Genomic DNA, 63,601 nt, shown 5'->3' on the forward strand with positions numbered 1-63,601 from the left:
GGATCCAGAGGGTGGCGCACCAGGCACACACCCCATCTTTATTTGTTGTTAAAACAAAAGAAATAAAAAAGAAGAAATGGGGGGGGGCGGGGGGGGGGGGGGGGGGGGGGGGGGGGGGAGGCGTGCGCCCCCCTTTAATTTTGTAAAGGCGCCTCCCTTTACGGAATTCCTGGATCTGCCCCGTGCATGTCATTGAAAGATGATGCAGACCAATCTCAGTATGTTCAAATCTCATTGACAGTTAAGTATCAGATATGATATGTCAGCATTAGTACATTTAGTGATTCCTGATCAGTGTACAATGTGCAGGGTGCTGTTTCAAACTGAGAACTTTGATCTCTGCATCCCAGTACAGAATGTTTGATTTGTGTTTTATCATTCTATATGTGTGTGTGTGTGTGTGTGTGTGTGTGTTGATTTATATTCTTGATACTATCTTACTAATCTTTTCATAGTTGTAATGTAATCTTTATACTTGAGTAAGTGATGGAGTTGTGGAATATGTACACTGTAGTGCGTGTTACAAGTTGTACATGTACTGTACGTTGTGATTTATAGCTGACTATGTGTGTGTATCACCATGTGATTACACTATAAAGATAATACAGTATGCCTACCCGTGGCATGATACAATGTATTGACATTAAAGGGATGGTACAGTATTGGTGGAGATGAGATTTGGGCTTTTAACTTTTTGCGAGATACCAAGAAAACACTTATGATAACGTACAGAAAATACCATTTTAAGAGGAATTCAAAGTTTATTTGATGAAAATCGGGTTTGGAATGACTGAGATGTCCAAAAACAAAGTAAAACAAAGCGATCGTAATAAAGTGTGGGTCCCACACTTTATTAGAATCGCTCTTTTTTGGATATCTCAGCCATTTCAAAACCAATTTTCATCAAATAAACGTTGAATTCCTCATAGAATTACATGCTCTTTCATATTTCATAAGAGGTTTCTCATCATCCCACCAAAAAATGTTAGAAACCTGAAATTAGGTCTCAACCAAAACTATACCATCCCTTTAACTTCCAATTATAGCATGTCACAAGTCTTCTCAGTTTCTCCCTTTTCCATCTTTCCTAATTCAACTCAAATTTTCAGGGCAAGAATTCATGTACAGTATTTAATTTGCACTGTGAAAGTTTCACTCATGGGTTCATCATAATTGAATATTCAGAAATAAAATGTGACTCAACTTTCACTTTCTTTTAAAGATGTATCATACTGTGTATTCTTCAGGGCTTGTGTTTCTTTATGTACATGTAGTCAGTGTGATATGTTTTAGGACTTGCATGTACACCCACATGCATAGAAAGTAGCTTATAAAACAAGTAACAATAGCATTTTTAATGTATTTTATTTCATTTCATTTTGTTCTGCTTTGTTTTGTATGTTCTCTTTGTCCTGCTTTGTTTGTTTGTCTTGTTTTTTTTTTTTTTTAAGGAGGAGGGATTGGCATCAGCAACTGAACATGGATTTAAAAAAAAAAAAAATTCATCCTCATTTTAGCCTGCATAAAAGGAAGATTCCAGTGTATTTTGTCCTAAATAGTATTCAGAGCACAGTCCGAGAACAGAAATTTCATTTGTTGCTTCTTGGTAGTATTTATAGTCTATTCATAGAGACAACAAATTGGGAGGGATTAGGAAATACTTGTAATTTTCATACTCTTTTTTTTTTCCCGTAATGGATATTAGACTTTAGCTGTAATTAGATGAGTATGCCCTGTTTAGATGAAATTTATGGAATGTGGTAGGCCTCTTTTAGCAGGCTACTACCATTAGAGCAGAACATTTATAGCTCAGTGTATTGTGTTACGCACATTCTTACCACATAGTAGTGTCATTTCACGCAGACAAAGTAGTGCGATAATCAATGGCGATCAAAATACATTGTACCAAGATTTGTCGTGCCCATTCAGATGGACAGATACATGTATATCCTGCTAATTTCTGATCATGATAGTTTGTCGACCAAACTGCGCATGCCCGAAATCTCCCGAAGTGGTCACCATTGCTCTTTGTGTTTGTGCATTGTTGTGATGTGTGTTTTGAATGATAGGATAAAAAACCTCGAGATTATTTGCTCCGGTGTTCATGTAGTCCCCACCGTAGAAATTATCTTGCTTTTTCCCAAATTTTCATAATATTTAAATCATTGTAAGATTTCTTGGAATTTGGATCATGATTCTGATCACACTATTTTGTGGGATTTTTGTGTCCACACTGGCAAACATTATCATAAGATTTGGATTGCGACACAAATGTCATGATTTTATTAACCCGCTACTTTGCGCCAATGCGAATCCCACTACTAAAACCACTATCTTTTCTGTTGAAGTTGGGTTGGGCTTTACATAGGAAGTCAGGGATTTATCAGATTGTCGCAATATTGTACGCCTCAGGAAGTGCAGGTACAGGTACTCTGAAGAGATGAAGGGTAAAGGCATGTTAATTAAAAGAGAGTATGTCTGAATACCGTACAAGCTCTTATTTTTGTGAGGGCTTAATTTTCGCGAATTTCGCGAATTTCATGAATCACAGTTGGATTGATAATTTAACAACACACAAAAATGTTGCCAGATGCTAGAGTCAGAGTACATTTAAATTAGCGGCGATGTCAATTCACGAAAACAACATCTGGCAAAAATGTCTGTGGCCTCCTCATTCGCGAAAATATCTGTACGTGAAAATAACAGCATACAGTAGATGATTATAATAGATTATTCATTTAGTATAAACCTTTAAGGAAACATTAGCTCTCGTATGCTGTCATGGCGCAAATGGAATAAACCATCAAAAATGAAACCAGTTACAAAGTTGTGATTAAAGGGATGGTACAGTATTGGTGGAGATGAGAAAGGGGCTTTTAACTTTTTGTGAGATACCAAGAAAACACTTATGAAATAGTACAAATCATACCATTTTAAGAGGAATTCAAAGTTTATTTGATGAAAATCGGGTTTGGAATGACTGAAACATCCAAAAGCAAAGTAAAACAAAGCGATCGTAATAAAGTGTGGGTCCCACACTTATTAGATTCGCTCTGTTTTGGATATCTCAGCCATTTCAAAACCAATTTTCATCAAATAAACGTTGAATTCCTCAAAGAATTACATGCTCTTCATATTTCATAAGAGGTTTCTCATTATCTCACCAAAAAAGGTTAGAAACCTGAAATTAGGTCTCAACCAAAACTATACGATCCCTTTAAGGGAATTCCATACCGTGCAGTTGTACAAAGCTGCAGGATACTATACAAATATTTTGATGATGTTCTTGTTTTTGCTTTTAGGAGTCCTAGTTTTGTTGTCATTCATCCAATGACTTCATAGTTATGAAACAAGCTCTGTTGTGTGTATTTTCTTTTAACATTTCCCCCTTGTAACTGACTGTCCCTTTAAAAGCAGTAGCAATCAGACACCTCCCCCATATTAGGCTTCCATTTGTGTAGCACATCACTTCCTCAGATGACGGAAGAATCCCCATGGTGCAACAAGGATCTCTTTGTGAAATGTAAACTGAACTTTGCTGGACTCTTCACTTGAACTTAAAGGGCCTGATCAGGTTATGTTTGTTAAGAGAGAGAGAGTGAAAAAAAAAAAAACTATTTTAGAAGAAACTATGACAGAGATATTTATATAAGGCCTCAGGATTTGTTTGTTATTTTGTTTTTTTGTATCGTAATATTTGCTTTTGTTTGTTTTGGATTTTTGAGTGGTGTACACTGTAAATATGATTGCTTTGATTTTATGTGGTGCCAGTGGTTAAAGATCTTTCAAACATGTAGTATCTTTCCCTAATTTGTTTCAAGGATAAGGATAGCAGTCATTTACTTTATCTCCTATTCAACACACAGCAAAACCATGGTCATTGTGAATAATGGATAGAGCTAAATATAAGTGTACAATTGTATGTGTGTGGCTGCAGTGTTTTTTATGTTCATTTATTTATTTATTTTTTGTGGCCATGCCTTTTTTTTTTTTGTAAATCAGAAGGTATCTCTTTAGAGAAATGGAGAAAAAGTAGAAAATGGGGAATTGATCCAAAGGAAATAAGGGTGACTGTGAGAAAGAATGCTATGACAGGGTTCATACAGGTCATGGAAAACCTGGAAAGTCATGGAATTTGGCCTAGTCTTTTTCCAGGCCTTGAAAGTCATGAAAAACTGATATTTCCATCAAAAGGTCATGGAAAGTGATGGAATTGCGAAAATTATAGAAGTTTTTCTGTTGTTTGTGTGAGATGTGTATGTATTCCCTAAGTTGCTTCGCTTTGATTTGAGATCAAATTTTCAGTCTAATGTGTTCAAAAAAAAAAAAAAATTGTGAAAGTCATGGAAAGGTCATCACCCATGGAATTCTGGCTGAAAAGGTCATGGAAAGTTATGGAATTTAATTCATGAGAAAGAGTATAAACCCTGTATGACTGACAACGAAATATGCTCACAATTGTGTATGTTTGATAGTAAGCCTTTTAGTATTAGTGCATGTAGTGACATACAGGCCTGGGATTTTTCTGAATCTTATGTACATCATGTGTGTATAGATGTGAGTGTGTGTGTGTGTTTTGTGTACAGGTACACGTATGAACACCTGTAGCAAAGAAAATACTTTAAAAAAAAGTAGGTATATTAAGAATGTCTGATATTGATATATACAATCAAATGACATAATAGATCTATATGATTCGTATGTCTGGTTGCAGATGCAATGTTCGGAGATGAGAAAGCACTTTGTTTAGTACCGCGATTATGAGGTATAAGGAAAAGAATGTAGGTGTGTATTGAAACCATGAGTTTTAATACACTGTGGGAATTAATGCCAGCAGATGTATACCTTTTTATGACAAATACACTTGTGCCCACATCTGTCACAATGCATTGTTCTTGATCAGACAGACAAGACAATTTAATGAACTGTATCATCTGTGTTTGAATAGATTCCTTTGTCAAACTGTGGTTTAATAGAATACCTTTTCCGCAGACATGCATTTTATGTCCTCGGTTTAGTGGTTTTCACAATTGATGCTCGCTGTTTAATTTAATTTTCTCCTCTTTATATGATGGTAGATGATTACCAGCATATTGTATTGAGAGTACAATTAGGAGAGGCAACATCAAGGTCATTCTCCACTATGCCCTGCAATAGATAGAAGTGACTTTCCAATATGACTCTGTACATTTTATGTGTACTTTTAGATTTACTTTCAATGTGTTTGGCTGTCTTTTGCTGGTTGGTCAATATTATCAGGGAGGTGAGCTCCCCTCCCTGATATATATTACACTGTTGCACCACAAAATTGAAAGGGATTTTTAAGTAGCATTGGGCTGTTGTTGTTGTTTTTTTATGAGACCAACGTCTCCCAATACCTGGCTCTTCTCCTTCCACCTTGCACCCAATTTGCTTCAGAAAATGCATCTCAATTCTCAAGTCATAACAGTGTCTCAATAGTAGCACCAAAATATTGTTTGCTCTCTATTCCATGCTCAGTAGTCAACATGATAGCCCCACTAGATGCAAACAGTGCTAGGAATATAAAGTAAATACAAGTCTCTATACTTTTGTAGGCATGTTCTTTGAATGTCTTATCAAGCTCCCCCCCCCCCCCTTTAGCTATCGCCATACCCATTCATATATATTTAGAAAAATGTATATCTACAGCGGGACCAAAATTCTTGCCCTTTCAAAACATCTCTCTGTGTGTGAGATGGGGAGATACTACTTCTGACTTGTCTTGGCTCCCTGCCTGAAAATCCTCTGTCACAGCCTATTGCAGTTTGTGTCAAGCAAAACCTAGACTGTCCACGGGGAGAAGAGGAGCGAAAGATTTGGGTTGGGGGGGGGGGGGGGGTAGGGTGGGGAGGGGGAAGAGGAGGAAGGGAACAGAGATGTTTGGGATGTACAGTAGCTGAGCAGTTCAGTTTCCCCCCATTCTGAAGTGCATTAGCCAAAAGTCAGGGTTCATAGCAATGTCACACTTTTCTCTACTTACCCTCACCTAGGCTATGTATCCAGACCCTGTTTTTCAAAGAACCCTGACATTGATTTTCACTTTAAAACTCAGTAATTTTGTAGAAGGTAAACCTCTGTTTCAATCTACATGTATGACCCACAGTGAGTACTGAAATACTATTGAAATTATGTTAGTGTCAATCATAGATCAACTTGGATTCTCTGGAAGATCTTGGGTATGTAACTTTGTGCACAATTCTCACTATTGCATATAACTGAAAAACTCTAACAGCGGCGGCGCTATTTAATTGTCATGACAATGAGTCAACAACACTGTGCCAGTGCAGAACGTGAGCTGTACTTAATCGTACACGAAAGCATGGTGCACTATCTATTGTCTCAAAACTACAATAGTTTTGTAGATTTCATTAGCAACTGTTACATGTTGCAAGAAGAAGTATACATATCAACTGTAAGCTCAGAAAATGCATAAACCATGAAGTGACAATGCTTTAGTTTGGGTACGTAATATCACCTCATTCATTTGCACATAGCTTCTGGCCAGCGTACGGACTTGACCGCTAGTGACTAAATGTTTACATTTTCATGCAATAGGCCTATGGACAATTGTTTGCTTCTTTCTACACTTTCTCATGAATGGTCAGTCAAAGGGACAATGGTCACTCAGTCATTCCTTGTCTTGTTTATCAGACTAAGTATCATTTTCTTTTATGTCTGTTGCAAGGAAGGCAGTGATTTTCGCAGTATAGAAGAAGGGGAAAAATCTTTTAGTCTGTTGTAAGCCCGTCTCTCATTTGTCAAATCACATCAAAATTGAGGAAGAGTGCTTCTTCCTGTTCACTAAATTTTATCATGTCCCAGGGTTCAGAAGTTTATTAAAAACAGCAAATGCAGGTTAGCTGAAAAACAAAATCTTTGCTTGAAGTAGCATGGAGCTACTTCTGTAGCTCGATGCTTGCAGCACACACACACATACACACACACACACACACACACACACACACACACACACACACACACACACACATATAATAATGATGAGAATCTCGAAAGAATTAAGATATTTTTTTATTTTAAAAACCAGCCCACTAGTTTGTAGAGACAGAAAATGAAAAAGAACACTTCATTCTGGTTCGAGTTTCTTCACTTTGTCTCCCTCTACAAATTAAATTCGTTAAGATCGCAACTGCTGATCTGTAAATTAACAAACATGTCGGAAAAAAAGGAACCATTCTTTCATTTCTTTCTTTTAACACTTCATTCTGTTTTCAGTCATCATACAATATTTTGGATATAGCTAGTCCATCTTGGTAATCATAATATCAATAAGATAATGATCGTCCCTTGTGGATAATCATTGGATATTTCTGTTTTGATGTCAAGTTATTCCTACATTTTTTTTTTAAAGAGATCTGTATTTATCTACCACACTATTTCTTCTCTCTTTTCATGTACATTGGCAACATTATCTAGTGACCAGCACTTTCAATAAACGAAATGGATGCAAAACAAACCGAACAAGCCAAGAGTCCCTTGCATCTTACAACTTGTAGGCGCCTTGCCAGAGCTAGTTAAAAAGATTCTCAGAGGAATAAGGACTTCTACAAATTTGATTACTTAAACTTTCAGGCATTTGGCTTTGGCTATACCGTATGTCCCCCCCCCCCCCCCAAAAAAAAAAAAAAAAAAAAAAAATTCAATGGGACTCTCCACAATAACTTTAAAAGTAGTAAATTAATTCAAATACAGCTTTAGGGTATGAAAATATAACTCATTGCCCACATCTTACAGAAAGCCCCATTTGATTTGCTTCAATGGTCAAGGAGAAATGAGTAATTTTGTAGAGCATGTCAGGAATCTCTTCCCTCCAAGTTCAGGCTATTGTGTTCACACATTAATATGCAGTTCCAAGAGCATCCAAGTGCCAAACTTGGAAAAATCAGACTCATGACATGCTTTGCAACAATCCATTTTTCTCTGTGACCGCTCAACCAAATTGAATGGTGTTTTCTGCAAAATAGAGCTAAGGTGTTATATTTTAAGACCCTGAAGTAGCATTTAGATGTAGTTAAATCATATTGGGAATTTTCAGCGCGAAAATCCGATTGTATTATTATTATTTTTTTGGACATACTGTATTAACTGTAGCCACACAGACTTGTGCACATGTACAAATAACTCTTATGATGCTGTGGTAAGACTTGAACAAAATCATATTATATTTGTTACTCATGTTTAGTATTGGTGTGAGGCAGTTATTCCAACACTGATAGCGGCTAAGTAAGCATTTTGTGAATGACTACCATTATAGATAGAGGAATATTTCCACTGAATGTTGTCTACATTTTGAAGTAAGGCGTGATTGATACATTTAGATCAGTACAGTTTGCCTGTATGATGCTTCATGTGGTTGGATGTACATAGCCCATATCTCAGTGGCACCTAACACTAATGTATCATGCGCATACCAGGTGCTGAGGGTGCCAGATGCATTCGTGTACGCCGTACATTCAGCATACCTTAAGAAGTATTTGGTCTCGCCAGTTGAGGTACAACAAGGCGCATTTTTGTTCCGGTGTAGCATTCGTCGCTGGGAATGGGTGGTGGTATGGTTGTAGTATGCTGTGTCGATTAAAGGGGGAAGTGTGCCCCTTTTCTTACTTTTTTCCCTCATCTTTGTATCTGAGATGTAACTTTAGCTTCCATACTGTGATGCATGAATATACAATATATGTACAATTTCTTTGATCCATAATTTTGCATTTTAATCATGGTTTGGATGACATCTAATTTTGATGTTGATGAATACACTTGAGAGATTCCCGTATGAGCTTCCTTATCATCACAATTTTTGCAATTGCTGGTAGAAGGAGTTCATAATTTCTCACTTTCATAATCATCATCATCATTATCATCATCATCATCATCATCATCGTCGTCGTCATCATCATGATATAAGTGATCATCAGTCATTATTGTACATGTACCTGTGATTTCAGTCATTAGCTGTGTCACAATTATCTTGATCAAAATCTTTTTTTTCATCACCAAGCATCATACTTCATCATTGTCAGCGTCATACTTCACCGTCTTCATCAACATCATATTCACCCCACCTGCAAATCATCAACAGTTTAGGCATTTGATGCTTCAGCTAGAGCACGTAACCTCTGCATCATGCAAAACATTACTCCCGTCACTTGAGCTGATCTCCGAATCAGCCATCCATGCTGGCTGTAGAATATCATCATACGCAAGCGAGTCTAAAGATTTGATCATGTGACATGTATGTTAACCCAGTCTCTTCCTTTTCCCCCCCTCTTTCGATTTTTATTTTTTGCTCCAGGGCTGGTGTTACATTCCCCGGAGGGCTTGATAAGCAATGATTCGTAGGGGGGACACCACGCCCCGCCAACTGCCACTCTCATCGTCCTTTCTCTCTCACCCTCTACTCCACATTTCAGGTAAGGATCAAAGAAGATGATCAGTTTTCATCGTCTACCGTATACGCCGAATTTTTCGTTGGTTTTTGTTTTCGTGAATTTCACGAATCAGGTGCTATTTGTGAAGTTAAAAACATGAAGATATTGACTCTGATCCCGACATGAATGTTACGTGCACGCATACAATTTCTCCCTTCGGTACTGTGCTCCATGCTCGCAAATTTAACTACTCGCAAAATTGCCAGGAAGTTGCGATTCGTGAAAAATGAGACTCGCTAAAGACATTGTGGCGTATGCAGTATTGATGATTCTAGCAATTATTCAAACCCCATCCTCGCTGTTGACTTTAAATAGAGGTACAATCACACAAAATGAATGTTAAGAGCTGCCATATAAACTGGCAGGGCTCAACACTAACTTTTTTTCTTTGGTGACCCGAACTGCTTGGGCCACTAAAATCTTTAGATTTAAAATTTTGGTGGCCTAAAAGAAAAATGTGGTGGCCCAAAATAAAAGGAAATACAAAACTTCAATATGAATTTCAGATGCGTAGTAGGACTACCAAAAGATTATGGAATCTTTTTAGAAGTTTGGTAGCCCGACATCTATTTTTATGGCCCTGGGCTACTGGACCACCACTGATCTCAAGCCCTGAAACTGGACATAATTGTGAGATTGCAGTAAAGGTTTTCATGTTGTCACAAACAGTGATGTTTAGTTCTCATGACATCATGCAAACTAGACAAGGTGAGAATGTCATTGTCCCGGTGTTGGTGATTGGAAAGAGGAATAGCTGAAATGAAGCAAAATCCTATATGAATAATATATCCCAGTTTTGGGCGGATGCTCTGTATGTTATTTTGCCATGGTAATTTTTATTGTAGCAAACTTTATTGGAGCACTGTGCATATCTGTATGTATGTTATACTTTGTGCAAATGCAAAAGACTGCTGTTATTTCACTGTTCAAGTTCAAATTTATTTCATATTTCCATTTTCTCAATGATGACATTACAAAATTATTGACAAAACAAGAGTACAAAATATACACAATCATGTCTTTTGATTGTAGAAGAAAAAGAAAAAGAAAATATACTTGACACAAATGTACATGGTCACATCGTATGAAAATGTCACTAGTAAGTATAAGAAATATGATGGGGCCTACATAAAAGCTTTAAAGCTTGTAAAACTGTAGGTTCCCGAGTTCATAGGCATATAATTTTACATGGAGAACGGATTTGTTTGTCTTGACCAACTAAAATTACACCAGTACAAAAAATCGATGAGTAATAAACTAATGAACCACATAGATATCGCACAAACCAGACTGCATACAAATCTCGCAGTGTTTGAATAACAAAAATGCTATATTATAGGATGTATCGGTACCATGAAATCACTTGAATAACTTGGTGCTGAGGACAAGGACAAAAGACTGATGGGAGCATAAAAAGTTTGCTAAAGGCTTGGTAGTGTGTATCCACTAAGTAATAACTGTTTTAATTTGCGTTTGAAGGTGAATAAGGATAAGGAAGAAGTGATATCTAGAGGGAGATCATTCCAATATCTGGGTCCAGTAAATATAATTGTCTTCTTTGCAAAAATAGTGCGAGTACGGGGAAGGTGATAGGCGTCACTCTGGCGAGTGGGATAACAGTGGATAGAACAATTCCTTTTGAACATGTGGATAAAAACAGATGGTAATTCATTAGTTGTTAGTTTATACATAAAAATTCCGAGATTATAAGAAAATAAGTCTGAAATTTTCAGAATTCTGTTTTGATGGAAAAAACAATTGGTATGGGCAAAATATCCGGCGTGGTATCCGGCTGTGTGTAGCTTAATTTCATACTCTTCTCCATATATTGACTTGTCTGATGAATTGCCTTTACTGTGACTATGCTAAATTTGTGAAATATGTGTATGTTGATATAGATAAGATTTTATTTCTTTCTCTGGTTCTACTGCTCATCATTATTGAAGATGTCCCAGGCAGTTGGACGGATGTACCACCCACCCTCACCACTACGTCGCGCCGGTGAGATCCAGCATATTCACCCTGCAGCTGCCCACCACTACCCCAGCAACTACAATGCTGTCCAGGTATTAACCCTTCCTGTACCAGTGAAGCTTATGTACACAAATTTCACACACATTTCTGTGGACAGGAAATGAATGTGGCATGCAAAGGGTTAAATGACAATTTCACCTTATTAGACATAATATTTTGAGTGAATGCAGCAATGTTAGTAGAACAAATCTCAGTGAAAGTCTGAGAAAAATTGCACAATCCTTTTGAAAGTTATGAATTAAAAAAAATTTCTGTGCAGTCACTGCTGGATGAGAAGACTACTACAGCTTGTGATGTCACATGAAATTTAAGAAACTTGTAAAGAGAATTTCATAAAATTATATTTCCAGAAAAAAAGTACACACACCCTCAACTTGTTACTGACATATGTTAAGGTGATATTATTCCCCCGCCTTCTGAAAGAGGCGAGTCACAGGCTCTTTTATCATGTGAGAAAAGTGAAAATATTTTAAACTTTCTTTATACTTTCTTTGTATCATTCTACGTATGTGACATCACAAGCTGTAGTAGTCTTTTCATCCAGCGATGGGGGCACTGAAGCTTCCAAAATTCATAACTTTTGAACAGATTGTTCCAATCTTCCTCAAACTTTCACTGATGTGTTCTCTTGACATCTCTGCATTCACCCAATCCAAATGTATACGGTGAACTTGTCCTTTAAATTGAAGGAGTGAAATGGGGGAAGAGGGGTAGTGAGGTAACACCAGGTGTGTATGAAGTCCTTGAAAGGACTGTTGTTTTGGGGAAAGAAGAACCTAGAAAGAGGAAAATGAAGACGAGGCGTGACTTAGCAATATTCTCTTCTTTCTAGGATCTTCTTTTGCCAAACAATATTCCTTCCAAGGACAACATACACATTGTGTTACCACAAACCTCTCTTCCTCATTAACATCAACATGCAAACTGTCAATCAATGCATGAGCAGCGAACTTTGTTTTCAGGGAATGATCTTCTTGATGTTATATATTGTAATATACTGTGTATACTTGAGACCATCCCCAACTATAGCATCCCAAACCAAGAGCTGCCAACTAGGAAGGGTTTTGCTCACATTTTGTTGCTTTTTTCCCTCATCAGAAAAAAAAGATGTACTTCTGAAATGCAAAATGGTTAAATGATTTCAGATGTTTAAAATGATACTACTATGAATGTGGTTAAAATTTATAAGTGCTATCCGTTTGTGTGCAATTTTGACAAAAGTAAGATTTTTTTCCTTTAAAATATGTTTGTTTTATAATTTGTTTATTCATGTTTTTGATCAGCAGAGATTGACAGTCCTACAAACTGAAGGTATAATAGGGTCACTTAAAAGGTCATATCACAGAATGTTAGGTTTTGTATGTGGTATTATTGAGAGAAAAAGAATCATATGATTTGATGTCTTACTTTTGAGCTTTGTTTATAGCAGATTCATAATTGTCTCATTTTGAGAAGTTAATATGGATTAGTTGATAGTTGATCAAATTGGTATTGAGAACAATGAAACTACATTGAATTATGAAATACGAAGGTGAAGGATGAATGAGAGGAAAAAAAATCAGCCTGATGCCTGGAAGTGAGAAAAATATAAGTTCATCTGGTAAAATATATCTCCAGATATTTCAAATGATAATAAGATTAAACAACCACTAACTGTATATTTTTTTTAAGTCTCCAGCAAAATAAGTTCAATTGACCTTGCTGACCTTGCTGACCTTTGACATTTCACTGATCATTCATTGCCTTTCCTGTATCTGTACTAGGTGTACACTGTGACAACGAGAAACTCAAGCCCTCCACATCATCGTCCTTATCACAACGGCAGGGGGTACAGTGGCCCGCCCCCTAGCCCCCCTCACCACACCCCTCGAGGTGGTCGCCGGGGCCGCTACTCTCCTAACAGCTACTACAACACCCCGCAACAGCCCTACCATCACCCCCACCATCCGCAACACCAGTCACTCTACCACAGCAGCCAACATCATCCGCAGCAGCAGCAGCAGCGACAGCAGCAGCAGCATCCACCGCTTCAGCGGCAGTCGTCGTCGCCGCCGTACCACCACCACAACGGCCACAACGGCCACGCCTACCAGCAGAACCAGAACCAGAACCAGTCGCGGTACCACCACCAGCGGCCGCGGAGCCTCGGCTTCTACGACGACCTCGAGTGGGACAACTATGACCTGAGCGACGACAAGGAGAAGAAGGAACAGAGGAAACGGAACGTCGGCAGGGACGGTTGGAGGAAGGGTGGCAACGGACTGACGGCCAACGAGTCGGAGCTCGAGTGGGATGACTACGACTTGAGACCCAAGATTGAGGAGACTGAAGATGGCCTGGAGCTGGTGCTACCTGAAAACTATATTCCACTGGTGAGTCTGTGGGTCTGACTTGTAACCATAGCAACATGAGTTGCTCAACCCTGCATTCATCTACTCTCTATTGATTGATTGATTGATTGATTAAAAGGTCTTTATTAAAAAAAAATCTGAGTGGGCGACTAAAAGTCAAATTACACAGATATACAAAAATTGTACATTCATTAATATATGTTTGAGTTTCATCCCTTCACCAGTAACATTAGGAAATTATTCTAATCAGTCGAAATTTTATGTTTTGATGTACCAGGTTGTTACAAAGTGTTGGTCTTTGGAAATTTTCAGAGCTCTTCTCTATCACCCGTACATTCTTTGCACTTTCATTTGTTCCAAAGTGTCAGTATATTCTCTCCTTGCTATCCCCTGTGAATCAAAACAAAAAGAAAATGAAAGTACTTGAATAAAAGCTGTGAGACTTGAAACTGATGATAGCGTTGATACCGATGACGACATCACTACATATCCTCCTTTAGTGCTTCTCAACCAATGGGCCGCAAAGCTCTCTCATGTAGGCCGTGATGTCAGCCAAAAATGAATTAAAAAAGATTCACATTTGATCTAACTGGTCCCTGAAAAAAGATTGCAGGAGCCAAAGTTGGCCTCCGGTTAGAAAAGGTTGAGAAGCACTGTCCTACATCACACCCCTTGCAAAATGAGAAGAAGGTTTCAGCCAACATTTGAGTGCCTCACAATTCCATCTAGCTGGTGGCATGCTTCGAAGCCTTAACAGAAGCAAGATGCATGTTTTTTTTGGTGTTTTTCTCGATTTTTTTTTTTCAATTCTTTTCTCTTCCTTCTTGTCTCCATTTCTTTGGTACGCAAGAACATCATTGTGACATATGATGTCTTTCTCTTTAGTGACAATGATGTTTGAAGGCAAGCCAAGATGGATGCACTAATTTTATCATTTTGTTTTGATGGGTAGTTGTGCCACCTTCTGGAAAGCCATGCGTTTGACAGGAGCAAATTAGGTATCCCCCTTTTTATGCCTCCACCTCCGAAATGTGCGAACAGGCATTACATTTTTGGATCATGTGCCTGTTTGTCTGAGTGTCTGTATGCACCTGATATTACTGACACAATTCAAGAAATGCACTGAGGACGATGTGCTTGATACTCAGTCTGTATATGCTACATGAGGTATATATGTGCTGAGTAGATTTAGGGGCAAAAATCCCCAGAGGTAAAAGGTGAAAGTTCACTGAAATTTGACTTAAGATATCGTTCTCTAGCTGTAGGCTACAAAATTGTGGTCACCGTGGTGATATAGACTGATACAGGAAGGATTGACATAAATAGATGATTGTGTGGTGTGTTAAATGTTAGGGTTATTTGCACGCCTTAAATGAAGAGTTGTATAAATACAGTAGTATGTTGAAGAGAGTATCATTTTAAAAACTCCCATAAAGTATTGAAAGTGGAAGGTAACATTTAGTATATTTTTTTGACCGTTAGATTTTGAATTGAATTGTTTTCGGGGCTCACCGTAAATTCCAGTACATTACTAGGCTACCTTTGCAGACCCATGTACTGCATGTGTGTCCATCATGTATATTTTGTGAAGAAAGTTCATCAACACTTACAAACATTTCTATATACATTCTTGCCACACACTCTATATGTTATTACATCAGCTCTTGTACTTTTAGATTTGTGTTTATAGATCACAAATACAGAAGAATGCAACAAAAAGGCTTAAGTGTGGCTGACACACAGAACTACTGAGTAGTTGAGTTTTGTGCATTATTCAAATTTTAGATAACTGTTGACTTCCAAATTTCTAAGCAGTGGCCTAAGCAAGTCCCCTGAGGTTCATATTTAATGTTTTGCTGCATTTTGGGAGGTCTGTAAAAGGTATCCCCTACCTTTAAGGCTAGAGGTCATTGTACTTTCATTTTGAAAATGCCATTGTCCAGTCATATTCTGTGATATGGAGAATAGAAATGAAAAAGAAGTATTTGAATAAATGGCAGAGGTTAAGATCAGAGGTCATGGTCAATATCACTAAGCTGTAAAGGTGAAACTTTTCTTAGCCATTACTGTAGCTAGAAATGACCAGTGGGAATGTAATTTGGTATGGTGGATAAAAATAAATGAGGAAGCATATCCTTTGTGATAGAGGTCAAAGGTCAAGATCAGAGGTCAAGATTACTGATCATATATAAAACAAGAGAAATGCTCTATTTGCTGTAGATTACAATGATTGCATGAGAAGAAGGCATGCCATAGGCTTCACTATATTCATTCATTCATTCATTCATTCATTCATTCATTCATTCATTCATTCATTCATTCATTTTTTTCATTTCCAACAGACGTGTATACATATACATGTATACATTTTTACAGATGATATGTGCATAAATCAACATTAGAATGCACACTAAGCAAAACATGCAAATTTTCCAATCATAGCGTATACCAATTGCATTTTTTTTTTTTTTTGGGGGGGGGGGGGAGGGATGGAAGAGGGGTGTTTTTATGTCATCCTGTCCTGTCCTCATTTCATTGTAAGGGAAAGGAGCAAGTGTTTTGACACTTTAATAATAACTGTCTTTTCCTTGATAGGCAGGATGCTTGTTGGCAAGCAAACGATGGACTCACTTGTTTTAACACGTGTTGTTGTGACTAATTCTTAGCAGTGATTAAGTGATCATATCCTCTCATTTTGCCCCTCAGTCTGAGATGCTTTTCTGTTGAGAGGTGTCTACCTGTCTGCTGTCTCATGGGGGGGGGGGGGGGTGGCGGTTCTGCTGTCTCAAAAGGAGGGGGGGGGGGTTGTAGGAGGCCGTGCATTGTACAAATTTGCTTTATTGCCACACACAGGACAACTGATGTCTGGATGGGGTTGGATCATATTTCAAGGTATTTGCATGGTTATAACATGTAAGAGGGGGAAAAAATTGGGTCGGAAGGAGCTGTTGATGGTTTGCATTATTCTGAAGAGTAACTAACAAACATGCTTGCTGGTTGCCTAGAGCTAGATATACAACATATAACTTGCTGTGGGGCAGGTACAATCTATTAGCACCTACGATCTGTAAAGAAATATGGGGCCCTTACCCAAATAAGTATTTTTGCAAATAGAAAAGACATCCTTTGTAATGCCCTGATGAGTGAAAATATGAAATTGTGAGTAGCTGACAAATGCTATTATTAAATTAGCTCACAACGAACACTTGATGGATACATAGACGTATGGAAGTATTGTTACTAAGTACACACAGTAAATTGATGGGTATTGGATTGATCAACAAATTAGTGGAGTAAAAGAATGAATGTGTGTCAAAGAGCAAGAGATACAAGAGAAAAGAAAATAGAGAAGCTAGATGTGGATTAATTGAGAGTGTGATACTGCTGGTGTATAACAGACAAAAAAGATATACCGTGCATGTAGTGTTTTAGGATATTAGGAAAGAACAGTAACAGAAACTTAGATGTATTTAATCATTATGGAAATACTGTGTATATCATATATAAACATTAGTCAATTCAAGGTATAAACTTCAGTTAATAAAAAAAGGCTCTTTTAAAGAAATCTCTGGTATTGTATAAAAACATGACTTGTTTGATTGTTTCCACACAATTTCTGTAATGTTTCACTCTTTTGGTAGAAATATCGTATCAATAATTTCAATTTCAGTTTTAGTATCAGCATAGTTTTGCTGCCATTTTGTTACAAGAAAAATTTCTATGCCCTCTCTTTTATGTGCAATACAGTTACTGTAGGTTTACATATTTGGGAGAGTGATCAGTTTGCTGTTTGAACTCACTTGATTAATTAGATGTAAAAAGCCAAGCAAAATTCAGCAGTTTGCTACTTTATTACATTCTCCATGCACGATTGCTTGCATTCTGCAAGATTGTTGCAATTTAAGTAGAAAGTGAGAATAAAACATGGGAAAAGGAAAAAGTTTACTATACATATATTGTAGGTTTGGTATTTGAGCAAACTTAATTTGCCACTAAAGAGCCCATTAGTTATAAAGCAGTTCTTTACTCAAGACAAGTATTCATCATGCACAAACAGAATGATGCAGAAACAAAAGCAAAAATGATGACCACACAGTTTGTACTGATATACTCAACTCCTAGTCTGTCTCAATATCTGTTCTACTGTCAAGCTTTATGTCACAGTATGACCTCCCTGACTGTTTTAATGGCCATAGTGTCATGAGATAATGCACATGCAGGAAGTTCAACAGGTTATTTGTTTAGCGCCGCAGCACAAAAGAAAAGCAAAGCACCGCAGTATTAAAGACCAAAATAGAATATATGTTGAAATAAGGACATGCACATTGTACATTGGATGTGTAATGATAAGAACCTGGGGCATTGTTCCGTAGAATCTCGTCCAATCTGTCATATCACCTGAAGTTTACCTTGTGCTCAGGAAGAGACATGACATCCAACTGTGTGGTATAGTTAGAACCAAACAATTGAACAAGACTTTCATAGTGTAGATTTGTAAGGAATGGGAACTGTTGCCTTGAAAGGTGAATAAACTCACTTCACATTTAATTCAAGATTCAAGATAATTCATTTCCATGTAAAAACAAACGAACAAACAAACAGAAAATTTGCTTTTGGACATTTAACATATATGCAGAGTGCATAGTACATTCTTGCAATTCAATATAAGATGCCATACAAGTGAACATACTGTTTTCTAAAATTAACTTTTTAATTTTTTTTTCTAAATATATGTTCTGCACACTCGTAATCTTTTGAAGGTACGTATAGAGTTTTATCTACATTATTTCCAAAAACCTTCAACAGAAAATCTACGAAAGATGACTTCCAGGCAAGACAAATTTGTGAAAACTGGCTGTAAATTTAGCTGCAACAGATTAAGCAGGTGATAAGACATTTAATCGCACTAGGTCAACATTGAATGCCATTGAGTGTAATATCTTTCATTATATCTTGAAAAGTTGTGTGTCCAAACATTCTTAGATTCTGAAATTTTAACACATTGGCTCAGATATCAAATTGTTTATAAATTATTAAACAGAAGTAAAGTAAATTGAAATATCTCTTTGAAACAGACTTGCGATCAGTATTGATCTTACAGGTACTTGCATGCTCAATTTATTGAACTATATTCAGTAAATTGAGCGTAATATCAATCATAACTTTTTTTAATCAAACAGGCCCCTGATGTTCCAGCAGTAACATCATCGTAACTACAAAGTCCACTTTGCCCTTCCTAAATGATACACCTGTCTCCTCCAATTAGAACCTAGTTAAAGTAGCGGTAATTTCCAGGAAGAACTCGAAACCCCTGTGAGTCAGACTAATTGTGTTTCCAACAGTGACTCACCAGGAGTCGTGTGCTAATATTACATGAATGTGTTCTGTTGTGCTTTCGGTCATGGAGGGTTATTACCTTCTTTTGTTGTGGCAAAAATTGTCATTTCATGACCGTGACTTGATACAGTCTATGTTGAAAAGGGAAGATAGGGCTCGTTTGTGTAGTGTCCCCTAGTCATGAATGAATTCTGTACTATTGTCCAGATTTGAGTAATAAGGAAGAATGTTTTGAGGAAAAGACTTTTACAGTATTGTTGGTCATTCAACTACATGTATGCTAATCTCTGAATATCTTATCTTTCCATGCTTTCTGTTTTGAGGAACTAGTGGGCATTTCGTGAAGCATTTGTGACCCGCTGCAACAAAAGGATCCGAAAGTCTGGGGAGGACAATTTTCTGAAAATGACATAACATTATTCCCTTACTCTTCCTCTTTAATGTCATATATAACATGACTCCTAAAAGTACTCAGTTGTGGAGATATGGATGATTTTATTAGCGCATGTCGAGTGGTTTAAGAAATCAGCGTTTCGAGAAAACCGCCTTCAAAGTTTTCCTTCCGACGCTATCATGATCAAGGGGAAGCAAGACAGTTTTCACCGTTTGACAATAGAAGGGACGCTCCTAGCAACCTCCACGATGTTCATTCAAGCTTAGCACCAGTGGTCTACGCACGACCAATCAGTAACCAGGATGCCACGCTCTGACCAATGAGATCACTCCTTCGTTGCTAGGGGCAGAGTCTAGCTGCGGCGGTAAATCCAACTCTTCGGACACGTTTCTGTTCCGTTGAAAGTCGGAAAATCATGGCCCAGAAAAATGTTCTTTTCTTGCCTTTCCTTTGATCAGTTAGCTTCGAAATTTTGGCAGATGATAGAAGATACTGTATACGCCAAATATTTCGCGAGGTTTTTATTTTCGCGAATTTCGCGAGTCGGGTGCTATTCGCGAAATTAAAGACACGCGAAAATATTGCATGTACAGATTGTACGTATCTCCGTTCAGTACAGGACTCCACGATCGCGAATTTAACCTCTCGCGAAACTGTCGGGAATTCCTGATTCGCGAAAATTTAGACTCGCGAAATATATGGCGTATACAGTACATTAGACTACAAAATTATATCAAAAACAGAAATCCGAAAGTTTTGACGGATTTTTGATGATCTGACTTCAAACTCCATTTTCTCGGCTCACCCGTCAGCAACTTTAGGATCCTTTTGTTGTAGCGGGTCACATTTTGTCTGATATATTTCCTGACAAATTGTTATAAGCTGCTGACATCTAATTACCAAGGGACAAGGCGGCACATATTGAGATGCACAATGGCACAGTCTGAGCGAGCCAGAAACACACTCGGAATAAACTCTTGGAAACTTTCCTCTGTCAAACCATGCATCAAAGCCATGTTTCAAAACTGTGTTTCTCGGTACTCTAAATGTTTTTAAAACACAGCCCTAGTCTTCTCTTGGGTGATGGGTGTGGTCCCAGGTTTAGGTTTGAAAGAAGAGGAAGATAAGAACCATTTGTGCTGGGAGTGAGATCATTTTCATGCCAATTGCTTAATAGGGTTACAAAGGTTATCAGTAATAAAGGATAATGCATTTTCCATGTTGGTGAGGTCTTCAGTCAATGATGGTGTTGCCATGAATTACAACTGAACCTTTTTATTATCTTTGGTAGATGTTAAGTAATAAATTCATGAAGAGTTGCCTGAACGACAGCCTAATTTGTTTAGAGGAAATTTGGGTGCATTAAACCTGACATGAGAGCTTCTGATGTCCAAGGAGAAAACAGAAAAAAAAAACACAAAAAAACTTAGAGAAGTAGCAAAGATGATAACATGTCAAAAACAATATGTCACTGCCATTAACCATTGCAAACGACAGGATCATAAGAAGTTTGCAGGAACTCTTTAAGAGGTACCATGGTAACAAGAGCTCGTTGGAAACAAAGCCTGTCATACGCCGTGTTCTTGGAACTTGTCAGTTCTAATGAGAGTGATTAGGGTCCAGATTCCCGGGAGTGGCTTGTTTTTGTGCAAAGGGGCGCAGCTCGGACTTTCCGACGACGAATACCTCTGCTTGTGGATGCATGAGTCACGTTGTCCAACAGTTAAACCCCCCGCTGTGATGCTAGGTCACTCAACAAGCATGCATGACAGTGTTTCCACTGGTTATATTTAGTGTCCTGAACTGTGTGTTAACTTGCAAACAACACTGCAAAGTTCTTGGTACACACAATAATTTAATCATGACCCTGTTGTATCAGGTTTCTCATAGTATCAGGGTATGAAAACAGAGATGTACAAAGAGTTCGGATCCGAAAAATTACCTCGTTATAACAGGGTTTAGTTCCATCCGACCTCTCTATAGTGAGGCTCCATTGTAGTGATCTGTATTGACTGACCAGCAGTGTCAAAACATCCTGTCCAGAGTAGTATATTTCTTTTGCATGCTGGCCAGAAAAGACAAACCAGGATTTGGCACAATAATTTTGGACTTTGCTTTGGCTGGACATGAGGCCAATATTGAGGCCATTATGTGTAGGAGGTTATGGTCATTAAAGGCCATGCTCAGTCCTGTTGATACATCGTACTGTAAAACGAGAAATGTTCACGTGCATTTTGATTTCGCGAATTTCGTGAGCGTGAAGATTCGCGAAATTAAAATGCACGCGAAAGTTCTTTTGTACACTATATGCATTGAATGCCAGTGGCAGTTTGCGAAAATTTAATGCCGCAAAAAAGGCTGTTGGCTCCAATTCGTTAAAAATTCATGCTGTGAATATATCATGTTTCACAGTATATACAGTATAACTAACTCTGCCTACTGCTGTAGGAATTTAAGGGATTCATGTAGGAGATGTTTGTGTTTGTGTGTGTGTGCATGTTTTATATGTTATTTCTCTCAGCTCCCATGCGCAAACATACAGACAAATAAAAAGACTAATTCCCTGCACTGTCTTCACCTTATCTAATACACTGAAGAAAAGAGGGTGACCCAGAAATGAAAAATGAGAAAAAAATAGTTATGTTAATTCATATGTATTTCTAATGACATTTTGAGAATGCTAAGACTTGAGAGAACTGAGAGTGAATGAAACGCAAGTACTGAGAGTGAATGAAATGCAAGTACATGCACGTAGTTGCTGTACAGCAGTGTTGCACACTGGCACTGGTCCGATGGTCCCTGACCAGTAAAAATTACTGTTGGACCAGTAACTTTTTCAGGAAAATAAAAACCTTGCAAAGTATATGGTTTATACCGTATTAGGTACTAGTAGTTGTAATGGGTTTAATTTGCTAGACTAGGCACAGCTATTGATGAGGGAAGATAACGATGGAACGGCAGGGATTTTGATGGGAGGCTATTCCTTAGTGCCTACGCTGGCTCCCCCAGCCTTCTGACTGGCAATTAGGAAACGAGATACGTTGTATACCATGTAGTCATACTGGAGTGTGAAGCTGGTGAGGATTCACTGTGTAACGCATGACTTCAATTTTCGCTTTCTATTACATGACATAATCTCATGCAGACCATTGAGCTGTCACAAACATTCATAAGGAGACATACACTATGTACATTGTAACATGTATCTAGTCTTCAGACATATGCCATGTATTAAGGGTCATGTGCATAATGATTAGTTGGTATTTGAGTGTTGCTTTTAATATTCATATGCAAAAATCATTTCCATGAATTGGACAGTAATTTTGAAATACAAATGCATTTCACAGACAAGTCTACGTATATACTCCAATGTACAGAGGCATACCACAATATTTTCATTTGATGTACTAACTTTCATTATTTTCTGACTTCCTCTGAAGATGAGTTGTCAAAACTTTCCTATGTCTCACCGGCTATATTTGTTCTGACTCCCTAAATTTCCCTTAGTTTGTAAAAATAACACACACAGTACCAGACATGCTTCCTCATACCAAGTCATATGTGAGATGAGATATAGGCCTATATAGTGGCTAATAAGATGATAGAAATCAAAGGCATGCTTTGTTGTTGTTTCTTTTTCTTCTCAAGCCACTCCGCTCTGGAAACTACCATTTATGCTGTGACATAGTTTTCTCTCCGTGCAGGCACGTAATTTTACCTGTGAAGCGTGCCCTAGCCCTCACCCTGTATCAAAATGAGCATTTTCATAGGGACTTTTGATTGCTAGTGACACGTCGTGCCATATATATCTGCCTTAGTCACTCGCTCGGTCTCCTTGCGTTCGCACTTGTCTCGAAGCGTAGGAGACAGTCTTGGGATGGGAAAGATGCTATCTTTCAACAGAGAGCTGTTCACACCTAACCCACTTTCCCCCAAAAAACACTACAGGGGGACAAATACAGGTCACCACGGGACACTCAGACACCATATACCATGCCTCTGTGCTCTGCACATTGCATTTACCCTTTCATATTCACTTTATAGATTCCTAGTACTTTTCTTTGTATTTGTACTTCTGTTTCTAGTGTGAATTGGGCCCACTAAGAGAACATTTCTTGATCAGTGAAGTGGCTACCCTGCCTACAATTGTAAATGAGACTAAACAATAAATGAGACTAAATGACAATGATGATGATGATGATGATAATAATAATGATAACAAAGGTATAATCACAATTGTGATCATGATCGTGATCGTAATCATGAATATACATCAGAGGACTGTCAGCCCAAACTCACAATGCACAAATGTGATTTTAATAGCTGTTTGAAATACATCATCCCTCTCAAAGTTATCTCCGAACCAAACAGATCTGACCGAAACAGAGGAGTCTCACTTCCGGCATTGTTATAGAAACTGAAGGGAGAATTTAATAATCCAAGCAAGGTTTTCTTCTGGATCCAGAGACAAGTGTGAACACGGCGCTTTCTCCGTAAATCGCATTCCTCCCCAGACAGCCAGACACAGGATAGGGGCCTGCTCCTAGACGGGGCTGCTGGCATTTTGTTGTTGTTAAATATCTCCTGAGGTACCTTACAAGACAATTTATACACTCACTGTTTCAAATACTGTGTGTGTGTGTGTGTGTGCGTGCGTGGGGGGGGGGGGCAGCGAGGTGTTGAGGAGTAGGTATGGGGTAGGGAATAGGGTACGAGGAGAAAAGGAAACTGCCACAGATGAAGATTTTTAGTGCCAAAGGAATGAAATGAGGTATCTGTAACTATTGGCCAGAGTACCGTCCCCCCCCCCCCCCACATCACCTCGAGTTCGCTGGCAATCTTTTGACAATTCCATTTTGGGTGCATTAACCATGTGGAGACTTGATGTAGTGCTCCTATTTCATTTTCTCGAGTGTGACGGGGGGGGGGGGGTTGGTGTGGGTGATGGATGGGGGAGGGGTGGGAGAGGATGTTAAAATAAGGAATGGACTGATAAGAAATGTCTACTTTAGATGTGAAGGTGACTTTGTTCATCACAGAAGCTACAGACTTGTGATAGTTCATGGTGACAAGTTTTCATTTCTAAGTGTATGCCTAGTATGAATCTTTTTTTTTGTGCTAGCTTTTATGTTTGTTTGTCTGTGTTTGTATTTGTGTTTGTTTGTCTGTGTTTGTATTTGTGTTTGTGTGTGTGTGGGAGGGTTGGGGTTGTGTGGGAGAAGGGGTATTGTTTCAAAGGATGTAGATAATGGCTATACAATATCATAGTTTACCTTGTTTGATCTTGAAACTTTTCAGTTGATTTGAGTAGTTCAAACTGCTAAGATGACAACTGACATGAGATGCTGTCCATTTTGTAATTGGTGGTTGCATTGGATAGTTTGGGATTTATATGAGGAATGAATTCATGAATGGGCTGTTTTCCTTTTGGTGAATTAGGATCTTTAGTTCTGACAGAGAATAAGTGCATGTGATAGCAGATGGTGATGATTAAGAGAGTCATACAGTCCGACATCGATTATCCTGCCATCCCTTTAATATCTGGACTTCTCCAATTATCTGCACATGTTCATGCAGCGAAGATGAAAAAAAGAGTGATTTCAAACTCAATTAAAACTCATACAAAACTCGCACGATTTACCTATAGCATTCCTAAACAACATATTCTGAATTTTGCGTTAAAATGTTTCAATTCTAAGTAGGCTATGCAGTATAGATTACACTAATGTTGCAGTGTATGCCACCTATATCTGCAATGTACATCCTGTAGCTACCACTGGTTCGTCAGGTACGTGTATATGAACATTGTTTCTTCCATATCTGGCCAAATCGCCTATGGGTTGTTTTACAATCAGGGTACGCACTTCTGTCTCACGGGGGTGAAAAAAAAAGTTTTTTCGTATTCCCTGATTTTTTGTCGCTGCATTGTAGGATAGTTGAATTTAAATAATCTGAAAAATTGGAGCTTAAAGTCATCAACTTTTCTTTTTATTGCATGAAACATGCCAGTGGTGATAAAAATCTAGCCCTCAGACCTCTGATACCATCCTACCACACCCTGACTAGAGATTACAACTTCAGGTGAAAAATTAACACATTTTTAAATAATTGGAGGATGGTGAATATGAAAGTAAGTCATGTTTTTAAGTTTTAAACACTTTTATTCTAGAAAATTCATGATTTTCATGGAAAAATCCCCAAGGCAATCACCATGACATCGAAGAATTAATGATCCTAAACTCCACAAATGAGTTATACCAGATTTGTTGTATATCCCTAATAGGTATATCAAGGGTGCTTTTACAGGCAAAGTTTGAATGTCCTGTGGTTAATGGTTGCTGAGATAAGTAGTGTCAAAAAAATCATTCGGAGAGGACATTTCTTTTTCGGAGAGGACATATTTTTTGACATATATAGATAACAACGTAACAAATACTTTAAAAATGTTTAGCCCTTAAATGATTGATGAAAATTATGATTATTAAGTTCAAAAAGAACATTTCCTTTGATATGTTTTATCGAAATGTAGAGCAATTTCATATCATGTGATAAACAAGCCACACCAACGCCCGCATAAAGGTTGTGACAAAAAAAAGAAAAAGAAAAGAAAAGTGCAACCCATAATTTCGCCAAGCAGTTGTGCCAGATTTTTTGGACTTCACAACACTTTTAAAGAGTGGTTTTACATGTAATCTTTGAACATTTGTCCTTTGATAAGTGGTAAATGAGATGTTGGAAGACCAATGTACATTGTGTACGTGTACATCATTCGGAGAGGACTTTTTTGACACATAAAAATACTGTATGAAAACATGATACTCTTTCCCCTTTTCAATATGAAAGGTAGCGTTATTTATTAAACAACAAGGATATATTTTCAATATTTTTTTTCTATGAATTTCAATAAAAAACAAAGAATAAGATGATACAGAGAATCCCTAAAGAATACTTAGATTGGACTACGTAAATTACAAGTCCTGTAAATACTCAAAGATGCGAAAGTTTAAAAAAGTTTGTATCTCAGGTAAAGTATACATTGTGTAGCACCAGAGGTGTTTTTGTATGCAAATCTTAAATGCACTGTGGCATAATGTTTACTAAAAGCATTAAAATGTCACTTTGGAGAGAATACCTCTTCTCAAAGAGGACATATTACTGACATTCACAAAAATTGCACTCCAGATACATGTACACTGTATGCATACATAATTAGAATGGGTGCAAATGTGGCTCTTCATTGTTATCTGTTGTGTACAAAATGTCAGTAAAAAGTGATGCTTATGACTTTCTTGATTATCAGTATTGCATCATGTTACAAATTAAACCCTATCATGGTAAAACATAGTGTAAATTTACATTGTATGGTGTGTTCCAAGCATGATGTGACAAGGTTGATCAGCCGTATCTGACTTCTCTTATACTTTTTGAAATCCAAACAGTTTTTTACATGAACAAGCAACTTGTAATACTCTTGATATATCAATTATTTGAAATGCCTGCATGAACAAGTAAAAGGTGAAGGCATTTTTGTTTCATTATCTAGGCATTCTTTTTTTATGTGTGTGTACATGTGTGATAAAAGCATTCTTTATTATGTTTAATAAGTACATTTTGTAAGTCTTTGAATTAAATCAGCATGTACTACAAATAAGAATAATCAAACAGGTCTAAAATCCAAAATGTCTTGGACCAGTTGCTACAGAATAACATTTTCCTTCTAACAGTTTTATGGTTGTTAAGGCAGAAGGGCTCCTAATGCACTGTGAGGGCAGAATTCTCAATTCAAGTTGTTTGCAATGTGAAATACTATAACCTATTACAGGAGTTTTTCTTTCAGATTTTATATCGCATGGATCATACTCAGTACATTTTCGTTTTTGGGAGCACACTACATTGTGCTGTAATGCAGAGTATTATGCATTTATACATGTGGAGTTTATTTATGATTCATCTGTTTTGTTGGGGGGGGGGGGATAGGGTAATTAAACCATAACCATTGTAATGTGTTTTCTGTGTGCTTGTGCATAAATCTTGGTGACTGTGTGTTTTCATTCATTTTTCTTGTTTATATTCCATTCATATGGTGAAAGTGTCAAAGTAATTGTCCTCTCCGAAATAATTGATTCTGTGAATATAAATGTCTGTACAGCGAACCGAAGGCCTCTGGTTATGTTCAGTGTGTGATGAACATCATTAAATATATACGTACTAATAGAAAACAAAGAATGCTGAATGTTCCTCACTTCTTTTTTTTTTATTTGCAGTTTCATCAATGGGAGTTTGAAATGATATTATAAGTCAAAGGAGCATTTTCATTCAAAAGCATTCATATTATGAAATATGGGGGCAATATGATTGCAAAATGTTTTCAATAAATCATAACTCACTTTTTAGTAACATTTTGTAAGTTTGTTACCTTTAATTCTCATTTTCATTGATGTGCAACTACCATTCGGAGAGGACATTTTTTGTTTGACATGAGTTAAATAAATGAAGAAAAGCATATGAATAAGTCTTGATACATGTAAATGATAGATAACTATTAGCACTGATAATAACATAACTAGGATTTAAAACGTACATATTCCTGTGGAGTACTGAACAAATATGTCATTTTTCGGAGAGGACGCTTTTGGACGGAATTGAAACGATCAAAATTCAAATGTGCACTGCATGAAAATTAAATGAGTGTGGGTTACACAAATACCCTGTATGTGTAGGGTATGAGTGAGACTTTGCAGAGGGTATGTAATTGTTTGAGTTCTGAAGTCTTCAAAAAAGTTATTAAACTGTTTTCGGAGAGGACATTTTTGGACGGAATATGCATATTAATCATGCTTCAAACCCAAATTTTTTAATTGCGTCCTAGATATCATGACACACAGAGTTTTTAATATCCACATTTCATTTGCTCATTCTGATATTGTATTTCTGTGTTATGGTCATTGGTTTCATAGATGTACATTCTCAAATTTTGAAAAAAATCAAATGAGACTGTAAAAACTGCCCAAATTGGCTCATTTTCACATATTTTGAAAATTTTGTAAGCTTTATCAAAATTTTTTTCACTGTTTAAGGTTGAGGCAACTAGGCCTAATAACATGCCATACCAGATTTTGTATTAATGTACACTGTTTTTTTGCTGGACGCTGATAATGTCCAAATCTGAAGTGCGTACCCTGATTGTAAAACAACCCCTATATCTGCATGGGCGCTGGTCCTGACATGCCGGATTACAGAGGTCGGACTGTATGTATTTTTCAAATTGAGAGATACACTCAAAAAAGGAGACTCCAACCTTTATAGGAAAACTTCCTCATGTTCTCTCCCTCTCTCCCCTCACCCCCTCTCCCCCCCACCCATCTCTCTCTCTCCCCCCTCTCTGCCCCCCCCCCCCCCCACATCTTATGATGAGTGGTCTGCTCTACCTGGTTACTTGCCGACTCATCCCTCCTTCTGTCACTGTCCCAATTCATGACATGTCTCTCACACCATTTGCACTTCATGTCTGCACTTTCATTGGGCCCCTCTCTTCCGAGATACTGTTCTTCGCGTCATGTTGCAGTGATGTCTGGTTTCAATGTGCACTTTCATCTTGTAGCCCTTGACTGGTACATACTGGTTGACCCCATTAAGGTGGGGACTGTAGAGCTATTCACACTGCCAATGGAAAATTGCATCATTAGAAAAATTTTGTGAAAATTGCTGATATTCATTAAAGCTAAAAGCTCCCCGAAACCAAACTGAATCTTCGCCAGAAAAAAAAACCCAACAACAACACACACACACACACAAACCTGGGTGTGATTTTTAGAACTTTGCCTCCAAGTTTAAATATGTAGTTTCTAGCTGTGACATTCTGCAAGAAGAATGCCCACTGGTAAAAAGAAAATGACATAATTTTTAATGTGACTTCCATTTGATGTTCAGATTCCTTCCTGCAGCCAAACACAAACCATGCAGCTAGCTGGCCAGGCTATCTTCATGCCATAACCATGTGTTACAATGTTCCTGCAGCAGATTAATACCAAGCCAATGACTTATGTGTCCTATGGAGGCAAAAACTTGCAATATTTCTAAAGCCCCTTTTACACTTTCATGGATCGCTTCAAGAATGACCATGGATTGTCATCCATGGTGTTTTGGCATGCAAAATCTTGATTTTCCTCTCAATGCCAGTGTGAATGCAATTCCAACTGGGTGTCTAACAGCATATGAACAATATGAGGGGTCGATAGCTGAACTGATGTGGGACAGTGTGAGCAAATGGACTTTATGAGCTCGTATTGGCAAAATACACAAATGTTCATCCTAGATGGAGCCGCTGTTGATACGGACGTCCTGATGGATTGTCCTAGAATTATTATAGGGAGGCAAAACGGAGTAGCCAGTGCCTACAAGGAAGAGTCTGTATTGATTTTCATCCGTGATGTTCGGGATGAAAAATCAAGCAAGCTTAATTTTTTCCATGAGCATGCTGGATGATCAAAGAGTCAACACGGTCATGCCGGAAACAGTACGGATGATCCTGGAATGACGATCCGTGATGCGATCCATGAAAGTGTAAAAGGGGCTTAACCTGACGATCTGTTGTTGCGGTGTGAATGGAAAGCTAAAAAATGGGGACTTTTTGATAGTGTTGCGGTATTTCCCATCGAGAATGGACCTTATTATACTGTAATAGCAATCTCATCTTGAGCCATGGCTTGAAAGGATGGATAGAGGAAGAAAATCATAGCTGATGTCACCAAATTTAGATCATAACTCTGCAAAATATGTTTCTTGGAATTTCCCTTTTTATAGTCAAAATGGAATTTTGGTTTTGAGCATGTTATCAGCACTATATAATCTATGAGTGATTAGAAATTTTAGTTAAAGCTGCCGACATTGAAAGTTTACAGCAAAGACATGCCAGAATTTCAGTACACTACTTCTCTCCCCTTCCCCCCCTTTTTTTTTTTTTGGGGGGGGGGGGGGGGAGGAGGGAGGAGGGGAAAGATGGGTGTTTGGATGGAGAATATGGTATTATAAAGGCAAATGCTCTCTGCTTTCTTATGCATTTAAACATAATCTTGGCATTGTGACTGGGTGAAGTGTTTTGTCACACTCATTTCTAAGACAAAATACCCACAAGCATTACACTTTGGTCAAGGGAACAGGGAAAAACCACAAATTGTTTTAACAAAATGCTCTCTTCCTTACTGAATTAAGGGTGATGTCATGAGATAAGCAGAAAATAGGGAAACATGTTTTCACAGCGTAGCATAACAGGAACTTTGCAGTACTATGGTTCTGTAAAATGATGGTTGAATTCTCAGCATCCCTCTCTGTCGTACAGAGACAGCCTGTATGATTTCTTTTTCAACACTGTCTCTTTTCCCTGCTTGTTTCTCTCTTTCCAACTGTCTGTGTTTGTTTGTTTTTTTTTAATGCAAAATCTAGATTAAATTTTCATTAAGTTTGGAGAATGGTACATCAAATTATATGCCATTCAGTATCTGATTATGACTAAAACACACAATCTGTACCAAAGAAAAGGTCTCAAGTCTTTCATACAACTTCTCCTATAACTCTCTACAATTGTTTCTTTCATCTTTATAGCACTACACCACATATTACCTGCATGTAGCGCATAAAAAGAACAATTTGGATTCAGAATGTTATTACAGACCCAAATATGTCAGTGACATACATGTGTGAAGTCACTGATGTGTTCATAACATAATATCTTGCTAATAATAACATCATCCCATGAATCAAAAGTTTTTAATCTTGTTTTTTTTTTTTTTTTTTGCTGAAAGGTTCTTTTGTGTGTTTTGTAAATTGTTTTGTTATGATGTTGATAGTCTTATGGGTGTATTTATTCAAATTCTGCAGAGAGATCAGTACTTACAATAAAAGTAATCATGAAAAAGATGTTCTAGAGAGTTAAAAAAAAGTCACCAGAACTACACCAGAGATTCAAATACATGGAATTTCATAATAATGAGTAATTGCCATTGTTCTGACATTAGGGTTTTGCTACCATTCCTGGCATGTTCGACCCCCCAATCAGTTGAATGCTGTCTTGTCTGTTTTTCTTTCATGAAAACAGATTTATAGGCACAACTGTCCAGCAGGCAGTTACTATTGAAAGTGCAGTCCTAGGTTTATCAAAGCATCAGAGATTTGGAGTTATCCAGGGATTGCAGCTGTTATCGCTGTGAGGTACCCTACAAATTAATTCTATCCCATTTGCTTTGTTATCTCTAGTTATCAGCCATTAGCGATTTCTGCTCAGTGTAAAAAAAGGGAAAATGATTAATGCCTAGATGTTTTTCTACAGAGAGTTCATGGAAGTTTGTGTAGCATGCATACAATACAGTGTACTTTGTATTGTGTTGTACTATCCGACTGAACATCAGTATTCTTTCAGAGCTAAAATTAAATGCCGTACAAATATGTATAGCTCCTTAATTTATAATACAGTACTTAGGATTGAATGATATGAAAAACAACAACAACACAATCATTTCAAAACAAGTACAATATGATGATTTTATTGTCATGAAGCTTCATCTTATAGTCTCATCTCATGCAAATTACCTCAGACATTCCCCATTCATTTGTTTTTAGATTTTAATCACTGTAAATGGCTTCAACATAAAATGCATAATGTAAGTCAGTACACAGACACATACAAAGACACACATACAGCTGTATTATAAATAAACAGTAAGCATGATCATGTATATTTATGTTCATTGACATGTTATTGTGCATTTAATGTTCAAAGAAGTTGTTTCTACTGTTTGTGAGCATGTGAGCATGCGCAGGTCCCTTCGTAATCAAGAACAGGAAACCAAACATCACATTATAATGTCCTCGTTAACATGTGATATACACTGTACACATTGGCTGACATATTTTTTGTCAGTAGGCCTATGCACTGTGTACCAGTTGTACAGTTTGCTCAATGTTAACTATAGTATTTGTATCTGCCTTATTCTCCACAAGGCAAGACTTGGGCCTCTACATACATGCCATTAGACCAATTCATGTCTTCAGGTCCTGTCATCACTTTGCTGCTATGAGTTGTCAGATCTCTTGCTATATCTGTCTCTCAATGAGTGTTACCCTCCCCCCCCCCCATAATTTTACTGTTACATTGTCTTTCAACCTGTGCTCTACATATGCCATTTCGTAGTTCTACTTTGCACATGAGCGGGAAAAAAAAAAGAAAAAAAAAAGGTAATTTGCCATGATAGGCATGCTGGTTTTTAAATTTATGAAGATAAAGCATCTGAGATGTAATGATTATTCATTCAATCCTCATAAATAATGCTTGCCAGCACATCTACATGTAACCTGTTTGTTATACAGTGTATTCATATTTCATGCTGTTCCAGTAGTAACTGCCCCTGGACATTGATTGTCGAGAAAATGAAATTTATCAGTGGGTTAAAAACCATTACACTTTTTTTTTTCTTCTTCTGGGAAACTGCAGTCACGAGAGTAAATATAAAAATGTAGCAGTACATGTATGAAATAAGGAATTTTGATTAATGATGTTGCAGTTGAATATACATGTGTTTTATGTCATGTTCAGTAACAATGTTTTCATCCATTCACTTGACCTAGTTAATGAAGAAGTACTGTAGTTTGTGTATGTGTGTGTGTGTGTGTGTGTTGTTACAAATTACATGCACTTCTTTTTCATAGATTATAGACTGTTCTTTTCAATGATTTGTTGCTGCTCTGTACTTATACCTATGGAGAGTCTTTTAATACTTTGATAGCATCATACATGTATGTACAATTTACATACATATGTATGTACAAAATGTAACTGTGTCACTGTTATTCATTGTATGCCTACAGATACTATACCCATGTCAATCCACAACATATAGTGTGCACCCACTAGGCCAGGCTACCTTTGACATTTAGATGGTATCATTATGTGATGACCTAGACTTGAGACTCAGCTTGCTGTGCTCAGCCAATCTGTGTGTTTATGACTTCTTGATTCATTGTCTGACCTCATCTCTCTCTCTCTCTTTCTCTCTTTACGTTGCTTTCTCTCCTTCTTCCACTTCTCTTTGTTTTCTTTCTTCTATCCTCCATCCGTCTTCCGTCACAGCTGAAGGCCTCCAATAAAGCTACCCTGTCTAGAGGCCACATACCAATCAGTGCCATTCAAGTCCGCCGCCTACCCCACATCTCCTTCCTCTCGGCGAAGACCATCGGCTTCAACAAGGATCTCTTGGTCCTCACCACCGAACTCCAGGGCCTCGGCGACTCGCCCAACGAGACCAACGAGCTGCTCGAGGACGCGCTCGGCGTCGACGACCAGGAGCTCCTCATCGCGCAGAACAACAACGGCCCCGAAGCCCTCAAGAGCGGCTCCTCCTCAGACATTCCAGGCCGGTTGGAGGGGGAATCGGTCACCGACAGCGACAGCATACGGGACCGCAGCCAGGAGCTGACGGACTCAGACGAGCAGACGACCAACGACTTCCTCGACGACGACTACGAGCTGCCATGCCACGATCGGCTCGCGGACGTCGACCTGTACGCCCTCTCACCGCATGACTTTGATTCGCCCGATTCTATATTCAGTCGCTCGCTAGCAGACCTGACTGATCTGAGCCTGTGTAAGTGTTGGATTGATTTGGAATGCAAAGCCTTGGCTGCATGAAGTGGATGAACTAATGATTTCTTGAACCAAGTTTTATGTTGGGAGTGGAGTTTGGCTATTTACAGCGTGACTGTTTTTCACATAATTGCATGACTTGTGTACTGTATATAGCAGACCCATGTATATCCTGCCATTCATCCGTATATCTGCGGGGATTTATATGAGGAATTGTGGAAAGACCATCTTAACATTTGCTCATGTGTATTCATCCATCTCATCACCACTCCATCACACCCTAGATACTCTTCACTCTACTAACAAGCTGTTGCTTAGCAACATAGAACTGACAGCCAGTCTGGAGCAGAAAGTAGTCGCTTTGAACAGCATCATGTCTAAAAGGCTCGCTGAAACCGCAAAAGGCCCCATTCGCAAGCGCAAACTAGATGAATGGCCCCTGGAGTGTGACAGTGGGACAGCCCAGGTATCCCCCATTCATGCTGCAGTTGCCACGGCAACCAGTCCTCCCAGGAGTGCATCGGATGATGATGGTTCCATTGAGATTGATTTTGAGTGTGGGAGTGTGTGGTTCCATGCAAAACGCCACAAAATGACACCGCTTCAAATGCAAAAAGAGTCGCACAAAATTGCTGATTCACCCATCGGTTTGGATGATGCCGATGTCTCCAGGTCATTGCAGGGAATTGACCCCACCATTGATGCATCCCTCGGGCTCGGCCAGTGGCAAGTGACCACCGCATCCTCAGGAGATGGGCATAAAGCCTCCACAAGTGCTCTCGCAACAACCGCATCTGCTTCCTCGCTAACATTTCACGCATCTCTGTCCAGTGGGCAAATGCCTTGTAGTGGTTCACTAACAAATAATCAGCAATTTGCTATTATGTCACATGATTTGCAGCAGCAGCAGCTAACGTTTGTTCCCCGTGATACAGGCACTCACATAGTTCCATCAGTCAGTAGCCATGGCAACGCATCACCAGCTTCCTATACCAATGTTGCACAAGTGCCCAGTTTATTGGTAGGAACTATACTGCCTTGTACCAGCACTAGAACTGCACAAGAATCAGCTGATAGAACAGATATTGTAGAAGATCATTTACAAAGTGATTGTGAGGAGTTAACTGTGGAAGAAAAAGATGTTAATGTGAAGATAGTGAAAGTAGAGGGATATAGTGATCCATTAGGGAGCTCTGTTCAGACTCATACCTCAGAGGAGGGGAGGGGAGAAGCATGCACCTCAGAGAATTGGAAAAAGATAGACAGATCAAAGACTGTCACTGGCACGGAAAGCACTGCATCTTCTTTGGGTGTGTCTGGTGATGACAATGTCTCACGGAGCAACAAGACATTCTTTGGTTTTGGAGGAATGATTCCGAGGAGTGTTGCTCTAAGTCAAACTGATAAACCAGCTGCCACAATGATTAAAAAGAAGGAGGAGAAGAAGAAGAGTGATGATGCTGCTGGTAGATTCAAAGACAATTCCACTGAAATGGAATGTGATGATTTAAGACGGACGGAGGGGGAAGATGATGATTTGCTTGATGCAGGGAGGTTGGTAGGAGTTAGCAAACATTGTTTCCAAAAAGAAGGGGTAATAGCTGGGGATGCATGTGATACTCAAAGCATGTCAGGTAGGGAGCATTTAAGGCATGCACATTTTGATGAAACTGTTGGTAAGACAGGTGATGACAATGAATCTCTTGACATGATTGCATCATCCGAGTCCTCCAAAGAGATGCCATCACCACCTCCTCTTCCATCCACATCCACGATTGATGTGTTGCCAAGGTTACCGGAAACGTACTCTGAGCTTGAACAATCTGGCCTCTCAGCTATTGATATCTTTCCCACAGATGAAGAGTTCGGAGTCGAGACCATCAGACGAAGGAGGGCGCTCCTGAGTGCAGATAAAGAAGGTGAGTGGACAGTTGGCATCTTTTGTTTAATAAGAAAGTGATCTTTATGTGAAAAGAATAAGAGTATTGACATGCATTGATATGACAAGAATGCTTTGCTGCTTCTAAAACATTACGCTGCAGAATGCCTCTTGAGATAACCCTCAGTCTAAACTTTTGTTTGTAGTGCAAGTCATTTTGTTCAAAGAAACCAAAATGGATTCTCCCTCGGTGCTTATACATTGAGAATTTAAATGAAACTGCAGTCTGTGAATGTGTTAACATGGTTCAAAGTTCATCAACATTGAGTTAAGCAAGTTATGATTTGAATTATGATTGGTGTTGGGTGATGGCATCTCCAAACAGTGGCAACCCAAACATGCTTTTTAATACTGTTGTTGCCATTAGCAACCAGTCTGTTTGCAGCATTAGTGACATTTTTGAGGTGATAGTTGAGAGAGAATTATTAAAAAACAAAATCCTTGTAAAATAAAAAAGAATCAGTGTTGTCTGTGAGTGTGTGTGCTATTTAAATGCTAAACACAAGTCTATGATGGGTATAACTATAGGTATAACTATAGGCTGTCTTTTTTTTGTAAAAATCTGACACCTATTCAAAGTAATAATGCTAAATGTACAGTGCAGTAAACAAATATGTTTTGAAAAGAGCAAGAAAGGGAAAAAAAGCTGGGACCTACAGAATTTTAGCACAAATTGAGTAGCTTTGGTATCAAATACAGACTACTAGTAGTCAGTTTTGCGTACAGTTCTAGTTGGGCTGTTTGCGTGAAGCTGTAAAAGAAGGAAAAACAAAAACAAAAACAACAAATGGCTCCACATTCATCAAACCAACAAGTGCATATTAAATTCTACAGTATTTTTTGTATCGAATCAAGCAGCTACCTAACAAGATCGAAACTGGTTGTGTGTGGTATTTGAAAAATTTTAATGATGGTTTCAAGAGCTTTGGCAAAACTCTGCCAACTTATATTTCTTTCCATCCTCATGAAAATTTTATTTGTAATTCTTTCTAGTGCCAGCAAAATTACAAGGTGGTGTGTTTCAAATGTTGATACTGCACTGTCATTTTAGCAAAGAAAAAACAACAACAAACAAACAACCCCCCCCAAAAAAAAACAAACAAAAAAACCAAAAAAACCCCCAAAAAACAAAGAAATAACGAAACTAGATGGGCTTCATAAGAGATCAAGATATTATTTTCTCTTCTGGAAGGCCACTCTTGTCAAAATGTCATACTTGAAGGAGAATTATAGTCAGATGTACAGTATGTGTGGGTTTGGTGAATGCAGAAGGATTTTAGGAAAACACTCAGAATTTGAGCAATATTGGACAGTCTGTTAGAAATTATCAATTTGTAAAGTTTTGGTTCATTCCATGTACAGCACAGTTCTCACTTTGAGAGCACTGTTGGTGAGAATTCTGCAGCAATTTCTGATGTTATAGTACCAACATATTTTATAGAAGATATTAAAGGAATTTCATTAAAATCAAATTTTCCTGGGACATCAAGCAAGCACTTTGCCTAGTTCCTCCAGAAGGCAAGGAGAATAAAATTTGCTTTAAAGGGATGGTATAGTTTTGGTTGAGATAGGGATTCAGGTTTTCATGTTTTGCGAGATAATTAGAAACCACTTATAAGAAGTATGATAGATCGCACAATTCTATGAGGAATTCAAAGTTTATTTGATGAAATGTGGTCTTTATGGCTGAGATATAAAAAAAATAAATTAAAACAAAGTGGTCCTGGTGAAAGGTGGGTCCCACTTTTCATTATTAGTTCTTCGTGTTTTAACATTTTGGCAATTTGAAAACCAATTTTATCCAAATAAACTTTGAATTCGTCTTAGAATTGTATGGTCTTTCATATTTCATATTAGTGGTTTCTAATTATCTCACCAAACGTTTAAACCTGAATCTTTATCTCAAACAGAACCATACCTTCCCTTTACAATATCTGAGAAACAGGTCAAGGGAATATATGATTTCCAAGAAAAATAGTAAAATCGATGGATTGTCTAATTTTCCTAAATCTGTCAATGACTACATCGTGCATTTTGCTGCACTCTCGTAATCTATTCACATCTTTGGGGAATTTCCCCTCGAAGGAGCAGTGAACTTGCAGGAAGCTAACCTTCTCAACAGTTCTGGATATGGAGTGAAACTTTCCATATCAGGAACTTAATAAAAGGCATCTCTCCTCAGCAAAGGCAATTCATTGTTTGTTATTGCTGGTGCCTATGTAAGCATGAATCAAAAACATTGAAACAATATCCGTGCAATGATATACTAAAGATATGGAAGCATTAAGTAGATTAATAAGGTATTCAGGAAATTAGTAATGGGCAAATCTTTCACTTCATTGTTATCATTAGAACGATTGATGTGTAACTCTATAACCTCTTAACATTTTCCAGCCTGCACTATTGTAATCAGACAAATAACGTCTTTGTGTCTATGACAGTGTGCATTGTGAATTGAACTTGGGTGATGCATTTTAACAGAAGATGAAAAAGAAAAAAAAAACACAACGACAAAACTGGGTGGGGATAAATGTCGTGAGTGGCTGCGGGAGTTTTCTGCTGTTAAAATCAAAACAAAACTCATCATGCACAGGGGCAAACCCAGAGCTGTGCTGTGGCTTTTTGACCCTAGCCAAATTTGTTTCAGGCTATCAAAGTGTGTATGTTTGTGCATGTAACGTGTGTGTGTCAGCGTATGTTTGTGCGAGCGAGTGTTGCTTAGTCATGCACCAGACAAGTCGAAGCCACCGACTCTATCTCCTACCCACCTTCCTGGTCAATTTTCTCTTGATAGCTTGTCGGCTGAGGGGATCCCTGAAAGGGGGGGGGGGGGCAGGGACAGGGGACAGGGGGCAGGGAAGAGACAGGTGATGGGGAATGGAGATAGGATGTTGGGATGGGGAAAAGGGATGAGTGAATCCCCCTCATGCAATTCTGACAAAGCCGCAAAGCCTTCCCTGACAAATTTGTCCGCGCTGTCACACCTCATCCTAGCATGTGAGAATCCCTTTAGGTATGTGTGTGTGTGTGTGTATGTGTGTGTGTGTGTGTGCGTGTGTGTGTGTTGGGATGGGGGTGAATCATGGCTCAAAAGTAAGAATCACAGAGAGAGGGAGCAGAAGATGGAAGAGCTGAAGGTATTTAAAAAAAGGGGAAGAAAAAAAGGGAGAAGATAGACAAAAAGATGAGGAGTATGACAGAGGAAGAAAGAAACAAGGTTAAGAAAAGAATATAAAAGATAAGACAGAAAAAAAGGAAAACTAGAATAACAAAAGGAATCAAAAGAGAAGGCAAGGAGAAGTCAAAATGAAGGTGTTCTGTTCTCAATCCCATTTTTATTCCGTGTTTTGAGTAATAGCTGTGATAAAAATTGTGGGCTTTGAACCCATGACCTCCTGATTGCTAGACAGGCGTGATATCCACTGGACTACCCCGCTTTTTGTCCAAAAGCCAGTGATGGTTCTGATCCCTTGTGGCAGCAGACATATCGGGACAATTACCCCCCCCCCCCCCCATTAACCCCGGCTAAATACTGATTAGTGATAAGGTTACAGTAAAGATTAAGGCTAGGGTTAGATTTAGGGTTTAGTTTGGGTTCGGATTAGGTTCTGGATTAGGATTAGGGTTAGAGTCAGGGGAAGGGTCTGGGGTAATTGCCCAGGGGGCAATTGCCTTAGACCTGGCAGCAGGTACTGCAATAAATATTAATGATTCTTACGTCAAGTTGAACACTGAATGATTGGTGTTTGCTACTCTTTATTTATGTTGATGAAGGGCAATTTGTCAATCAGTTACAACAAAATAACTTGAAGTGTTGAAGTGTTGTCTGGATCCCTTACTGATTGAGTGCGTAATCCTCTGTGATGTTTTCGCGGGATCATATGCAGGACGGGAGAACCTGCTGAAGGAGGCGACCCGGAAGCTCTCGTTGAAGAACAAGAAGAGGAAGCGGCGCACGTCGGACAAGGTCGGGATCGATGGCTCCATCATTGGCCTCGGCGGGGTGGACGAGGCTGGGGACGGCGGGAAGCAGAAGCGGGTGGCACCCAACTACTTTGTGGCCATCCAAGTCTGCAATCCAGAGGTATCTATGAAACTACAGCCAAAACATAGCTCTCGTATGCCTGCAGAACTGTCTAGTTTTGCTTTGAAATGTGCAGATACTGTATGCATGAGAAGCTGTTGAAATAATGCTGTCATAACATGATTTTTGTAAGGTAATGACGGAAATGCAAAATATTAGCCAAAAAACTTTGCTGGAAGTACTACAGTCTCAGAGTTTGGCCAGTCGTGGTTGCTGTGTGATATATATATATATATATTTTTATCACATTGATTATAATTATTGGTTCACAGCGAGTCTGCATGCAGTACAATACCACTGCTAGATGATTTTGATTGTCAGATATTAGCAGTGTTCTGCATACCCAATTCCCACTTTTAATCTCAAAATGTCATACCCATGTGGGCCCTCGTAGACAGAGTTGTTATTGTTCAGCTCATTATTTTGGCAAATCATGTTAGCCAGACAAGTTTCTTGGTAGAGCTTTCCAATAAGCCAGTTCGGAGATAGCTCATGTGCGCATGGGTACAAATGACCTTTCATTTTTCTCAGTTGGTTAGGCACTTCACTCAATTTAAAGCGACGTAATGCAGCAGCTTGCCCAACATAGCAATTTATGGAACTCGTATTCTAACAAAGAATGAACCTGTGTAGATGAAGTGACAAGAATGGTTTGTCAATCAACACTTTGGGAAGCATCCATTTCATTGTGCTGTTTTGAGTACATTAACAAACTTTTCTTGTTAACATTGCAAAATACCAGGCTTGCTGTCAGGTGGATGTACTGGCAGGCACCATTTATAAGGATTGCATGAATAATCATAGCAGTACAGATGCTTATCTCAGTGAAATTAAAAACCAACCAGTCTCTCGGTACAAATGACCTTTTTCTGCTCTGAATGCTCAAACTGGAACCCCGAACTGGCTTATACATTGCAAGCAAATTCCAAATGGTGGAAGTTTGAGGCCTTCCGAGTGCTATGTTTAACTTGAATTCAGTAGGGTATTTTTTATCCAGGGTAGCCATATGAATAGTTCATACCCGTGTGGGCCCTTGTAGGCAGAGTTGTTATTGTTCAAGTCTCAGATCAGGAATGCCACCTGAATGATTGGAAATCCACACAGTTGTTTTGTTTTGTTTTGTTGTTTGTTGTTGTTGTTGTTATTGTTATTGTTGTTGTTTTGGTTGTTGTTGTTGTTTTTTTTTTTTGGGGGGGGGGACATTTTATTTCCCTCATGTTTACAAATCTATTCCCTCCCCCCCCCCCCCCCCCCCCCCCCGTGAAACAGAAAGATGTTCTTAATTCAATTTCCACTTTATATAATAGTGATTTGTATGTAGAGGACAAGATACAATATTATTACTATTTATTACTATTTTTGTTTAATGGTATTGATATTATTTTCATACAACTAGTTATTGTATTACTCTTATAAGTTCCATTACTATGATTAACATTATCGTAAGTAGTATCAGTCAATTCTTTTAACTACATTAGATTAGATTACTAGTAGATAGCATATCATTTTTTATTCATTAAACATGTATGTCTACTGTATACGCCTAATATTTCATGAGGTTTTTATTTTCTCGAATTTCTTGAGTGGGGTGCTATTAGCAAATTTATAAACACACAAAAATATAAACTTTGATCCTGACATGAATGTGACGTGCATGCACACGTTTCTCAGTTCAGTGCCGTACTACGCAATCGCGAATTTAACTACTCATGAAATTGTCGGTAAATCCCAATTCATGGAAAATTAGACTTGCTAAATATATGGCGTATACAGTATTTTAGTTTAGTACCACATTTGAGAGAAGACGCGTGAATCTGTTGATGGGGCTTGGCTAGTTTCTGTTTCTGATCTCATAGACTTCCTCATGTATCAGCATTGGGCATTTGATCTGGCTGACTGAGACAAAAAATGGTCCAAAATTAGCAGTATGGGGTAAAGTGAGCAGTCAGCTCCCAACCAAGACAAGTGTGAGATTAGTTAGGGAGATGTCTGTATAAACCTGACACTTATTATTTGACACAATTTGTAGTCTCCTTACTGGGCTGTTGTAATCTATCTCATGAATACTGTAAAAGTGGAAATTTTCACACTCAGCTGGATAAGAAGAGTTTTGCGTGTGTTTAATTCCGCAGAATCAAGACATCAACCACTGGAACATATGACAAGCAAAAAACATTCGCATGTTGTTATTTTCATGCTAGTTTCTGGTTGCATGAAATGCGCGAAAATTCTAACACTGCGAAAATTTCCTCTTTTACAGTATATAAAGCAAAAACTATTGATATGCCAAGGAGATATTTGTAGAGGCTGGTCATCAATGCAGAACATCACAGTTGCTCCATCCAATTAATTCTGCCAAGCTCCGAAGATAAATCTGACTGGAAATATTTCTTCCAAGTGACTGGAAAGATAGACTATATCTGTTTTTGTGGCAGCGACTCCATTGACTTATGTGGGATTGTCAGGAAATATGGAATTAACACCAAAAATGGAGACTCCTTCTCCCTTTTTCCTGTCTTGTATTCCCATCATATTTGTTGGCTTACCACTTAAAAAAAAACCCAGCGAGATACTGTGTCAGGCCAAGCACAATTATTAAATTAAATGCTTGAACCCAGGTTGTGCCATAATCAGATATGACGTCGATGTAGGATGCACAGCTAATATCCACTTTGCATTTCTGAGAAGGGACCCTCATGAACTCACCACCGAGGTTAATTGGAATGGCAAAATGATTTAGCATAACATCATCTAAAGATTAACTCACAAGTTTGATCCCAGAGTGCAGTTAATCTCACAACAATCCAACTACACTTGCCTTTGTCTAGTACTCAGCCAAGCGAGGTACAGAGTGAGAGTGATCACCGAAGTTTAACACCTATATGGTGACGTACAGTTGTATCAGCCTGCCAGCGGTGAACACCTGCCAAAAGCTATTGGTGTTCAGCTGTTTCAATTTGCTGAAAGTTTAACACAAGGACACCATCTTGGAAAGTCCTATGAAACTACAGGCAACTTCCATTATAATAAAGTCCTCTGAACCAGCAATTTTCTTTCATTATGTCAAAATTTTGTTGTAGCTGAACAGTGAAATATGTAAAGATATATAGATGATAATTTTGGGATCTGAATTTCTACTTTGTTGTAACAAGAATTTTGAACTTATAACCATGTTTGTTATAATGGGAGTGCACTGTATTGTAAGTTGCAATAATTGCAGTTTCTCTGGCAACAACTATGCAACAACCAATCAGATGTGCTTATTTCAGGCATTGCCATGGTAACTGCGATTGTAGCAACATTCAATCAAAATGGACACCAGCTGTGACAGTGGCACGGATGCTTCATGTTCTGAGTTGACCACAAACGGTTTTTGGAAATCACTATTAAAAGTGCTGAGTGAAAAATTGGTTCTACAGTCAACCTTGCATAAGTCAACCTCACATAAATCAAATAATTGCCCAAGTTGATGATCTTTTGAAGTCCTCTTCTCTTTATATTCTATTGATTTTAATTCCTCATAAGTTGAATTTACTCTAAGTGGAATCTGTTTCTTTAGTCCAAGTAGATTCAACTTAGGCAAGGTTGACTGTATTTTTCAGATCAAGTTTATCAACTACATTTCAAACTTACAAATGTTGTAAATGTAGCTTTCAGACTGCTCTGCTGTACCCCTGGAAAAAAAAACTAAAAAGAAACAAAATCGACTGACAATCAAGATGTCTGGAAAAAAACGCAACTAAGATATTAGATTATTTTCTTTTTGTTTAAACCTAAAGTAAGAATTATACTCTAGACTTGTTTATGATTTATACTGGATATAATTTCTGTTGCAATATCTGATTTCAAGTTGCCCACATTGCCCACATTATTCTAAATATGTGGAAACATACATTGCAGATATTGCCGAAATTTTTAATGTATGTCATGAATTGTCGGTGGCTTGTTCAGGAGAAGAGGTTTACAGTATCAGTGTTCATCGTGACGTCAATGTTCCTCCCTGAAAAGTTGATATCAGTAGTTTCACCCAACAAATAGCGATGAGGAACATTAGCCATGTTTGATTGTAGTTGGGTATATTTCTATCTTGTGACCTGCCCTGTAAAGATGAAATAATTATCTCGCACATGAATCCCTTCTCGACTAAATTCTAAATATACAACATTTTATTGACACGTGAAGTAGTTATCAATGACAGAGAGAGAGATTCAAATCTGTCAGCCCACGTAATTCCAGTCATAGGAAATGTTTCTGATACGAACATTCATGAGTTCTGTTTGCACTAGAGATTTATGGGTGTTAGCAGTGTGACGTCTACATTTCCCTCGATGCGACGCAACCTTTTGAGGTATCGGTGTTCCTGTGTAGTCATGTGATATTTCGGTGTGATCATCATCAGGATTAGATTTGTGCATGCATACATTACTCCAAGAAGACATACAGGACTTGGCACATTTTCTTAAATCATGTTTTTTTCAGGTTTGCGATATATGTTGTACAGTTGTAGTTTATGCTTTTTTGATGTTTTGGATTTGTTTCTCTTATGGGGGAAGTGGTAGGGGTAGGAATGTGCTTTATATCTTTCACATCAGTTGACAGAAAGATATATATGTGATGAAAAAGGCATAGACAAAAAGTTTGCTTTAGGACCACATGCTTGTAACATAACAACTTTCTTTTTTCTTACTTTGATATGGCACACCATAATGAATTGATGTGTAGAGAAGTGTTGTGAATGCATTACATTTTAAAGGATAGTCTTTCCTGAGATGCCGAGGGAAGTTGGTGCGGGGCAGTGTTAAATTTGGCAATGACTCAGTAGCAATGATCTAGATCCAATGACACGAGGGATTTAGCGTTACGCCGTCGAGATGATGACAAGCATTAGCGTCAGAACGTTAATTTGTCGCTTAGCATTAGAACGAAGAAGTTCTCCCCAGCAGATCTCAGAAAGAGAGAGTATCTTCGTAGAAGGGATGGGAAATATTGTGCGGTAAATTGATACAGGAAATTCACCTCATGCTCAGCTTAAGGGGTGCTCCGCGAAATCGGATTTGTTTACGTTTGGGTCTTACAGGTTAATCTTTCGAGACGTAAGCCGTACGTTTTATGCCTTGTTGACATGACTGGGTGTATCATAGGAGTGATACTCTTTTAGTTCCTTTAATCGATAGTCCGAGCCAGGGTTAGTGTAAGCCTTTAACCTGCACCCGTTGCCTTTAAAAGTCTTGTATCAATTCTTAAGTATGAAGAAGCCAGTGAACTTTATGTTTTTATATTTGAGTTTGATGAGTATGCTGACAGTTGAAATGCGAGTCAAACCTCATTCTGCTTTGCTCTGCTTTCAAATTTAAGCATTGATAATTAATATGGTCCATTGCCGGTGTAAGCCTACTTATGCCACCAAACATTAATTTTCATCTTTGGTGTTCTTAACTCTGATAGACTCATAGCATTCCAATTTATACTTGCTTCAGCCTAATTTAAAAGCATGTCCCGCATACATTGTATATATGGGAAGGAAGCAAACAACCAGATAAACAGTTATGAGATGTAAAGCTGTCGCATTTATATACAATCAGGCATACAGGAGATTAGGCATTTTATACGCATATTCTAAATGCCATAACAACATGCTTCACTAAAGGGAAAAGAAGTCTATAAAAGAACAACAGCAGTGGATTGAGTAAATGCAGCAATATTAGTACAACGAATCAACAAAGTTTGAGGAAAATCGGACAATCCATTGAAAATTTATGAACTTCTAGGCCTGAATTCACAAAGGTGATACAAACAAAAACCATGGAGCGCCAAGTGTCGCATGGAGTACTTCGTTACAAAATCAGTCATTTCATCGATGAAATGATTATTTTGTAATGAAATGACAACATTTTGTAACTAAATGAACATTTCGTCCACGAAATGATAATTTCGTTAACGAAACGGTCATTTTGTCGACGAAATGACCAAGTTCGTAATGAAATATTCCGTGCGACACTTGGCGCTCCATGGTTTTTGTCCATTGTTTACCCCATGGTTTCATTTGTACCACCTTCGTGAATTCGGGCCTTATAGTTTTGGTACAGCCATCACTGATTGAGAAGACCATTTAATACATTTCATAACATCATGTAAAACAATTAAAAAGAAAATGTGAAGAGAGATTTTTAAGGTACGCCTTTTCTTGACTTGTTATTGACATACATTGTATGTTGAGAGTAATATTGTTCCCACTGCTTTCTGAAAGTGGTAAGTTAATGTGCCCTTTCATTCTTTCATTATGATAGAAAAATTACAATTTGTTGAATTTTCTTCATATGTTCATTAAAATACCATGTGTCATTGTCCATATGTGATTTCACACAGTATAGTTGTAGTCTTCTCATTTAGCAGTGGCTGCACCAACTTTAAAAATTCTTAAATTTTGGTTTTCCTCAAACTTCACCGGTGTGTACTACTACTATAGTCGCATTCCCTCAATTCACATATATATTTGGATTTCATTCTCCTTTAAAACCAGAAAGATTTGAATTCGACACCCTAAAGGTTGGACAGAAAGTGGTTATTGATAGCTATCAAATATTTTATACTGGAATAAATGTCAAATTCATTATTTTTTTCAGTAAAAGCACCTCAATTTGCATTTCTCTTGTTTTGATGAGTTTGGTTGAGGAATGTTATGGTGGTTGCTCTAATCCTTGTTCAACAACTTATGGAATACAGATGTCATTTCCTTTTCAAGAAGTTGTGCAAGGTTAGATTTGATCGTGTGTATTCAGTGGTCAGTTAACGTCCAGGGGGATTACCTTTTTTCTTCCTTCCCAGATTCACAAGGCCCTCCACGATGTCCAGCAGACGGTGATGGCTGGGGACGAGAAGCTGAAGGACGCCATGGTGCCCATCCCGACACTACATCTCACCATCATGGTGATGCACCTAGCAACGGATGAGGAGGTGGACAGGTACATACATACCTCCACAGGGAATGTGACAGATGGATTTACCTTGGGGGGGGGGGGGGAGCAGGGGTCCGTTTCATGAAAGTCTTATGAGAGACTTTTCGCTTAATATAAGACACACTTATGAGAGACTGTTGAATTTGCAAATAACACCCGACTTGGGTAATTTGCAAAAGTAAAAACCTTGCAAAATATATGGTGTATATTAGGTAGATGTTGTAGCAATGAGGTTTGAAATTCTGAAGGAGTGTAAGATCATTGGTGGTGGTGTGATTGAGATCACATTGTTGACCAGTGTTGTTAGATGTCAGTTTGTTTATGACTTCAATGCAAAACCACGTGTCCTGTAGTTGTGTGGATCTTGTTTGTACCCTGATGTGTCAAGGAAAGCTGGTTCATGCATGCAGCATCTGTTTGGAATAGGGTTTGTATACTGTGAACATGGAATATTTTGTAGCGTGCCAATTTTCGTACTTTTTCGTGCCCGCTAGCAGAAATAATAAAATGCAATGCTTAACAGATATCAAGATATGTACAGAGATCCTCTCATCTTCAAAACCATAAACATGTGACATGATCTGGAATTAGCCTAGGTAGAACAAAAACTTCATCATGGGAAATTCCACTTTTACACTTATCTTATTACTCCATGTGATATGAATGCAACTTTCAGATGGGACTTTTGAATCACGACACTTTACTGGACTTGCCGTAACTTGCATTGCTATCCATTTTTAGAAGGAATTAAGAGAATGAAGACAAAAAATAGCTTGGAGAGTTTCCAGTGTTGTAGTACAGTGACACTTCAAAGTTCAATTCTCAGTTTTCTCACAATTCTTCCCCCCAAAAAAGTCTTTAATAATAATAATAATAATAATAATAATAATAATCATATTAATACTACTACTACTACAACTACTACTACTACTACTAATAATAATAATAATAATGCTGATGATGATGATGATAATAGCTGATATTTTTATCGAGATTTTTCCACTGGATACAAAGTGCTTTGAAACATTATCCCTAGTCAGCATAGGAGATAGAAAAAATAAAGATTATCAGGCAGTGACAGTATGAGTCTAGTGCATACAGAGGGGTTTCAGAATAAATAGGTCTTCAAATTTTGTTGGAGTGATCCAGTGTTGGTGATGATTTTAACCCGTTGAGGATGGTTTGATTTTGCTACAACAAGCATTTCCTAGACACTTGCCCGAGTATACTCGGGACTCGTCCTCAACGGGTTAATAGAAGAGGAATTTTTTCTCTTTCATCCTTTCCAGAGCCAAGCTTGCACTCATGGAGTGCCACCAGCTGCTCAGCCCTCGCTTCGAGAACAAGAAGCTCAGCATCTGGTTCCACGGTCTGGGTCACTTCAACAACCAGGTCATGTTTGCCAAGATCAAGGATGTCGACGGCATCCTGGATACGCTCTACAACGTGGCAGGTAAAGGATGGTGACAACTTTCTTTCTGTTTTCTTTTAGTTTAGTGTTTTCTTGGTGGAGTTACCAGCGTCAGAAGTAGAGGTACAAAATCTCAGACTCATCAACTCTTAACTGCACTTTGTTTGCGGATTGGCATCCACCGTGGGGCACTGTCTTTGTCAGTTGGTGCAAATGTGACGTCTGGAAACAAATTGTCAGTGAATAGAGATTACCTAATCCAACTATTAATACCTACTGCATCACCATGGTCCTTCCTTTTGGACCAAGGCCCATTGCTAACACCTGAGTGGCCTTGCAAACTTTACAACAAGGTCAAGTTTGGATGGATTCATTACTGAAATGCCTTATTACATATACCGTATGTCCCCCCAAAAAATTACAATGAGACCCTCTGCAATGATAACTTAAAAAATAGTGAATCAATCCAAATACAATTCCAGGGTATGAAACTACAACTCATTGCCCACATCTTACAGAAAACCCCATTCAATTTACTTCAGTGGTCTAAGAGAAATGAAGAATTTTGTAGAGCATGTCAGGAATCTCTTCCCTCCAAGTTCTGTCTATTGTGTTCACACATTAATATGCAGTTCCAAGAGCATCCAAGTGCTTAACTTGGAAGAATCAGACTTATGACATGCTTTACAATAGTCCGTATTTCTCTGTGACTGCTTAACCAAATTGAATAGGGTTTTCTGCAAAATAGAGCTAAGATGTTATATTTTAAGACCCTGAAGTAGCATTTGGATGGTTAAATCATATTGGGTGTTATCAATGCGAAAATCTGATTGTAATTTTTTTTTTTTTTTTTTTTTTTTTTGGGGGGGGGGGACATACTGTAGAGTTCTTTTGTTTTTATCACTTTAGTTGTTACACATTGCTTTGGCACTAAATTCATTGCCTCACAAAGGATTGTCATTTACAATTGAGGACTACTTGGCCTTATCTCAGAAGTCAGTATTAATAAGGAAAAATGGGACTCTGGAGAGATGGAACAGGACATGATAGACTTTTTAAGTTCGGTCTGCATGTAAGAATATGGTCCAAAAAGTGTCTTGAAAGAGATTGCAACCAGAGTCTTGATGTTACCACAACCTCTCTTCCTCGGGTTCAAATCCATAATGAAAACATCTCTGTGATATGTTCACAAATTCCTCATTTTCCACTTCAATGCACCTTCCTCCTCTCCGTCTGTGTAGAAACGGTGGAGAACTGCTACCGCCGCCACGGCATTCACTCAACTGGGGAGCGAGGGTTCAAGCCCCACCTGACCGTTATGAAACTGTCGAGGGCACCAAGCCTGCGCAAGAAGGGGGTGCGACGTATCAAGTCGGAGCTGTACCGGACCCACAGTGCCCAGGTTTTCGGCAGTCAGCCTGTAACCGGGTTCCAGCTCTGTTCCATTAACAAACCCAAGAGTGAAGACGGGTACTACTTCAAGGCACACGAGGTCATATTTGGGCAAGGTCGGCAGTTTTCACAGATTTCACTTTGATGGTCCACATCCAGCAGTTGAATTTCTATTGAGTGAATGCTAAGAACATTCAAAACTAGACAAGGAGTAATTACAGTAACAGCAACAGCAGCAAACAAAGCTTGAATGACTGTTATATCCAGAAATATATACAGACAGTAAAATATAGACAGTATAACATCAGCAGAAACAAGCAGCAATTGTTTTACAGTGTGTATCTGTAAAAGAGTAATGTATAATGTGCGTAATGTCCATTTATAGAAAACCTGTAATGCCAACAATAATGACCAGGAATAATCAGAATCAAAAAGAAATAAATCAATGATTTTTGTCATCTCTTGTCCTCCAGAATGAGAATCAGTTTGTATGGAAATTTGACCCAAGTCATTGTGATCTAAAAACCAGCTGAAGACATAATGATGGTATTAGTAATTATTGTAAAGTGCTGTTATTGCAGTCAATGTGGGAGGAACTTGGACACCCGAAGCTTATTGTTGTTTCCTGGCTACTGCCATAAATGACAGACAGCAATTTGCGGCAATGAATAGCAATTTGCAAACTACTTTGTGAGATTGGTGCTGGAAATCTGGACCTGCTTCTTAACCGATTGAAGACGAGTCCCGAGTATAAATATGTGTTGTATCAAAATCAGCCTGTCCTCAGTGGGTTAATGACTGCTATGTATTTTGTGAATCTGCAGTTACATGTCCATGTATGTACACATGGCTAGCATGGAAGTAGTTAGAGTGTGAAATTGTGTTCTGTTTGAATATTATATGTATACAGCTCCCTCACCACTACCAAATCCATCCAACCAGCAGATGAAGGCAGAGTCTTCCAGTGCACCAATCACAGAGTCTGTTACATCACCCTCTGAACAGGCAGGTGATGGAACAGCCAATCAGATGCAAGGTAGGAAAAAAATTGTAACAGCAGTTTGCTGTGATACCCTACTTTTGTACAGGTTCAAGAGCACCTGTCTTTGCAGTGACCCATTGATCTTTTGTCATCATTTGATAACCACACCCTATGCCTCTGTATGATCAAAAGAGTGTACATGACTTGGACATTCGAGGAAGCAACATTAAGGATATCATGCCAAGGATACCTTAAAGGGATCGTATAGTTTTAGTTGAGACCTAATTTTGGGTTTCTCACATTTTTTGTGAGTTACTGAGAAACCTCTCATGAAATGTGAAAGAGCATGTAATTCCAAGAGGAATTCAACATTTATTTGATGAAAATTGGTTTTGAAATGGCTGAGATATCCAAAACAGAGCAATCCTAATAAAAGGTGGGACCCACCTTTTCTTAAGATTGCTTTGTTTTACTTTGTTTTTGGATGTCTCGGCCATTCCAAAACCGATCTTCATCAAATAAACTTTGAATTCCTCTTAGAATGGTACATTGTATGCTCTGTACTATCTTATAAGTGGTTTCTTGGTATCTTATAAAAAGTTATATTATCCCTTTAATTAATATATTAACTCTGTGAGAAAAAGTAGACAATGTTTTGAGGGTTTTTTTTTTTTCTTCTTTAGTTCAGTTCAAGGTTGGGTCAAGATGCAAGTACTTCCAGCCAACCCACTGTAGATACTTTCAAAAGAAGAGCATGTTTGTATAATGAAAATAACTAACTAGAACAAGCCCATGAGAGCAATCAAGCCATTCACATTTTTCCCAATTGTCTATTTTTCTCATTTATATTGATTTGAAAAAAAAAAATCCAATATTTCATGAGAAGTGTGCACGAGATCATTGAATTTCAGTTTTGAAAATGCAAAGTCTTCCCCCACTTCCTCGCACATACCCTTCAAGTTTTGCCCCCTCTCCCCCCAATCCTGAAAATGGATCAGTGCCATTGCACCCCCAGACTCCCGTGAAACCTTATCACTCTTCAATTATCTCAAGGAAACAAGGAAGAAAGAATGATAAAGATATAGACAAGCATTGGAAAGGTCAGGGTTAAAAGGTCAGGGTATATGTACTTCTCAGTCCTATCAAACACACTGTGTTTTAATTAATGCCATGCATTTTTGTTATTATTGCTGGAAGTTCTTTCATCGTTTTCTCTTTAATACAGGGTCACCGACGACCTCAAGTCCTCCAGATCAGTCTTCCCCCGACACGCCCAAAGAACCAACCACTCCTCCCCCTGAAATTCATATCACCAAGCCATCCAATCAGAGTGAAGCTAGCAGTGAGTGTTGGAGTTTGGTCGCCGTGGCAACTGTCGTTCCTGACCTCATGATGCTTAGGAATACAAAAACAACAACAACAAACAAACTTTATGGCGCAAAAGCTGTGCATTTGTTAAAAAAAGGAGGTCAAATGTCCATGTATTTGTAAAGTCAAGAAAGTAAAGCTGCAAGTTGCAACTTTACAAAATGAATGTACAGTGCACTCCCGATATAACAAACAGGGTTATAATGAAATTCTCATTACAATGAATGAACAATTTAGGTCCCAGTATTATTATGCATATATTGTACTTTACTGTTTGGCTGTAATAAAATTTTGATTGAATGAAAGGAAAACTGTTGGTCCCAAGTAATTATAGTTAGAACGAGAGTTGCCTATAGTATCAAGTGACTGTTGGAAGTATAGGGCATCAAATTAATCTGCAGGGGTGTTCATACAAAAGACATATTTAATTGAAATTGGTAATTGTTTAAAACGATTTCAAAGACTTTCTAAAGAGAATTCATATGGGTCAGATATCTTTTGTTCTCTTAAAACTCTTTTTTTAAAAACAACAACAACAACAACAACAAATGTTTGATGTTTCTGTGTATTACAGAGGTGAAGTAAACATGATTTTATTTCTGTGTGTAAATCTCTTTCAGTCGCACAAGAAGCCAAAGAAAAAGTCACGGTGCCGGATCAGGAGGTGCCATCATCGTCATCATCTCCTGCTGCCAACACAGATGGCGACAAACTCTCCGAATCCGAACCCACTTGAGATTCGTGAATTTTTTCGTGGCCGACAGTGTCTTAGTTGCAGAAGAAGCTCTCTTGATGCAACACAAGTGCCTTTAATGTGGCCTTAAGAAGATGCCTTATTTATGTGCAACTCGCTTGGAATGTGTAAAGCTTTAGCAAAGCCAAATGTACTACAGCCGCAAGTGAGAAGTTCGTTCGTTTTTTCTCTCTCTGTCCTTTGGCAAAGAGCTTTTTGAGTTTGTCTATAAATTTGTTTTTCTTTTATTGTTGATAGCATGGAAAGCCATGAATGCTAAATGTCAAAATTGCACATCATGTACAGATACATGGGGATGGATGTTGCAAGCACACATGGTCTGTGCTTTGATGCTGTGTATCGGTGATTATGACGATTTTTGTGAAGATGGTGATGATAGTAACTATGTTGATGGATATATGCTTATGATGATGTTGATGATTGTAATGACGATGAAAATGATGTTGACTGCAATGATTTCGATGTCTTTGATTTTGACGGTGATGATGATGATGGTGGTGATATTGAACTCGGCAATGATATGAAATTTATCTCAATATTATGCATTATATCCATATGAAGGGTAATAGCCGTCTGTAAGTGTGTGTATATAATCAAAGGCTACTGGTAGGGCAGAATCAAGCTCTATCAGATGCAGGCTTACCCTGATATAGAGTGTAAGTTCAGATTTTGTCTGTCAACCAGTTTGTGGACAGACCAATTCTGTATCATCATCCGAATGTACATGTACGCCTTGAACAAAGTAAATCTGATGTGTTACGTTACTCTTTGGTTCAACCCTCAGTCTTAATGTAGGGAAAGACTTTCATGTGTGTTTTAGTCAACATTTTGAGTTGACAGTTTACTTGCCACATGGGCAAGTAGATTCATAACTTTCCTATTAAATAGGAATTTCTTTGTGTTGTCATTGTAAAGTTAAATGCCCAATTTCATTTGCCAGTAGGACTTTACACACATCGGTGCAGTTCCATTCAAATTCCTTTATAAAATAGTTGTATATCTTCTGTAGACAGCACATCTACTGTAGGACTACCATAATCTCCATGAAATATTGATATCAAAAATACTGATTTGCGAGAGCTACCTGAAGTTTTCTGCAACAGCTGTTGATGCAGAGTCTGATGATTTGGACCTTGTAGACCAGCAATAAGTGGAAAAACATGTACCCTCGTGGAAGTGGATATGTGGGACTGACAGCAGTTGGTGCAATGATTAATTGGTCACCAAAAATGTTCCATATACAGTTCAGCCAGCGATGTATGTGAAAACAAAATGGTTTGGACCACAAATTCGACGCTGGTACAGTTCAGCCAGCAATCAAGTTCCCCCTAGATCGCGATCACGGGCGATCAGTGATCGCATATGCAATATGTCGCAATCAATTGATTGTATGCATTGCATACAGTCAATGACCGCGTATGCGATCACTGATCGCCCGTGATCGCGATCTAGGGGGAACTTGATCGCTGGCTGAACTGTACCATCGTCGAATTTGTGGTCCAAACCATTTTGTTTTCACATACATTTTTTTTTCTTTTGCGTGTGTAAAACATAATTATTTCAAGCCAGCATGACAAACTTATGGCCAGTTCTAGTCATAACTAGCAATGACTAACTACTCTCAGTCCTTTGATCATTGCATTAGTACACTAATTTACTCCTGAAACAAATGTATGAAGCATAGATAGTCTCTATATACCACTGAACAATAGATGACAACTAGACGTAATGATTCATTGTCTAAATCCAAATCTTTTCTGCTCATATGATCTTGATATGAAAACTAGCACTTTGCTATATCTGTACAGATACATACCTTATTCTTTTCAAAACCACCCATCGTATGCTAGCATGAACGTACAACTGAATAACGCATTTAAATACAGCAATGATAGAAATTAGTAATACGATGTATGCAAGCTACATGTATTGATAAGAATGAAAACAAACACCACTGCCCGACAATGAATTGGAATGTGCATAGAATCTGACAGCAAACAGTAATGTACTCAACTTGTGCCTTGAATATTGTCCCGTTCTTTCATTGTGTGCATGTTTGAAATACTATACAGTCTACAAATCTGTAGTAAGAGCTAGAGGCCATATATTTTCTTTTTCTTCCATAATCCCCATGCTACCTGTTACAATATCGCATTACTGATAAGTGGTGAGATGGGGAATATTTCATAACAACAAAAGTCGTCATTCTGTTTTATACAACACCTATTTAGAATGTAGCTATCCGATTGGTCGATTGCCCATCACGTGACATTTAGTGAAAGGTTCTATTGCACGCTCTGGCTGTCTCAGCGTGCAATTTTGGTTTGATCAAAATGTTATATTGAATGCGCTATGATGTCACAATAAACAAACGTGTGCCGCACGCACTCAACAACTACAAGCGCGCTTACAAGTGCGTACTTTTGTCACTACTTTTTGTAAACAACGTTTCGCATACGTACGTACACGTTAACATGTACATACACGGTGACTGCGACTGTGAGGCTACTCATTCGTCTTTCACGGAAAATGGTTGCCATTTCTGTGCTAAAGTCAAGAATCTGTGAGTACCAAATTCGTTGACGTTAGAGGAGTTGTATAAAACAAATAGTGTATGGTCTTTACTCGTGCAATGGAACGAGATTACGCACTCGGTGAAAGATGAGGTGCACTATTCAACTCGGCTTCGCCTCGTTGAATAGAGCGCCTCTATCTTTCACCTCGTGCGAAATCTCGTACCATTGCACTCGTGACCATTCACTATTTGTATAATATTGCACGAGTTAGTCAGAGTGCCCTCGAAACATACATTCTTCAATATGTAATGGAAAGTTTGCTAGACCTAAGTAGATAATACCTATAGGAGCCCAAGAGACTTTCAATTCCAGAATGTAAGGCTGCTTCCCTGAATCACAGATTTGTTTGCATCACAAATTATTGGTTGTCTAGTTTGTAGCATTGAACAGAATATGTAGATTTTATTTATTGATTGTGCTCAAACATGTGACATAAAAGTAGAAGAATCTGGCCAGAGATGAATATAACAAAATATTCCACTATCGTGAAATCATGATTATCCATTTTATAACTGGTATATTGCATGCCATGTGTACCTTCATCTATCTTAGATAATTTTTTTCACCATCAGCTTTCATATTTTCGCCTTTCCTATGTGAAAAATTGCATCGTCACCACAAATTACTGTCTATACCAGCCGAGCCATCCAGAAGCACTATACAGTATTAACAAGTAATACCATGCAAAACATCATTACTGCCAGAAATTTCCCAAGACAAACAAACACAACCTGGGTATACTTAATAATCATTAACCACAAAGACTATAAAAGCTCATGTTGAGTACAGCAATCCCTCATAAGATGTAAATCATCTCTCTCCAGTAGAGACTGTTTTGTAATGCCCCCAAATTTGCAAAGTTTGATGAGGTGCTTTTTTTTTCCCGTCTTTCTTTTGAGAGTTAGAAATATCCTTCTGATGGTTTAATGCAAAACCAAAATGGTAGTTGAGTTTGCATGTTGGTTTTGTTTGTCTGTGTGTTTTGCCAAGCAACCTGTCTTCCTGTGCCAAAGATTGCAACTCGAAGTATGTTGTCAGGTAACCACCATAATGTTATTAAACCACAGGGGCCCATGCAGACTGTTCTTAAGGGACATCATGTTTGAACTGTGATGACTACTGGCTTGGTTATTTGAAAGCAAACTTTCCTTGACAAAGCCTCCAGCTTAGGCCATTATCGATGGCTGCCCAGTGACCCATGATACAAACTGTGACTGTAAATTCACAGGTTTGTGGTTATATACATATCTCAGGTTTATTTCTAAACCAACCCTTGAGAGTTACAATGTACTGATACCACTGATGGACTCCTAAAATGGAATTAGTGAGTGAGAGAGACCTACAGCTCATAAAACAGACATGCCCTATGCAGTGAATTGACTGACTAGATCCTTCAGCTTCCAAATCCATCTCTGATATACAAGTATATACCAGGCATTTGAGGCCCCAGGTGGGTCATGTTTATGTTTTTAATAGTTTCTATTTCCCCATTAGTTGTGCAGTCTTGCATTGAATATTCCCATTTTTTTTTCTGTCTTAAAAATAATGTGACCACAACTTGTATTTTTCTTCTTTAATGTGAATATCTGTGCATTTTATTGCATGTGAGCATTAGGTATTGTTTTTACCTCTGTAATAGGCTAAATTGTAATCAGCCTGTATCACGAGGAGTGTATCACATGTATTTGACCTTGTTTTCTATAAAGGTGTTATTTCAAACCACCTTCTGAAATCACTCACTAACTTTGAGTAACACAACTTTTATCCAGCATGTCAGGTTATTTTTTTTTTTTCAAGGAATCATTTGATTGTACCAAGTGGTGTTTTATATTGTTTTAAGAAAAAAAAAAGACAATATTTGTGAAGTTGTGACAAAGTTGTGATAATTTTGTTTCATGGCACAAATTAGAGGGTGCATATTGGAATAATAAGCTTTTTTGTTACGTTGTTTTTATTTTTTGGTTTCTCGAGTTGTATGTGTCATTGTATAAATTGAGCACTTCTGTGGGGCAGTTGAAAGATATTGTCTTGTCATGTGTGCATACTGTGCATATATTCAAGCATTTTGTCACCTCACAAGTTTTCACTCATTTTACAAACAATTCTTGAATATTTGCAATATTACTAAAAAAATCCTTCAATTCATACTTTCAGCATCTTCATTTTTTAAAAATTAATACAACTCTTTGTTTTTAGTGAACTTTGCATTGCAGTTAGAACAAATATATTTATAGATACAGAGTGTAATGGAATATCCACACATTTTAGTATATTGTAACAGTGATAGTGGAGTTGGGAATCATGGGTTAAGATGATATGCAATGTAAAGAAAGTTATCAGTGTTTTTCTAAATGATTGTATTTATTTCAAGCATCAGTTACTCTATGCATTTCACAAGATTACATGATTTATATATTGCACACAATGAAGGCCAACACACAAACATGGACATGTATAGTTGTGTGTATATTTCCTGTATTATTAACTTGTATTTTCCTATATTTTACAGATTTTATTTACTGGCCATTGATACTAGGTAGAGGTTGCTATTTATGTTTTTACGTAGGCAGGTTGTGAATGTTCTTTTTACTCATGCCAGATTCGATCAGAAGACTTCTATTCGATCATCTTGAAAATGGAGAAATTGATATATGGCATTTTTTCATGTTCTCCATGAAGAAAGTTATGTCAACCATGAACTATGCTATGTATATAGTTGGTGAAGATGTTGGGATACATGTAGCTGGTACATGATAACAATGTATTTAAATTTGGTCATGCAATATACCTGTATATGTTCATGCTTAGTTTGTGTGCTAGTATGTTTTATTTTCTGTATTCAGAAGAATACACCAAAATATACTGTATGTACATGTAGTAATGATATACATAGTTAGAAGTACAGTGTATTTGACTACTAGGGAGGTGCAAATCAAGGCAGTTGCATCAAGATGTTACTGTACAATCTTTGGACAAACCTCTTATTTTCTAACACAGAAAAGAGGTACGTTACCGGCAAAACGAAAAATCAGGTTTTCAACTCTGAACTTCACATCTATGAACAAAGTGATGTTGATATGCAACAAACTTCTAATCAAGTATCATGGAATGTCAAGATGTCATAGCGTTGTATTATACAAAGAGATACTTGGAAATATATGGGCTTCCCAATTACAATGAACAGAAACTGATACAATATGCTGAATTTATTTATTCTAGTTACTTAACACAATTTTCATTCTTTTTTAAATTCAGGAGCATTTATGTATTGGATATATTGAAACTGATGGGTTATGTTTAGACACTATGGTGTATAGTGGTCACTAAATTTTGAATAGTATACGCTCTTGAATGTGTGATGATTATGTATAAGTAGATCAAAATGATTTACACAAATAAAGAATTACAGGACAAAACACTAAAATGCATGGATTTATGCGCATCATTATGTGTGACAGTACAAGACACGAGTGTGGCAATTGGAAATCCATAGAGGCTTTAACTTGGATTGTGTTTGTGTGCATGTGTGTGTTTATGTGTAGCACTTTCAGAATAAAGATGCATTCATAGAGACATATCCTACAATGCATAGTAAGATTTATCCCTTCATTAAAGCAGCGATTGTACACAAGCAGCCACACCTGCATCATACTATTCACTTGCAAATGTACATGTATGTGTTGGAAATCTCTGCAGTGTGTTTTGAAGTCTTCATGTAGACTTATCCAAGCGCGCCGGAACACTTCTGGTTTTGGGGGGCAAAATGTCAACGGGCACATTTATGTGCGATGTGAGATCCTCGGCGCGGGAGCGGAGCGAGCGAGGGGGGGGGGTGGGGTGTGTGTGTGGAAAGGGGGATTCCCCCCCCCCCCCCCCCCCCCCACTGTAGGGAGCTTTTGTAAAACAGTACAAAAGTCGCGTTTATAGACCATTTAAAAGCAAATTTCTAAGGAATTAAACATAGTGACAAATAATTAGTGCGACGGACTATGATCATTACATACGGGAGTACATAATAATGTGATGGTGTGAGATCCTCGGCGAGGGAGCGAAGCGACCGAGCGGGGGGAGGGGGATACCCCCTCCCACGGTAGGGACTTTTTGTAAAAACAGAGTATAAAAATCGCGTTTATAGAGAATTTAAAGTAAATTTGTAGGGAATTAACATATTGAAAAAATCAGTTGGAAGGACTATGATCATAACATACGGGAGTACATTAATAATGTGATGGTGCGAGATCCTCGGCGAGGGAGCGAAGCGACCGAGCGAGGGAGGGTGTGGGAGGGGGGATACCCCCTCCCAAGGTAGGGACTTTTTGTGAAAACAGAGTATAAAAGTCGTGTTTATAGAACATTTAAAAGCAAATTTCTAGGGAATTAACATATTGAAAAAAAATCAGTTGGAAGGACTATGATCTTAACATACGGGGGTATATTATGTGATAGTGTGAGATCCTCGGCGAGGGAGCGAAGCGACCGAGCGGGGGAGGGTGTGGGAGGAGGATACCCCCTCCCACGGTAGGGACTTTTTGTAAAAACATTGAGAGTATAAAAGTCGCTTTTATAGAGCATTTTAAATTAAATTTCTGAGGAATTAAACATAGTAAAAGAAATCACTGCGAAGGACTATGATAATAACTTGTGAAAACTTTTCATTTTACTATAAGTACGGGCAGAACGAGCGAGCCACTTTCACTTTGCAATTTATCTGTAATGTACTCATTAAAAGCTTAAACATGATCGCATCGTTCGAACAATGAAAAATATTCTTATACTGCTAGAAAACAAAGAAGAAAATTAAAAATGTAAGGTTTACTAAAGGTATGTTTCAGTGGGCACACTCGAGGACACGAGGCTACCATCTATACACTAAATTTACTCATAAGTTCCTATTAGTGTATAGATACAATACTGTATGTTGTTAGTGTATTATAATTTTCGCCCCATTAGGGGCGAAAATTTTTGCATTTTCAGTTATGAAATTACTACATTTAGACAAGAAATATGCCTTTATTGTTCATTTTGGTCTTTAAATCAGTGATTAATTATTTGTTACAGGGGGCACTTTGGGGGGGGGGGGGGGGGGGGGGGGGCAAAACTCGTTTTGCCCCCCCAACATTTTGTTTGGGGGGGCAAGTGCCACCCCTGCCCCCCCGCTTCCGGCGCCCTTGGACTTATCTATAGCACTTTCCATTTGACCTTGTGATATATCAGGGCTACAAGCTTTGGATAGAAATGTACATTTTGTACAGGAGTATGACTTAGAATTATCATTTAGGACAAGGATCTAAGATACTGGTAACTGTTTAAAAGTTTGAAATCAAAGTAAAAGATTTAGTATTCACGGTTTGGACAAGGGTCTAGGAAAGTGGCTTAAGAGGTTACACATTTCTGGAATAGGATGTATGATTATAATGTTGGGCAAAGGGCTACATGTTATAAATTACCTGGTAGTGAATTTGAATTCACATAATTTTTAATGTGAGACTATTAAGCATGGTACACTGAAGACAAAACACAGCTTTGACTTTTCAATTTTCTGTTTGTAAATATATTTGCAATAACTTATTACAAATATTAAAAAAAAACATTTTTTTTTTCAAATGAGGAAACTCAGTCTTGAACATAAGACATATGAACTAGAATACAAGTTGACAAAATTTGTTAAAAACATCTTCGCGAGCGTACTGTAAACATACCGCCTTAAAATACAACGTCCAAGGAATGCAATAGGTGGATATCATCGAGTGCATCATTTGTCACAATCTAGAACTAAATTACTCTCCATTGGAGAATCAATTCATGAAGTCTGTGGGATGGACAGGTGTTTTTATCCACGCTTAACCCCTCACCAACCAGGACCAGGAGTACCACATATCATCCCTACAGGGATTGACAGCATTCTGAGGGAATATGGGTTAATGCATTTCCCAGCACATACTGTACTAACAAAAGATTAGGTTGTCACACCAGTAACATGTAAAATACTTGCAAATATCACATTTGATAGGACCTACACTTTGTTATCCATGAGATATACAGCACCGAATGAGCACTTGTTTTTGGCCGCTAAAACAAGTCTTACACCTGTAAGGGCAGGTGTCATGAATACAAGAATATTATCATAATCATTTTTTTTCCTTTTTTTTTTTTTTTTTTTTTTTTTTTTTAAGTAAACTGGCCAAATCTGGGTGTGCTGTTCATGAACTCACTAAGTCAGGATTATCTTGTTTCACATTGTCATAAGAAGTAGTGAAATTGTGGTACAATACAGTGGAAACTCGATATAAAGAGATCTGATATGACAAAATACCTCACATAAAAAACTAATTTCTCCTGTCTCAATGAATCTATTTCCTTTGTTTTGTATTGTTTATTTACTGATATAACAAAATATCTGATATAAAGAACAAATTGTCTTGGTCCCAAGGATCTTGTTATACTGAGTTTCCACTGTACAGTATGTGCATTTATCAACATCCTCCACTCCTACTCGATGTACATGCTTGTATTGATAGTCGTGCATCAAATATGGACAGAAAAAGGCTTTCCATAAATGGAAGACTTTCAGAATCCACTGCATGCCACATGATATTTCTGTAATCTTCATGTAGACAGATAACATTTATATTTACAACATGACAGCAATATCTTTCTCCAGAACATGAACAATTTGAAATCTTCATATTGCTTCACACACTGCCAGTTGGTTAGGTCAGGACTAGCTACAAAGGTCTTCAAAAAGAGAAGACGATTACACAGTATACATGACTCATTGATACAAATACATGATCATGTTAGAAGCATTGTACACTTGTTTCTCCAACCTTCAGCCTTGATGTCTTCAGAGTATTATTTTTGAAAGTGACAATTGTAAAAATTTCATAGACATTTATTTCCGGAACATTTCTTATGTGGGCATTTCAACACTACAAGATTTCACTCTGAGCAACAGCACCACCAGTTCACATTCATGTCTTGTTTTTTTCCTAACAGTTCTGCATCACTATAGCAACAATGAACTGATAAACCTTGGGGAAAACTTCTTTCGTTTTCTTTTTTTTTCAGCAGCACCATCACTTTAATTAGCACTTGAACTGGTCTCTTTCACTTGCTATTTATGGTCCAAAATAGTGACAACTGTTTATAGCAAGTCACAAATCAATATGCAAACATTAATACGACATTGCTTCATAGTACACTTAATGATCATGTAAAATAAAGATAACATAAACATAGAGTCAATACATGTGATTACTGTACAAGATATATTTTGCATCTTTGGCACTGTTACAAGTGAGCACTTTATTTACAACCTTTGACAAACTTCAGCACAGTACGTGGCAGCTTGTTAACTTACTGGTATCTACTGGAATTTCTTTGCTTTCTTTTCTACGAGCCAAACTTACATAAGGTTTCCATTTATGTTCAGGAGCTTAGTACATAAGGTATGAAATTGTTCAACTGAGAACAAAGATTATGTAATGATAGTATCAGACAAGTTTCTTTGGCCCATGGGATTCATACAGATGAATCAATTAGATGTCTTAATCACATCTCTCTACAAGCTACTTTAACAGATCTTCACAGGCACTCTTGGTACTATACTAAAGTAATATGTGTTTGTGAGAGTGTGTCATCTGTCTATGTGTCATTGCAAATTGAATATGGCTCAAAACGTCGCAGACACTGTAGACACCTGCCTTTTATTGCTGGTCTGAAAGTTTTCCCCGAGTATACTCTACTTTGGCAAGAATTATCAGACATCCTATCAGCCTGCATCACTTTAAAAAAAACTTCTCTTGCAGAGCTATAAATGGGGTGACTTTTGACAACTAGGTCAAACTCTGAACAAGAGCAAAAAATGAAAAAAAAAAATTGTATTGTCCTTGTTAGAGCTAGGAGGTGGTGTAAAGTATAGGAC

The 63,601-nt window shown here is 38.0% G+C and overlaps 1 protein-coding gene across 1 annotated transcript; it reads left to right on the forward strand.

Moving 5' to 3' along the window:
• The first annotated feature begins 11,400 nt into the window (after window positions 1-11,400).
• On the forward strand, window positions 11,401-54,344 carry LOC140234016 (uncharacterized). The gene is made up of 11 exons (XM_072314098.1): window positions 11,401-11,530; window positions 13,262-13,870; window positions 33,703-34,216; window positions 36,072-36,134; window positions 40,042-40,238; window positions 47,064-47,200; window positions 48,484-48,647; window positions 49,847-50,113; window positions 50,908-51,033; window positions 52,205-52,321; window positions 52,968-54,344. The coding sequence occupies exons 1-11, from the start codon at window positions 11,411-11,413 to the stop codon at window positions 53,081-53,083; spliced, it is 2,430 nt and encodes an 809-aa protein (XP_072170199.1). The 5' UTR covers window positions 11,401-11,410; the 3' UTR covers window positions 53,084-54,344.
• Window positions 54,345-63,601: the final 9,257 nt, after the last annotated feature.

This window comes from Diadema setosum, chromosome 10 (assembly GCF_964275005.1).
Source record: "Diadema setosum chromosome 10, eeDiaSeto1, whole genome shotgun sequence".
In the NCBI taxonomy this organism is placed as follows: domain Eukaryota; kingdom Metazoa; phylum Echinodermata; class Echinoidea; order Diadematoida; family Diadematidae; genus Diadema; species Diadema setosum.

Excerpts from the sequence above, each read along its gene's own strand:
- LOC140234016 (XM_072314098.1), top strand. The coding sequence starts at position 11,411 with ATGTCCCAGGCAGTTGGACGGATGTACCACCCACCCTCACCACTACGT. Across the intron at positions 34,217-36,071 it reads CCTGACTGATCTGAGCCTGT|ATGAAGAGTTCGGAGTCGAG; the intron begins GTAAGTGTTGGA and ends TCTTTCCCACAG. Across the intron at positions 48,648-49,846 it reads TACGCTCTACAACGTGGCAG|AAACGGTGGAGAACTGCTAC; the intron begins GTAAAGGATGGT and ends CCGTCTGTGTAG.